This window comes from Engystomops pustulosus, chromosome 8, assembly GCF_040894005.1.
Source record: "Engystomops pustulosus chromosome 8, aEngPut4.maternal, whole genome shotgun sequence".
In the NCBI taxonomy this organism is placed as follows: domain Eukaryota; kingdom Metazoa; phylum Chordata; class Amphibia; order Anura; family Leptodactylidae; genus Engystomops; species Engystomops pustulosus.
In genome coordinates, this window is record NC_092418.1 from 17,328,673 (window position 1) to 17,400,761 (window position 72,089).

Consider the following 72,089-nt stretch of genomic DNA (forward strand, 5'->3'; position numbering starts at 1 on the left):
GTAGTTATATTCTTGTACATAGGGGGCAGTATTATAGTAGTTATATTCTTGTACATAGGGGCAGTATTATAGTAGTTATATTCCTGTACATAGGGGGCAGTATTATAGTAGTTATATTCCTGTACATAGGGGGCAGTATTATAGTAGTTATATTCTTGTACATAGGGGGCAGTATTATAGTAGTTATATTCTTGTACATAGGGGGCAGTATTATAGTAGTTATATTCTTGTACATAGGGGATAGTATTATAGTAGTTATATTCCTGTACATAGGGGGCAGTATTATAGCAGTTATATTATTGTACATAGGGGGCAGTATTATAGTAGTTATATCCCTGTACATAGGGGGGCAGTATTATAGTAGTTATATTCCTGTACATAGGGGGGCAGTATTATAGTAGTTATATTCTTGTACATAGGGGGCAGTATTATAGTAGTTATATTCTTGTACATAGGGGGCAGTATTATAGTAGTTATATTCTTGTACATAGGGGGCAGTATTATAGTAGTTATATTCTTGTACATAGGGGATAGTATTATAGTAGTTATATTCCTGTACATAGGGGGCAGTATTATAGCAGTTATATTATTGTACATAGGGGGCAGTATTATAGTAGTTATATCCCTGTACATAGGGGGGCAGTATTATAGTAGTTATATTCCTGTACATAGGGGGGCAGTATTATAGTAGTTATATTCTTGTACATAGGGGGCAGTATTATAGTAGTTATATTCTTGTACATAGGGGGCAGTATTATAGTAGTTATATTCTTGTACATAGGGGGCAGTATTATAGTAGTTATATTATTGTACATAGGGGGCAGTATTATAGTAGTTATATCCCTGTACATAGGGGGGCAGTATTATAGTAGTTATATTCCTGTACATAGGGGGGCAGTATTATAGTAGTTATATTCTTGTACATAGGGGGCAGTATTATAGTAGTTATATTCTTGTACATAGGGGGCAGTATTATAGTAGTTATATTCTTGTACATAGGGGGCAGTATTATAGTAGTTATATTCTTGTACATAGGGGGCAGTATTATAGTAGTTATATTCTTGTACATAGGGGGCAGTATTATAGTAGTTGTATTCTTGTACATAGGGGGCAGTATTATAGTAGTTATATTCCTGTACATAGGGGTCAGTATTATAGTAGTTATATTCCTGTACATAGGGAGCAATATTATAGTAGTTATATTCTTGTACATAGGGGGCAGCGTTATAGTAGTTATATTCTTGTACATAGGGGGCAGTATTATAGTAGTTATATTCTTGTACATAGTGGGCAGTATTATAGTAGTTATATTCTTGTACATAGCGGGCAGTATTATAGTAGTTATATTCCTGTTCATAGGGGATAGTATTATAGTATTTATATTCCTGTTCATAGGGGATAGTATTATAGTATTTATATTCCTGTACATAGGGGGCAGTATTATAGTAGTTATATTCCTGTACATAGGGGGCAGTATTATAGTAGTTATATTCTTGTACATAGGAGGCAGTATTATAGTAGTTATATTCCTGTACATAGGGGACAGTATTATAGTAGTTATATTCCTGTACATAGGGGGCAGTATTATAGTAGTTATATTCCTGTACATATGGGGCAGTATTATAGTAGTTATATTCTTGTACATATGGGGCAGTATTATAGTAGTTATATTCCTGTACATAGGGGGCAGTATTGTAGTAGTTATATTCCTGTACATAGGGGGCAGTATTATAGTAGTTATATTCTTGTACATAGGGGGCAGTATTATAGTAGTTATATTCCTGTACATAGGGGGCAGTATTATAGTAGTTACAGGCGGTCCCCTACTTAAGGACACCCGACTTACAGACAACCCATAGTTACAGACAGACCCCTCTGACCTCTGGTGAAGCTCTCTGGATGCTTTACTATAGTCCCAGATTGCAATAATCAGCTGTATGGTGTCTGTAATGAAGCTTTATTGATAATCCTTGGTCCAATTACAGCAAAAAATGTTTAAACTCCAATTGTCACTGGGGCCAAAAATTTTTTTGTCTGGATCTACAATTATAAAATATACAGTTTCGACTTGCATACAAATTCAACTTAAGAACAAACCTCCAGACCCTATCTTGTACGTAACCCGGGGACTGCCTGTATATCCTTGTACATAGGGGGCAGTATTATAGTAGTTATATCCTTATACATAGGGGGCAGTATTATAGTAGTTATATCCCTGTACATAGGGGGCAGTATTATAGTAGTTATATTCCTGTACATAGGCGGCAGTATTATAGTAGTTATATTCTTGTACATAGGGGGCAGTATTATAGTAGTTATATTCTTGTACATAGGGGGCAGTATTATAGTAGTTGTATTCTTGTACATAGGGGGCAGTATTATAGTAGTTATATTCTTGTACATAGGGGGCAGTATTATAGTAGTTATATTCCTGTACATAGGGGGCAGTATTATAGTAGTTACAGGCGGTCCCCTACTTAAGGACACCCGACTTACAGACAACCCATAGTTACAGACAGACCCCTCTGACCTCTGGTGAAGCTCTCTGGATGCTTTACTATAGTCCCAGATTGCAATAATCAGCTGTATGGTGTCTGTAATGAAGCTTTAGTGATAATCCTTGGTCCAATTACAGCAAAAAATGTTTAAACTCCAATTGTCACTGGGGCCAAAAATTTTTTTGTCTGGATCTACAATTATAAAATATACAGTTTCGACTTGCATACAAATTCAACTTAAGAACAAACCTCCAGACCCTATCTTGTACGTAACCCGGGGACTGCCTGTATATCCTTGTACATAGGGGGCAGTATTATAGTAGTTATATCCTTATACATAGGGGGCAGTATTATAGTAGTTATATCCCTGTACATAGGGGGCAGTATTATAGTAGTTATATTCCTGTACATAGGCGGCAGTATTATAGTAGTTATATTCTTGTACATAGGGGGCAGTATTATAGTAGTTATATTCTTGTACATAGGGGGCAGTATTATAGTAGTTGTATTCTTGTACATAGGGGGCAGTATTATAGTAGTTATATTCCTGTACATAGGGGTCAGTATTATAGTAGTTATATTCCTGTACATAGGGAGCAATATTATAGTAGTTATATTCTTGTACATAGGGGGCAGCGTTATAGTAGTTATATTCTTGTACATAGGGGGCAGTATTATAGTAGTTATATTCTTGTACATAGTGGGCAGTATTATAGTAGTTATATTCTTGTACATAGCGGGCAGTATTATAGTAGTTATATTCCTGTTCATAGGGGATAGTATTATAGTATTTATATTCCTGTACATAGGGGGCAGTATTATAGTATTTATATTCCTGTTCATAGGGGATAGTATTATAGTATTTATATTCCTGTACATAGGGGGCAGTATTATAGTAGTTATATTCCTGTACATAGGGGGCAGTATTATAGTAGTTATATTCTTGTACATAGGAGGCAGTATTATAGTAGTTATATTCCTGTACATAGGGGACAGTATTATAGTAGTTATATTCCTGTACATAGGGGGCAGTATTATAGTAGTTATATTCCTGTACATATGGGGCAGTATTATAGTAGTTATATTCTTGTACATATGGGGCAGTATTATAGTAGTTATATTCCTGTACATAGGGGGCAGTATTGTAGTAGTTATATTCCTGTACATAGGGGGCAGTATTATAGTAGTTATATTCTTGTACATAGGGGGCAGTATTATAGTAGTTATATTCCTGTACATAGGGGGCAGTATTATAGTAGTTACAGTATATCCTTGTACATAGGGGGCAGTATTATAGTAGTTATATCCTTATACATAGGGGGCAGTATTATAGTAGTTATATCCCTGTACATAGGGGGCAGTATTATAGTAGTTATATTCTTGTACATAGGGGGCAGTATTATAGTAGTTATATTCTTGTACATAGGGGGAAGTATTATAGTAGTTATATTCTTGTACATAGGGGGCAGTATTATAGTAGTTATATTCTTGTACATAGGGGGAAGTATTATAGTAGTTATATTCCGGTACATAAGGGGTAGTATTATAGTAGTTATATCCTTGTACATAGGGGGCAGTATTATAGTAGTTATATTATACTAACACACTGACACATAGAAGGAGAGATGAGACATATGAGAGATGCATGAGATACCTATTACACAGAGACATGACAGACAGAGGCTGACAGACTTTTACACTGTCAGCTCTGCTACATCACTGTTCTCACAGATATGTGCCTGCCTCCCCCTTCCCCAGATCACTTATCCGCCTGGACTTTGTAGCTTGCAGCTTCTCTATCCTCACAATGTGTGTGCTGGCAGGAAGTGAATCAGTGTCTGTGTGCTCCGTGCTGGACTGCAGGGGTGGGGCTAGAGTGTAGGGGGCGGGGCTACAGGCTCAGAGCAGAGAGAGACAAATCTCCGCAGCACGGAGTCACACAGGAATCCAAGATGGCGGCCCGACCATATGTCAGAAGTTACAGGGTCGGATTTAGGGGAAACTGAAATTGTGTACAGCAGAACTGATAGACAGGTTGGACTTATAGCTGTGAACTGCTGCATTTTTGTTAATAACAGTGAATTGGAGAATGTGTTATTTTGTTATCCTGAGTACATATAAGAAACTTGCCTTCGTTGGAGGAATACCCCTTTAAACAAAAATACAAAAACATAAATTACAAAATAAACTCAGAGTAAATGTAACTTACGGAGTCCATAGCTGCTGCTGGAGGAATTGCAGCCTCGTGATGTTCAGAAGGTACAGGGAGGACATGCCGGCCAACGGCCGTGAAGACGTGCCGGTCGGTCGGAGGGAGGACCTGCCGGTGGGTGGGAAGAGATGCTGGCTAGCAGGAGGGAAGATGTGCCAGCCGCAGGGAGGGAGGATAAGGAGAACGGGAGAGAAGAGTTTGGGGCGGATCTGATGGGGGGGGGCTACGCGGCCAGCACAGGTGGGCAGCTCTGCGTTCAGCACAGCCGGCCGGGTTCTGCTGTTAGCAGGGAGTGAAGGGCCCAAAATTTACTTTCAGAAACAAAGAGTCAAAGAAAACGCTTGGATTTAACATATCCAGCCCACCCTCTCTCCTCTGCAGGTAGGTGATCCCCCTTTTAACCTGGATCAACCTGTTCCCCCATAAAAGCTGGAAGAACAGGCTAAAGAGCCTAGCGGAGAAAGATTCTGGCAAAGGAAAGACGACAGAGACGTAGAGGAAGACAGGGACCAGGTAAGTCTTCAGTAGATTAACCCTTTCTCTATAGGTCAGCCTCCAGTTCTTCCATCGCTGAACCTTTACATTTCCGGTATCCAACTTCTCTTCCCAATTTAGTGTGGAATTATCTTCCCTCCCGAATTTCACCCCAAGGATTTTAATATGGGTGGAGGCCTTGGCGAACTGTGGCAGATCAAAGCCAGGAGCAGTGTCCAGAAAGCCTGACTCTTCTCTAGGTTGACCAAAGACCCGGAGGCCTCTGAGTAACTTCTGATGGCTGCAGATAACATCTCCACCTCACGAGGTTCAGATATCACCACAGTCACATCATCCGCGTAGGCGACAACATCCAGGGGAAAGCAGTGGGGGACCGGCACCCCCTGAAATTCACACCGCTGCAGTGATCTCAGGAACGGATCGATAGCAAACACATACAGCAGTGGACTCAGGGGGCAGCCTTGTCGCACCCCTGCCTCTACCCTGAAAGTGTCCCCCTGCCAACCATTGATCAGAGGAAAGCTCTTCGCCTCTCTATACAAAGTTCTCAGCCAATCTATAAATTGTCCCGGAATACCGTACTTTGACAAAGTGGCCCATAGATAAGCGTGATCAACCCTGTCAAAGGCTTTAGCCTGGTCCAGACCTACAACATATCTCCCACACCTCAGAGCTTTACATCTCTCAAACATCTCCCTTATCGAGATGACTGCTCCAGAGATGTTCCGCCCTCTTACTGTGCCGTACTGAGAGCCTGCCAACAGTGCCGGGGACAAACAGACTAATCTAAAATTTTTGCCAGAGTCTTCCTGTCTGTCACTAGGCTCCTTACCTTTAGACAGCAGAATAAGGGAGGACACTCTCATGGATGGAGGCATCAGGTGATTTTCTAGACAGTTAGTAAACACATCCACAAGGATCGGGGCTAAGAGATCTCTAAATTTCTTATAAAATTCAGATGTTATACCATTAGGTTTCCTACCACCCTGCATAAACATCATAAAAACTTGACTACGTGATGATACTATTCAAGACCTTAGAGTCCCTTGTGAGAGGTCTATCAATCGTCTATCACTGGTTGCTCTGGTGGCATTAAAGTCACCCACCATAATCACAGGAACAGATGTGAAGAGATGAAGAGATAGGGTTTCAATTCATTAAACAGATTCACCCTTTTAGTCACTGGCCCACATTTATCAAAAATAGTGCAGTGTGTACTATGTGCAGTGTCCTGTGTAGTGTGCAGGGGGCGCCAGATACAGTATTTGTGGTGCACATTCTTCATGAATCTGGTGCCTCTTGCACTGCTCCGGCAGAGTGCACCAACTTTTTTCTGTTTGACTTTGAACATTCCTTGTCCCGGTTGTGACATGTCCCTGGTGGTCTGGGAGAGTAATCACTGTCAGGTTGTCACTTGGTGAGAAGCCCATCTAGTCACACCACAAAGATCTCACTACAAACCTCCGGTCAGGTAGGTCTTCCTTGGCTCCTCCTGACCACAACTCTCCTCTTCTGTTTCTATGGCTGGACATGCTCCTAATTTCTGTAGGTCTCAGCCATGGGTCCCATCTTCTACAAAACTGCCTCAGTTTGGGTGATGTTGTCAGCGAGCTGCTTGGTCAGTGTGCCCTGTTTTTTGTCTAGAGGATCACATCTCTCAGGGTTTTCTGCCTTTCGCTTATAAACACAGTTTTTGTTCCTTTCGATTTTTCCAGTCTTTTCACCAGCGCTGGGATCTGGTCAGCCAGGTGGAGTTCAGGTGCACGCTCAGCCGCTGGACTGGGAGAGGACTGGTGACAGCTTGAGGCCTCCCTGCTGGTATTACCTTGGACTCCACAGACCTCACAGTCTTGTTTCCTCCACTCCCAGACCTGGTTCTCTCAGGCCGGATCAGCACACTCTGCTGCAGGTTCTCCAGGATGGTCTGCCTCTCCAGAGATGTCCTCCTGCGCTTGGATGATGGAGGTGTAGAGGGCACAGCTGAGGCCTGCAATGGAGGCTGCCTCTTCTCCTGCATAACTTTCCCCACTGGATGGGTTTTTGGATATTGTGACCTTGTCACGGCATTGAAAGAGAAAGGGTGGTGTCCTGGGGAGTGGTTGCAAGGAGGTTATATAAACCATCTGCAGGAGATCTAGGTGCCCTCGAACCTGGGGTTAATTGCGAAGGTGTGGGGCAGTCGTGTGCTTAACAGAAAAGTCGGTGGGAGGGGCCAAGCAGTCGGGTGGGGGAAGTGAAATGCGGTAAGAGTGACCATATTGACAGTGCCGATGTCATGTTACTCACATTCTTGGTAACTTTAGGATTTGCATCCACAGGTTTAACTTCGGATCCTCCTCTGTGCCGAGAGTCTCCTTGGACCTGATCCAACTTTAGCAGGACCAAATACCGACACTGCTGAGCAAAGATCTGGGCGGTGGAGTCTCTGAGCAACTTTCAACAAGTCCCCGTCTGGTCTTTGATGTGAGCCGTGTCTTGTACATGAGGATCCTGCCACCTAATTGCAATCACGCATCGCCTGGAGAAGAACCCCATCAATAATTCATTGGTGAAATCACACAGCGCCGGCTCGTGGAGACGACTTCCCTTTAATGTCAGCGTCTTGTAGCGAGAGGGGAGGCTGGAGAATGTGGCAGGCGTAAGGGCGCAGCATTAAAACGTTGGCATGAACTCGCATGTTTGTAGGGTGATACTGACACCGGGAGACACTTGGTAAGTGGGTTTGATGGCGTTGGCACTGGTCCCGCTGGATCAGGTGGCATCTGAGCTGCCAGTGTGTGAAGCTGCAGTCAGTGCCAGGACGGAGCAGAATATAGGTCATGAATATATATCATGTCTTTTGCAGAATTGCAATGCCCCATGGCAGGGGTATGACTAGACACCAGGTGGTCCAGGTGCCTTAGGCTCCCAATTAGGTGGCTCTTCCCCATAGGAGGAAAGCAGAACTAAAAACTATATACTGGATTTAGGGGCCTGCTACAGATTTTGCATTGGAACGTGAACTACACAAAGGTAGTATCGGACGAGCCCACCAGGGAATCGGCGGATCCTCCGGTGCGTCAGGGTTCTAAGCCAATCCTTGACCGGAGATGTTTCACTGGAGACAGTTTGGAGGCTACATAGAGGTTGGCCCCCAGAATAATCATCATAGGGCCCCAATAATAAAATTGGGACTGCATGCTAAGCCGAAAACAGTTGCAATGCTCCAACAGGACCTACTACCACCTTGCTAATGGGGTTATGCAGACCCCTATACTATCCATAATATGGGCCATTAGTAGTCCATCAATGGGGGTATAAGACCTTCCCCAAAAATCTCCACAATGCAACAAGCTTGTAGCGTATCCTTTACTTTAAAGGGCATCTACCAACAGGATGACAGATTGTATGCAAATGAGCCTGAGGGGCTCCCAACTTCATTAACAGCAATGGAGCGTGGAGCCCCTCAGACTACATCCTGGTGGTAGGTGTCCTTTAAGAAGCTGTTTAAAGTCCCCAAAACCCCATTAAGGATAAAAAATATGGGATCCCATAGACTCTACACCCTAAGGCCACTGGCCACAGCTTATTTCCCTCTTCTTCATATGAAAACACATGCATGCCCAGCCAAGCGGAGCATGCATGTGCATGGAGGGGAGTAGCCCTAACCCTAATTCTTCCCTTTTTGACTATAGTTAACTGACAATAAATTACAGACATGTTGCCTTTAAGATATTTCAGTGTTTGTTTTCCCTTTAACAGCGGTGATGTATCCACGCTCGGATGCGATCACTTTAGCGAAAATCCAGTCTTCTCGGTGTAAGTGGAGCGTCACTTGTGAATAATTTCCCGGCCTGCTGATTTATACACTGAGAAATGTAAAGAGAAAAGAGCAAGAAGAAGATAATCCAATAGCTGAGCAGAATATGGCGCCACAAGGAGCGGAGAGATACGGATGAAGGGAAGAGACCCGCTGCGTCCATTGTACTGCACGAGACCACACAATTATCAGAGGGCAGGATTACAATGAGGCTCTCGCTGCCCACTGCTGACACCGCTATAACGGGCACCCTATAGATGGATGGCAGATTATTGTACAGGGGGACAGCGCCACCTAGAGGCAATGTAATTACACAGCATCAGGGATGAAACAAACAGGGATATGCATAATCTCTGTGTGTATCAGACTAGTCCTATTCTGTATAAATAGTAGGGGTACATTACAGTACTACTACTCCTATTCTGTATATATGGGCACAGAACAGTACTACTACTCCTACGCTGTATATGTGCGCCCAGCACAGTACTACTACTCCTATCCTGTATATATGGTCACAGCACAGCAGTACTACTACTCCTAATCTGTATATATGGTTACAGCACAGTACTACTACTCCTATCCTGTATATATGGGCACAGTACTACTACTCCTATCTGTATATATGGGCACAGAACAGTACTACTACTCCTATCCTGTATATATGGGCACAGCACAGTACTACTACTCCTATACTGTATATATGGGCACAGAACAGTACTACTACTCCTATCTGTATATATGGGCACAGCACAGTACTACTACTCCTATCTGTATATATGGGCACAGCACAGTACTACTACTCCTATCTGTATATATGGGCACAGCACAGTACTACTACTCCTATCCTCTATGCATGGACACAGCTCAGTACTACTACTCCTATCTGTATATATGGGCACAGAACAGTACTACTACTTCTATCCTGTATATATGGGCACAGAACAGTACTACTACTCCTATCTGTATATATGGGCACAGCACAGTACTACTACTCCTATCTGTATATATGGGCACAGCACAGTACTACTACTCCTATCCTGTATGCATGGACACAGCTCAGTACTACTACTCCTATCTGTATATATGGGCACAGAACAGTACTACTACTCCTACGCTGTATATATGCGCCCAGCACAGTACTACTACTCCTATCCTGTATATATGGTCACAGCACAGCACAGTACTACTACTCCTAATCTGTATATATGGTTACAGCACAGTACTACTACTCCTATCCTGTATATATGGCCACAGTACTACTACTCCTATCTGTATATATGGGCACAGAACAGTACTACTCCTATGCTGTATATATGCGCCCAGCACAGCACAGTACTACTACTCCTAATCTGTATATATAGTTACAGCACAGTACTACTACTCCTATCCTGTATATATGGCCACAGTACTACTACTCTTATCCTGTATATATGGACACAGCACAGTACTACTACTCCTATCCTGTATATATGAGCACAGCACAGTACTACTACTCCTATCCTGTACTACTACTACTAGTACTACTACTCCTATCCTGTATATATGAGCACAGCACAGTACTACTACTCCTATCCTATATATATATGTGCATAGCACAGTACTACTACTCCTATCCTGTGTATATGGACACAGCACAGTACTACTACTCCTATCCTGTATATATGGACACAGCACAGTACTACTACTCCTATCCTATATATATGGACACAGCACAGTACTACTACTCCTATCCTGTATATATGGGCACAGCACAGTACTACTACTCCTATCCTGTATATATGGTTACAGCACAGTACTACTACTCCTATCCTGTATATATGGGCACAGCACAGTACTACTAATCCTATCCTGTATATATGGGCACAGCACAGTACTACTACTCCTATCCTGTATATATGGGCACAGCACAGTACTAGTATTACTCCCATTCTGTATATATGGGCACAGAACAGTACTACTACTCCTATCCTGTATATATGGGCACATATGTGCGAGTCTCTCACTCACACTCACTTGCTGTCTCTCTGTCACTCACTCACTTACTCTCACTGTCTGTCTCTCTGTAACTCACTCTCCCTGTCTGTTTCTCTGTCACTCACTCTCCCTGTCTGTCACTCACTCTTCCTGTCTGTCTCTCTGTCACTCACTCTCACTGTCTGTTACTCACTCACTCTCCCTGTCTGTCTCTCTGTCACTCACTCTCCCTGTCTGTCTCTCTGTCACTCTCCCAGTCTGCCTCTCTGTCACTCACTCACTCTCCCTGTCTGTCCCTCTGTCACTCACTCTCCCTGCCTGTCTTTCTGTCTCTATCCATCTTACTTCACATATAAGCGTCTTATACTTATTGGGCCACATTTATCACTTTTGTGCGCCTAAGTGTAGTAGTTGCGCCTAAATTCTGGCGCACTGTTTTGCCAGAATTATCACAAGCTACAACCATCTGTGATAAGTATATTTTCTGCCTCTTATTAATCACTTTACTTTAACACAGTTTAGGCACAGTTTAGGCGCAATGTTAGATTCAGGCAGTTACATGTGATCCTGCTACAAGCTCCTCTCTGCTTCTCCCACAGCCCAGAATGAAGATAGCACCCAGGTGTGTGACACCCAGCACCCAGTGACCTCCTCAGCAGTGGCTTCTCCTGGAGGGGATCCCCCAGTGCTGGTCTCCTGCTGCACCCCTGTAATTCTGCACAATATCCCCCTCAGACACTGTGCAGAATTACATGGGGGACACTTGTCTGTAGTATCTGCAACATTCTGCAAACTTCTGCAAAGTTCTTTTGCTCTTGCTGTGAGCTCAGCGTTTTGCAGAATGTTTTGTAAATAGAAGGTGATGAACTGTAAATAGAGTCTGCAGCTCCTGTCTGCAGTGTATCTAATGTATCTATTATCTGTTCTAGTGTCTGCAGAGTATCTAATGTCTGTATTATATGTTCTAGTGTCTGCAGTATATCTAATGTCTGTATTATATGTTCTAGTGTCTGCAGTGTATCTAATGTATCTATTATACACTCACCGGCCACTTTATTAGGTACACCTGTTCAACTGCTCGTTAACACTTAATTTCTAATCAGCCAATCACATGACGGCAACTCAGTGCATTTAGGCATGTAGACATGGTCAAGATAATCTCCTGCAGTTCAAACTGAGCATCAGTATGGGGAAGAAAGGTGATTTGAGGCCTTTGAACGTGGCATGGTTGTTGGTGCCAGAAGGGCTGGTCTGAGTATTTCAGAAACTGCTGATCTACTGGGATTTTCACGCACAACCATCTCTAGGGTTTACAGAGAATGGTCCGAAAAAGAAAAAACATCCAGTGAGCGGCAGTTCTGTGGGCGGAAATGCCTTGTTGATGCCAGAGGTCAGAGGAGAATGGGCAGACTGGTTCAAGCTGATAGAAAGGCAACAATGACTCAAATCGCCACCCGTTACAACCAAGGTAGGCAGAAGAGCATCTCTGAACGCACAGTACGTCCAACTTTGAGGCAGATGGGCTACAGCAGCAGAAGACCACACCGGGTGCCACTCCTTTCAGCTAAGAACAGGAAACTGAGGCTACAATTTGCACAAGCTCATCGAAATTGGACAGTAGAAGATTGGAAAAATGTTGCCTGGTCTGATGAGTCTCGATTTCTGCTGCGACATTCGGATGGTAGGGTCAGAATTTGGCGTCAACAACATGAAAGCATGGATCCATCCTGCCTTGTATCAGCGGGTCAGGCTGGTGGTGGTGGTGTCATGGATCCCTCCTGCCTTGTATCAGCGGGTCAGGCTGGTGGTGGTGGGGTCATGGATCCATCCTGCCTTGTATCAGCGGGTCAGGCTGGTGGTGGTGGTGTCATGGATCCATCCTGCCTTGTATCAGCGGGTCAGGCTGGTGGTGGTGGTGTCATGGATCCATCCTGCCTTGTATCAGCGGCTCAGGCTGGTGCTGGTGGTGTCATGGATCCCTCCTGCCTTGTATCAGCGGGTCAGGCTGGTGGTGGTGGGGTCATGGATCCATCCTGCCTTGTATCAGCGGGTCAGGCTGGTGGTGGTGGTGTCATGGATCCATCCTGCCTTGTATCAGCGGGTCAGGCTGGTGGTGGTGGTGTCATGGATCCATCCTGCCTTGTATCAGCGGGTCAGGCTGGTGGTGGTGGTGTCATGGATCCATCCTGCCTTGTATCAGCGGGTCAGGCTGGTGCTGGTGGTGTCATGGTGTCTTTGGGCCCCTTGGTACAACGCCACAGCCTACCTGAGTATTGTTGCTGCCCATGTCCATCCCTTTATGAGCACAATGTACCCTGTAACATCTGATGGCTACTTTCAGCAGGATAATGCGCCATGTCATAAAGCTGGAAGCATCTCAGACTGGTTTCTGGAACATGACAATGAGGTCACTGGACACAAATGGCCTCCACAGTCACCAGATCTCAATCCAATAGAGCATCTTTGGGATGTGGTGGAACGGGAGATTCGCATCATGGATGTGCAGCCGACAAATCTGCGACAACTGTGTGATGCCATCATGTCACTATGGACCAAAATCTCTGAGGAGCTTCCAGCACCTTGTTGTATCTATGCCACGAAGAATTGAGGCAGTTCTGAAGGCAAAAGGGGGTCCAACCCGTTACTAGCATGGTGTACCTAATAAAGTGGCCGGTGAGTGTATGTTCTAGTGTCTGGCTGAGCTTTGCTGCTAGAAATGAGCTCTTCTGCAAAGGGGCTCAGTGCTTTCTTCTCAGATAACGCCACCTTCGGGCTGGAGTGTTTTTGCGCCCGTTTTTGCGCCTAAATGAAAACGTTGCAAGTGATGAATATCATTAGGCGCAGCAAAACATCTGGATTGGTAAGATAGATGAGGGAAAGCTGCTTATTTTAGCTGCGCGGCTAATTTGACGTTTAATTGCAAAAATGGTGCAAAAACGGTGCGCCTGAATGAAAAGGCGCAAAAACAACAGAAAAAACGAGTGATACATGTGGCCCATTGTCTATAGTAACAAATCACAGCTCAGATCTCATATTAATGACCTGTGGCAGAACAGCAGCCAATCAGGGCTCAGCTTCTATCTGTCACAGCAGCAGCAGACAATGGCTCCTGTATATGGTGGGTAATAAGTGGATTTTGGAAAGCGTGGGGTGAAAATCTCATCTTAAAACCGAGTCTATGACGTTCCTTGAGTCACAGAGAGCGACTGTGCTGATTGTCACTGAACGCCACGGTGCAGATTCCTTTAGCGGACATACACACACACACATACAATACACACACACACACACATACAATACACACACATACATACATACAATACACACACACACATACATACAATACACACACACACATACATACAATACACACACACACATACATACAATACACACACACACACATACAATACACACACATACATACAATACACACACATACATACATACAATACACACACATACATACATACAATACACACACACACATACTATACACACACATACATACAATACACACACATACATACATACAATACACACACATACATACAATACACACACACACACACACATACTATACAAACATATATACTCTCAGCTTTATTTATATCATTTTTTTCCTGAAAAGTGAAAAATTCCTTTAACATTCTGCATCTGTAATGATAATATAGAAGGAATCCCCCTTAGTGTAATCCTGCAGCTCTCAGTCCCCGGGAGCAGGAGGCATCGCTGTGCCCTGCGCCCGCTGGGGGGGCACTATCATGGATTTGGCTTCTGGAGTGTGAAATTATTTCTGTTTCTGCGTGTGCTTTTTGCCTGTGAATCTGTAAAATTGGGATTTTTGTGTGCAAGATGAGACTTGTAGATGTTCTGCATAAAGATGTGTGTGATGTCTGAGGAGCAAGGATCTGTGCGGAAACATCCCAATATTCTCCAGCAGCGCAGTCCATCATTGTGGGGGGGCTCTGGCTATCATTGTGGGGGGGGGCTCTTGCTCTCATTGTGGAGGGGGGGCTCTGGTTATCATTGTGGGGTGATCTGGCTATCATTGTGGGGGTGCTCTGGCTATCATTGTGGGGGCTCTGGCTCTCATTGTAGAGGGGCTCTGGCTATGATTGTGGGGAGGCTCTGGCAATCATTGTGGGGGTGCTCTGGCTATCATTGTGGGGGCTCTGGCTATCATTGTGTGGGGGGGTCCTGGAAATCATTGTGGGGGTGCTCTGGCTATCATTGTGGGGGGTGGTGGCTCTGGCCATCATTGTGGGGGTGCTCTGGCCATCATTGTGGGGGAGGGCTCTGGCCATCATTGTGGGGGGGGGGCTCTGGTAATCATTGTGTGGGGGCTCTGGCTATCATTGTGGGGGTGCTCTGGCTATCATTGTGGGGGTGCTCTGGCTATCATTGTGGGGTGGGGGCTCTGGTAATCATTGTGTGGGGGCTCTGGCTATCATTGTGGGGGTGCTCTGGCTATCATTGTGGGGGTGCTCTGGCCATCATTGTGGGGGGGGGGGCTCTGGCTATCATTGTGGGGGTGCTCTGGCTATCATTGTGGGGGTGCTCTGGCTATCATTGTGGGGGTGCTCTGGCTATTACTGTGGGGGTGCTCTGGCTATTATTGTGGGGGTGCTCTGGCTATTATTGTGGGGGTGCTCTGGCTATTATTGTGGGGGTGCTCTGGCTATCATTGTGGGGGTGCTCTGGCTATCATTGTGGGGGTGCTCTGGCTATCATTGTGGGGGTGCTCTGGCTATCATTGTAGGGGTGCTCTGGCTATCAGTGCAGGGGTACAAAAACAATTCCAATAAGGAACATTGGTAAAATTGGGATGAAGGTGTTTCCCGGCTCCTCCTGTGCAGGGATTGGTCGGTCGGGGCAGTTCTATTTCAGGTCTGCCCAGTTGTACAATTGTGCCACAGCCCCCACTGAACGGACTCGGGGTAGACATTGGGCCACATTTATTAAAGTGTCTGCGCCAGTTTTGTGATGTGACTGCCCTGGTTATACCCCCCATACTGTCCCATCATCTCCCAGCATGCTCTGCTCTGTCTATGAAATACTCACCTCTTCACGAGCCCTCGCTTAAAGGGCAATTCCGGGAATATGAATGTCTGATAGAAAAACCTTTAATGCTATAACTAAATGATCTGTCAGTAACTCCTCCTCCCGGTGATGATGTAACAGCCTGTCCTGCTCTGTTACTATAGTAATGATGTAGCAACTGCCATCATCACACATCGGCCATACTGGATGCACCGCAACCAACCGACTACAGCCAAACATAGTGGTGATCACATGACCGTGCCCAGGCAGGTTCAGGTCATGTGACTGGCGGCCATGGTCTGTCCTGTGTTTTCTCCACAGGGATTACATTGTATCCTCCATTATACTCTATGTCCACTACATTTTCTGCTAAGGGGAGCAGCATTTTACATAACCACTAATGACACAATGGGGCCGATTTACTTACCCGGTCCATTCACGATCCAGCGGCGCGTTCTCTGCGGTGGATTCGGATTCTGCCGGGATTCACTAAGGCAGTTCCTCCGCCGTCCACCAGGTGGCGCTGCTGCGCTGAAAAGCATCCGAATGCCCTGAAATTCACCGAGCCGGACCAAGTGAAGGTAAGCGCGTCCCAAGCGACACTTTTATTGTTTTAAATGCAGCGGTTTTTCCGAATCCGTCGGGTTTTTGCTCGGCCATTCCCCCCCCGATTTCCGTCGCGTGCATGCCGGTGCCGATGCGCCAAAATCCCGGGGCAATACAGGAAAAATCGGCGCAAATCGGAAATATTCGGGTAACACGTCGGGAAAACGCGAATTGGGCCCTTAGTAAATGACCCTCCTTATCTTATATGTCACTGACCCAGTTGAACATGACTTCGGCTGATTCCTGGACTCCCCCTTTAAGCGCAGTCTCCCGGCCTGTCATTGGCTGCCTCCTTGTTGCTTGTTTCTTGGTTACAATCTCTAAGCAGCGGGACCGGGGAGCCGCTCAGGTGACAGACAAGTGACGCCCCTCTTCTCTGTGATTGGCCGCTTGTCGCTCGCTCACGTGACATGGGAATCCGTCGCTCGGCAACGTGACGCCGCGCCACCCGATAGCGTCCCGCGCTGCCATAGTGACGGCGGCCTGGTCAGACGCGCGGCCTCGGTGTGTGCAGTCATGTCCGCTCCGCAGCTCCTCGTGTCCCGGCCGCCGGCCCCGCAGACTGTCCCCGCGCAGAGCCTCCCGGTGCGCACAGCGGAGGCGGCCTATAACAGCGGGGAGCACTCGTCCTCCGGCCTGGCCACCGCCGGCTTCCGTACCGCCAAGTACCTGCTGGAGGAATGGCGCCAGAGCGGCCTCACCTCCTGCTACCAGGCGCACAGCGACCGCCACACCGCCCAGCAACTGCGGCACCAGGCCCGGGAGAGCGCGGCGGAGACCCAGGCCCGGGCCCAGCGCAGCCAGGAGGACAGCACCCGGAAGCTGGGGGAGCGCCTGCTGGACCTGCACTACTGGCGCGCCGAGCTGGAGAGGGAGGTCCGGGAGCTGAGCGCAGAGACCCGCACACTACTGCAGGAGAAGGACCGCCTGGAGAGGGCGCTGCACGCCACAGAGCTGCCCTACAGCATCGCCACAGACAACCTGCAGTGCCGGGAGCGGAGGATAGGGGGCGAGCTAGTGCGGGACGGCGCCGAGATAGAGCTGCTGCGGGTAATGACAGCGCCCCCTACTGTACACGTATAGTAATATTATAATTATACATAGGAGGCAGTATTATAGTAGTTATATTCCTGTACATAGGGGCGGTATTATAGTAGTTATATCCCTGTACATAGGGGCGGTATTATAGTAGTTATATTCTTGTACATAGGGGGCAGTATTATAGTAGTTATATTCTTGTACATAGGGGGCAGTATTATAGTAGTTATATTCTTGTACATAGGGGGCAGTATTATAGTAGTTATATTCTTGTACATAGGGGGCAGTATTATAGTAGTTATATTCCTGTACATAGGGGGCAGTATTATAGTAGTTATATTCCTGTACATAGGGGGCAGTATTATAATAGTTATATTCCTGTACATAGGGGGCAGTATTATAGTAGTTATATTCTTGTACATAGGGGACAGTATTATAGTAGTTATATTCTTGTACATAGGGGACAGTATTATAGTAGTTATATTCTTGTACATAGGGGGCAGTATTATAGCAGTTATATTCTTGTACATAGGGGGCAGTATTATAGTAGTTATATTCTTGTACATAGGGGGGAGTATTATAGTAGTTATATTCCTGTACATAGGGGGCAGTATTATAGTAGTTATATTCCTGTACATAGGGGGCAGTATTATAGTAGTTATATTCCTGTACATAGGGGGCAGTATTATAGTAGTTATATTCTTGTACATAGGGGGCAGTATTATAGTAGTTATATTCCTGTACATAGGGGGCAGTATTATAGTAGTTATATTCCTGTACATAGGGGGCAGTATTATAGTAGTTATATTCCTGTACATAGGGGGCAGTATTATAGTAGTTATATTCTTGTACATAGGGGGCAGTATTATAGTAGTTATATTCTTGTACATAGGGGGCAGTATTATAGTAGTTATATTCTTGTACATAGGGGGCAGTATTATAGTAGTTATATTCTTGTACATAGGGGGCAGTATTATAGTAGTTATATTCCTGTACATAGGGGCAGTATTATAGTAGTTATATTCTTGTACATAGGGGGCAGTATTATAGTAGTTATATTCCTGTACATAGGGGACAGTATTATAGTAGTTATATTCTTGTACATAGGAGGCAGTATTATAATAGTTATATTCCTGTACATAGGGGGCAGTATTATAGTAGTTATATTCTTGTACATAGGGGGCAGTATTATAGTAGTTATATTCTTGTACATAGGGGGCAGTATTATAGTAATTATATTCTTGTACATAGGAGGCAGTATTATAATAGTTATATTCCTGTACATAGGGGGCAGTATTATAGTAGTTATATTCTTGTACATAGGGGGCAGTATTATAGTAGTTATATTCCTGTACATATGGGACAGTATTATAGTAGTTATATTCCTGTACATAGGGGGCAGTATTATAGTAGTGATATTCGTGTACATAGGGGCAGTATTATAGTAGTTATATTCTTGTACATAGGGGCAGTATTATAGTAGTTATATTCTTGTGCATAGGGGGTAGTATTATAGTAGTTATAGTCTTGTACATAGGGGGCAGTATTATAGTAGTTATATTCCTGTACATAGGGGGCAGTATTATAGTAGTTATATTCCTGTACATAGGGGGCAGTATTATAGTAGTTATATTCCTGTACATAGGGGGCAGTATTATAGTAGTTATATTCCTGTACATAGGGGGCAGTATTATAGTAGTTATATTCCTGTACATAGGGGGCAGTATTATAGTAGTTATATTCCTGTACATAGGGGGCAGTATTATAGTAGTTATATTCCTGTACATAGGGGGCAGTATTATAGTAGTTATATTCCTGTACATAGGGGGCAGTATTATAGTAGTTATATTCCTGTACATAGGGGGCAGTATTATAGTAGTTATATTCCTGTACATAGGGGGCAGTATTATAGTAGTTATATTCTTGTACATAGGGAGCAGTATTATAGTAGTTATATTTTTGTACATAGGGGGCAGTATTATAGTAGTTATATTCCTGTACATAGGGGGCAGTATTATAGTAGTTATATTCTTGTACATAGGGGGCAGTATTATAGTAGTTATATTCCTGTACATAGGGGGCAGTATTATAGTAGTTATATTCTTGTACATAGGGGGCAGTATTATAGTAGTTATATTCTTGTACATAGGGGACAGTATTATAGCAGTTATATTCTTGTACATAGGGGGCAGTATTATAGTAGTTATATTCTTGTACATAGGGGGCAGTATTATAGTAGTTATATTCTTGTACATAGGGGGCAGTATTATAGTAGTTATATTCTTGTACATAGGGGGCAGTATTATAGTAGTTATATTCCTGTACATAGGGGGCAGTATTATAGTAGTTATATTCCTGTACATAGGGGTCAGTATTATAGTAGTTATATTCTTTTACATAGGGGGCAGTATTATAGTAGTTATGAAAGGGAAACGGGTATAAGCGCTCACACATCTGGACATGTAGTCTGTAATCCAGTCTCCACTCCTCTGGGATGCAAGAGAGCCTAGTCCGCCAGCCACGGACACAGATAGTGAAAATAGTAAAAAGTCCATAGCAAAGACCAACGCGTTTCAGGAGAATAATCTCCCTTAATCATGGTAACATTTTGCTCAATGCACAACCAAATATTTTTCAGTGGTCCTCCATTATATTATTTATTTATGTGTTTCTGGTGATTTTTGTTATTTTCTATGAAGGAGGTTGAGCTCATCAGAAATGTTCAGGAACTATTGAAGAGGACTCTGGAACAAACCATTGAGCAGATCAGGTAATGGCGAGATCTGTCTCCTCCTGTATTACATGATGTATCGGATAATGTTTCCCCCTTTCTATAATCCTCCTCACAGTTTCTGGTCCTGCGCTGCCTCCTGGTGGCCGTATCCTGCATTACCTCCTCTTCCTTTTCTGTCTTTATTCTCTTTATTCCTTTCCATTGTTATGTAATGTAAAGCTCACAGACCCTCTCCAGTTCTCCATGTGATGGGTAAGTGCTCCAGTGTATCAGTAAGTTGATGCTATACATGTAAGGTTGGGGGATATATGGTCTCCATACAGTTATGCAGCATACGGCCTGCAGATCACCTTCCTATTCTTCTCCTGAGTACCAGAGCTCGTCATGCCCCTTTTCTCTGTGGAGCGGTTGTACACTATCCTGCACCCAGGACTGTGACGTCTTATAAGTGGGAGCACAGGATCCGGGGAGAGATGATCCTTTGCCGCTTTCACCATCCAGATTTATTTATTAACATTAATTGTTTTCCTTATATTAACTGATGATGATTTGTATGATGAATGCCAGGTCCTGGGGTGAGATCAGAGGCTGAAGGGTTAATACTTGTCAAAATGTTTAGAGTTCCAAATCTATAATTCTACTTGTCACCAACAGATGGCGATATGTAACGATATTCTAGTTAATGGGTAACATTGTATAGTGCTATTTCTATTACAGGAAATCTACCATCAATAATGTACCTGATACTCTATAGATCCAGGCACCGTGACTGTGGTAATATCCTTATATTTGTCATCCATGGCCTCCTTTGTAATAAAAAATCTATTTTTAGAATTATGCTAATGAGCCTGAAGGGCTCCTGGGGTATTACCAGAGCCCCTCTGTGCCATAGCTTCACAGGCTGTTATACTGTGCAGGATCACTTCTCCCCTTCCCCTGTGTGAGATTACATCAGGCAGAGAGAGGGGGCTGAGTGAGCTGCGGGGGGGGGCTGCTCTGGTAATGCCCCCAGGCTCCTAGGCATAATTTTTTAAGTTGAATTTAAAAGGAAGGAGGCCATGGATAATAATAATCCTTTATATAGCGCCTACAGATTACGCAGCGCTCCACAGAGCCGAATTGGTCCCTGTCCCCAATGGGGCTCACAATCTAAACAGCCTACCAGTATGTTTTGGAGTGTGGGAGAATACCGGAGGACCCGGAGGAAACCCACGCAAACACGGAGAGAACATTCAAACTCTTTACAGATGTTGACCTGGGTGGGATTTGAACCCAGGACACCAGCGCTGCAAGGCAGAAATGCTATCCGCTCAGTCACCGTGGGTCTCAAACCTAGAACCTTGTGAGTAGGAGGCAGAAACGAACTTAAAAAAACTCTGGAAAACTCAATCATAATAGGGGCACTTTTACTTACCCGTCCATGTGCGTTCTGCGATCCGGAATGTCCGACTGGAATGCCCTGTGCCGCGTCACTAAATGGTGCGCCCGATATCCTGTATGTGTCGCTTCCCCACTCAGGTCCCCGGAGTTCACCTTCTTCTTCCTGGTGCATGTAAGTGCATTGTCCATGTATAATGTGCTGTGCGGGGAGTCACTAAGATCCTGCACCCGATATCCTGCATGTGTCGCTTCCCGGCTCAGGTCCCCGGAGTTCACCTTCTTCTTCCTGGTGCATGTAAGTGCATTGTCCATGTATAATGCGCTGTGCGGGGAGTCACTAAGATCGTGCGCCCGATATCCTGCATGTGTCGCTTCCCCGCTCAGGTCCCCAGAGTTCACCTTCTTCTTCCTGGTGCATGTAAGTGCATTGTCCATGTATAATGCGCTGTGCGGGGAGTCACTAAGATCCTGCACCCGATATCCTGCATGTGTCGCTTCCCGGCTCAGGTCCCCGGAGTTCACCTTCTTCTTCCTGGTGCATGTAAGTGCATTGTCCATGTATAATGCGCTGTGCGGGGAGTCACTAAGATTCTGTGCCCGATATCCTGCATGTGTCACTTCCCCGCTCAGGTCCCTGGAGTTCACCTTCTTCTTCCAGGTGCATGTAAGTGCATTGTCCGTGTATAATGTGCTGTGCGGGGAGTCACTAAGATCCTGCACCTGATATCCTGCATGTGTCACTTCCCCGCTCAGGTCCAACAGAGTTCACCATCTTCATCCTGGTGCATGTAAGTGCATTGGTTGCGACACAAGTTAAATCCCGCGCTCAGTCCGAATCCGTTGGATTGTTCGCCAGCCTGCCGGCGCGATTGTGCCACAATCCAATGGCGTGTGACACAATCCCCTTCTAAATAGGTGTCACAGTGGCGCAAATCCTGAAAATTTGGGTAAGAGTCAGAACAGAAGACTTGGGGAATGGGCAATTAGCGGAAGGTAGCGGCGGAGGGATGAGCAGAGCTGCAGATGCACGGAACAAGGTCCAAGCAGCAAGTACCGGAGAAATACAGGGTGCTGGAAGGTGGGGACATGGTGCTTTACTGACTAATACAATGTAAATAACGAGGATAGGGGACTTTAAGAGCAGAATGAAGCCCGGTTTTGTGGCTGTCGGGCACGGGCAGCTGACTGAAGGCGCTAGTTTGATCATCTGTGACGAGAAGTTCTTGAGATAGAAGACGTCTTGGAGAAGAGGAGGGATCGGAGGTTACAGCAGAGGCAGACGTGACTGACGGACAGGATGACAGCTCCATGCTCCTCGAGGTGACTGACAATATATAAAGGAGCAGAACATCTAAGAAAGCTTTGAAGCTCCAAGACAAATCTCTAAATTGTCTTCTGGGTTATGACGGAAGCGGCTGCTGGAATATACAATAAGAGGTACAGGGGGAGAGAGACGGGGAGGGCGGAGAAGAGACACCACTAATGAGGGATCCTCTTTATCATGGAGTCATTCGGGGGCGAGTAATTACAATACTGAATGGGAGAAGAGACTGAAAACTTCAGCCATGAAGATCAGAGAAGACCCTGACCGGTGGCCTGCTCTAGACATAAGAGAAACTTTCATGTGTAATCTTATACACCTAGTCCACCATCATTCTGGATTGCCGGATGGTCAGAACAGTTTTGATTGGATGATGCCAGTGTCCTGACTCCTCCTCAGTGACGGGATCTTCTTGGATTTTGTAACCTAGGCCAATGGATCCTTTCATCTCTCTGAGACTTACCGCCACTTTGGCTGACCTTATATGGAAGTGTCGGGTGTAAGAACCTCAGGTCTTGGATTCCAGACTGCCCTTTACTTATATTTTTGAGACTAACCACCACCAGAAGGGTCTTAGTCCCCTCTCTGACTTGGCTGAGCCAGGTGTGCATGCATTTGGAGGTCTTGACCACGGACAACTATATTACAGGAATCTTAGGGAAGAAAGAGGGATCTTCTTGGGTCTTGGATTTCTGCCTTTTTGATCCTACAGTCTCTTGAAGTTCAGCCACTGCCACCTCTCCGCTTTCTCCAGTGTGTATGTATATGGAGTTGTTGATGGCTTCTCAAGAGGAAGTCGAAGGGTCATGGTTCTGGTATCATTGGATCCGGGTGAATCCCTGGATCGCATTGATACCAAACCTGACCCATTTGCTATAGTCCTATCCAGAGATATTGATTATATCTGGACACTAAGGGTGCTAGAGCCCCTGGATTTGGACCGCTGTGATCTCCTGAGGATAACATATCCAAAAAATGTATTTGCTCTTGGGGTGAGATGGACCATATCTCCATAACTGTCCCTACTCAATCTATTGGTTTAAGAGTTTTTATGGCTCTTTGTCTGTTTGAAAATTGGAGGAAAAATCAGCTCAAGTCTTCAGAGACAATTCGGCTGCAGAGATCCTTTGAAGCTAACCTAATTCAATTAGGCCAATTAAGCTGAGGCTGGGGGTATTAAGGGATATGGGTGACTTGATGAACAGGACAATATCTGGCCTGTGAATCTCCCTTATACCTGTATGTTCATCACACCTCCCTCATATAGAGGGGTAGTACTTTTTTGTTTCCCCATGCGCCCAATCACTACCTCTCTATGCCTTAGAGATACCCAGCTTCAGCATCTCATCAGTCACCCAGCTGTGGCACTGTTGCACCTCAGGGGGACCCAGTATGCTGAAAACTGGGATGGGTTTTGTCCCCGGGGTCCATGTGATGGACTGCCAACAGGTTCCTCCCAGGTTGGTTGCTGAGCAACTCCCGGAAGGGGTGAAGGTTTGCCCACAGCTAGGACCTTTGGTTCGTCTGGAGCTGCTGGCAAGCCTCTACATCCGCCATTGCTTCCTCTGCCCAAACCGGACATGGTATCATTACCTGTGAGTCACTGAGCTAAACCTCTGGTGTACCCTGCTGAATGGTCCTCAGGTACAGTCGCCCCTTGGGTCTCTGACCCGTTTGGAGTCGGAATCCAAAGGAGACTCTACCACCTGTTTCTCTTGAGCTTTCAAGCTCCAGCGTCTAATGCTGACGGAAACTCCTGGCTGGATGTGGCAAGAATTGGCGTGACTTCCACATCTTCTGCTGGCTTCCCAGGATCTATCTCCTGGCCTCTGTTAGACTTGGCAACCACTTGGTCAGATGGGAGGAAGGCAGTGGATTCACGAGAGGCCTGAATGCTACGAGGGGCCACATCACCGCTGCAATGGTCGCCGTGACCATAGGTAATGTCTGCTTCCTCTTAGCTTTCAACCCTGTCTCCAAGGCAGACAGACTGACCAAGTCCTGTGACATTCCGGTTGGGGATGGGCCATGTAGTGTCCTTGCCGTGAAGACCTACCTCTCCTGGCACTTTCCTGTCTCGCTGACAGGCCCTCATACCTGAGACCACTGACTTGACGTGGTGAGAGTAGAAGAAACCCCCATTCGTTCTGCCAGCTCCCCCGGATCTGTCTCCTGGCCTCCATCTGACCTGGCAGCCACTTGATCAGAAGGGAGGAAGTCGGCGAGCCCCCGAGGGGCTACAACGATCAGACCATGCCCCCACGGCGATGGTCGCTGTGACCGCAGGTAGCGTCCACTTCTCCGCCTCTGACCCAGTTGCCATGGCAGACGGATGAGCCCTGTTCTGAGAAAGTCCAGCTGGTTATGGGCCCTGCAGTGGGTCCTTGCCGGGAAGACCCTTCCCGTCCTCACTTGCAGGCCCTCTTACCTGAGCCCCCTGACTCGACGTGTTGAGAGTAGAAAAAACCCACACGCCTTCTGCCAGTTCCCTCAGATCTGTCTCCTGGCCTCCATCTGAACTGGCAGCCACTTGATCAGAAGGGAGGAAGTCGGTGAGCCATTAAGGGCCTACAACGGTGCAACTGCGCGTCCCTGTGACTGCATGTAGTGTCTGCTTCCACCTCTGACCCAGTCGCCAAGGCAGACAGTTGCTGTGTGCTGACAATGTGCTTAGATTATCAGGGTACAGGGTTTATTTACACCTTTTATTTAGCTTCTGAACATTATATTAGTATCTGACACATAGGAGAGATATGACAGATCACAGATGATGAGATCCATGAGATGGATATAACACACAATGACCGTCTCAGCTCTGCTAGCTCACCTAACACTCACACACACACACACTCACACCCTCACACACCCTCACACCCTCCCTGGATAAAGACCTCATCTTTTCTGTAGCTTGTAGAGTAATTCTCTACCCACTGCTGTTTGCTGGCAGGAAGTGCCTGTGTTTGAGCTGGTTTTGTTATGACGGGCGGGAGGTAGAGCGCACTGCAGTGTGCAGACAGAAAAGCTATTCATTGGTATAATCCGACCACAGTCAGAAGATTTACGGTCGTAAATAGTTGTATCCAGGGGCAAACAAATTGTGTACATCAGGACTGATGGAGAGGTTGGACTATATCTGTGAAAGTACATGTAAGAATCTTGTCTTCTTGGGAGGAAAACCCCTTTAATAATGAGTCCACCATTGCTTCTCTGTTTCATTTTGTATAGGCTGAACAGAGACGCCAAGGGGAAGCTGGAGATGGACTGGTCAGACAAGGTGGAAGCCTACGACATCGACACCCAGTGCGGGCGATATAATAACCAGAGCACCGACATCCAGTTCCATCCCAACTCCGCAAAATTCGAGGACAAGTAAGTCTAAAAATAGGAAGGTGGAGTTACTCTATGTAGTTGTACCCCTTATATACCATCCCGGGGCGCTGAGGTGTGAGGAGCTACTGCCTGTAGATTGCTAGGTAGTCCCCCAGCAGCTTCTCTACATGTCACGGTGAGACATTCATTGGTCCTGGCGTCTAAGCCTCTAAGCTTTCCTCTGTTTTGGTCAGATTTGATTGACTGATGCATTCCATCTATAATGAGTCCCCCCAGTGCTCCCACCACTACACCGCCTGCAGTCACCGCCTGTGATGTGTAAATATTAATACCGCGCAGGTGATACAGGAGGAATTATTCCCCGTGAAGAGGCGGCGGTATTATATTATATGTGTCACATCATCCGGAAAATACTGAGCTGAATACATCACTGAGTATTAATTTACTGGTGTAATGAGCAAATAGTAATCTATACTTCCATTATATTTGTGTCTTAAAGTGTTCTTAGACACAGAAGCAGTGTTATACATAGGGGCAGTATTATAGTAGTTATATTACTGTACATAGGGGCAGTATTATAGTAATATTACTGTACATAGGGGCAGTATTATAGTAGTTATATTCTTGCACATAGGGGGCAGTATTATAGTAGTTATATTCTTGTACATAGGGGGCAGTATTATAGTAGTTATATTCCTGTACATAGGGGGCAGTATTATAGTAGTTATATTACTGTACATAGGGGCAGTATTATAGTAATATTACTGTACATAGGGGCAGTATTATAGTAGTTATATTCTTGTACATAGGGGGCAGTATTATAGTAGTTATATTCTTGTACATAGGGGGCAGTAGTATAGTAGTTATATTCTTGTACATAGGGGGCAGTATTATAGTAGTTATATTCCTGTACATAGGGGGCAGTATTATAGTAGTTATATTCCTGTACATAGGAGGCAGTATTATAGTAGTTATATTCTTGTACATAGGGGGCAGTATTATAGTAGTTATATTCCTGTGCATAGGGGGCAGTATTATAGTAGTTATATTCTTGTACATAGGGGGCAGTATTATAGTAGTTATATTCCTGTACATAGGGGGCAGTATTATAGTAGTTATATTCCTGTACATAGGGGGCAGTATTATAGTAGTTATATTCTTGTACATAGGGGGCAGTATTATAGTAGTTATATTCTTGTACATAGGGGCAGTATTATAGTAGTTATATTCTTGTACATAGGGACAGTATTATAGTAGTTATATTCCTGTACATAGGAGGCAGTATTATAGTAGTTATATTCTTGTACATAGGGAGCAGTATTATAGTAGTTATACTCCTGTACATAGGGGGCGGTATTATAGTAGTTATATTCTTGTACATAGGGGGCAGTATTATAGTAGTTATATTCTTGTACATAGCTGACGGTATTATAGTAGTTATATTACTGTACATAGGGGCAGTATTATAGTAGTTATATTCTTGTACATAGGAGACGGTATTATAGTAGTTATACTCCTGTACATAGGGGGCAGTATTATAGTAGTTATAGTCTTGTACATAGGGGGCAGTATTATAGTAGTTATATTCTTGTACATAGGAGACGGTATTATAGTAGTTATATTACTGTACATAGGGGCAGTATGATAGTAGTTATATTCTTGTACATAGGAGACGGTATTATAGTAGTTATATTCCTGTACATAGGGGGCAGTATTATAGTAGTTATATTACTTTACATAGGGGCAGTATTATAGTAGTTATATTCCTGTACATAGGGGGCAGTATTATAGTACTTGTATTCTTGTACATAGGGGGCAGTATTATAGTAGTTATATTCTTGTATAGGGGGCAGTATTATAGTAGTTATATTCTTGTACATAGGAGCAGTATTATAGTAGTTATATTCTTGTACATAGGGGGCAGTATTATAGTAATTAGTGATGTGGGTCAGTATACAGGTGAGTGATGTCTGTATACAGGTGCAGTTGGTCTGTCACATCTATATTTGGCCGCAGATACCGGTCTTTCCTGTCTTCTGTGCAGTGGGCACTAGATGGCAGCAGATGCTTTGCTTAGTTTGGTGTTGCGCGCCCCCTTACCCTCTGTATAGTTCGGGGCGTCCATGTTTCTCGGGTTTAGGCAGAATTCATTGTGATTTAGGATTTGGGGCTTTGTGTGTGTGTAGAGTAGACAGTAAATGAGATCTTGTGGGATGTAGTTTTCCCTCTATAGGACACGTTTGGAATCTCTCGCTGTCCGATTAATTTCATGTTAATTCCTCAGAATAGAAAACCTGATGTAAATGTGATTCCAGCGCCTTGCGTCCACCGCTCCCTTCATGTGTTTCTCACCCTGTGACGGTAAATTAATGATGCGCCTTGTATTATAAGCAATTCCTCTCTTTACGGCACATTAGTATCTATAATGCGTCAGGGGATCGTACATAAGGGGGCACAGGATTTGGTAAGTACAGGAAGGCGTCAGAGGGAGAAGAAATGAGGCGTCGGACCCCAGCGGACGACATAGACCCTCATTCATTACTCACCGCAGTCGTGAAATCATTATTTATGGACGCCCTCCGCCTTCATAGTTTTAATTAGTTAATCTATTATTAGCTGAAGAATCTCACCAGGAACTGTAATTTAATAAATGAGAATCATAAACGGTGCAATATATTAACGACCACTAGAGGACGCCATTGCGGCACCTAGAGTCGTGCACCCGCATCAACACCCTTCTTGCTTTTCATCTACTCTCTTGTGTGTCAGTCATCACTGCAGTTCTGGCATTCTGTTCCTGCACCAGGAAGCTCAGGATGAATAACGTAGATGAAGACTACGCCATAAACAAATGACTCTTCCCCATAAGATACATAATAGGTGGGGGGCAGGTATAGAATATGCATATGGGCCCAGGAGCTTCACATTACCCCACTGTTAAAGGGTGTTAGACTACTTTCTTACAGAGAACAGCGCCCCTCATGTCAACAGGTTGTGTGTGGTATTTCAGCTGAGCTTCATAGCAGTGAATAGGGCCGAGCTGCAATTCAGGCTTCTGGTTGAATACTACAGCAGACAGAGGAGAGGCTGTGGAATAGTTCAGAGAACACAGAGCGCAGCAGTGTGAGGACATGTCCCCAGTTCTTCAATCCTGGACTATAAATCCATATTTCACTGTCCTGCTGCTCCTAACCACATACAGAAACCTATGATTAAACAGATTCCCTTTAGTGTAGGTATCGGACCCCTGAATATTTGGTATTCCCAGCCCCCCGCACTATACACATCACCGCTCTCATCCTCTCGCACGCTGTCACAAAGCTTCTACTCTTTTAATTTGTTTCCAAATCTTAGAATAATTGCTTCGGTGGCTGCGCCTTTCTCTTCAGCTAATTATAATTGATTTTTGATTGTTTTATTGGACATCCTTGACTGATCTACTGAGCCGGATAAAAGGGAAGCTTTTCCCGCAGCAGCCTGACACATCAGGACGTTATCAGGAATTTAAAGGGGAGCTCCAGCTTTATATTCCCTAATAACTCTAGAATTTAACTTGTATGGGAGATCTTCATTCACGGAAGAAGCCACAAGAGGACGGGACCTCTTCACCATTGCTGCCTGCTTCTTAAAGGGATACCGAGTGTGGTGTCAGTCACCTTGCAACTTTTAGATGTGTTTGACCTCTGTATGTGATGTATGTGCCTGTCCTGATCTCGGCCTGTCCCCTGGCTAGGTCTCTGGCTGCCCTGAACTTGCCCTACCCCCTGGCTAGGTCTCTGCCTGTCCATGTCTCGCACGTCTCCTGCCTATGCATATGCCTGTCCCGCTCTCGTCTGTCTCCTGGCAATGTTGTTGCCTGCCATGATCTCTGCCTCTTCCCTTCCCTCTGCCTATGTCTCTGGCTGCGCTGACCTCTGCCTGTCTCTTGGCTATGTCTCTGGCTGCCCTGACCTCTGCCTGTCTCTTGGCTATGTCTCTGGCTGCCCTGACCTCTGCCTGTCTCTTGGCTATGTCTCTGGTTGCCGTGACCTCTGCATGTCTCTTGGCTATGTCTCTGGTTGCCGTGACCTCGATTTGTCCCCTGTCTATGTCTCTGGCTCCCCTGACCTCAGCCTGTCCTCTGTCTATGTCTCTACCCCGACATCGGCCTGTCCCCTGCCTAGGTCTCTGGCTGCCCTGACCTCTCCCTGTCCCCTGCCTAGGTCTCTGGCTGCCCTGACCTCTCCCTGTCCCCTGCCTAGGTCTCTGGCTGCCCTGACCTCTCCCTGTCCCCTGCCTAGGTCTCTGGCTGCCCTGACCTCTCCCTGTCCCCTGCCTAGGTCTCTGGCTGCCCTGACCTCTCCCTGTCCCCTGCCTAGGTCTCTGGCTGCCCTGACCTCTCCCTGTCCCCTGCCTAGGTCTCTGGCTGCCCTGACCTCTCCCTGTCCCCTGCCTAGGTCTCTGGCTGCCCTGACCTCTTCCTGTCCCCTGCCTAGGTCTCTTGCTGCCCTGACCTCTTCCTGTCCCCTGCCTAGGTCTCTGGCTGCCCTGACCTCTCCCTGTCCCCTGCCTAGGTCTCTGGCTGCCCTGACCTCTCCCTGTCCCCTGCCTAGGTCTCTGGCTGCCCTGACCTCTCCCTGTCCCCTGCCTAGGTCTCTGGCTGCCCTGACCTCTCCCTGTCCCCTGCCTAGGTCTCTGGCTGCCCTGACCTCTTCCTGTCCCCTGCCTAGGTCTCTTGCTGCCCTGACCTCTTCCTGTCCCCTGCCTAGGTCTCTGGCTGCCCTGACCTCTTCTTGTCCCCTGCCTAGGTCTCTGGCTGCCCTGACCTCTACCTGTCCCCTGCCTAGGTCTCTGGCTGCCCTGACCTCTTCCTGTCCCCTGCCTAGGTCTCTGGCTGCCCTGACCTCTCCCTGTCCCCTGCCTAGGTCTCTGGCTGCCCTGACCTCTCCCTGTCCCCTGCCTAGATCTCTGGCTGCCCTGACCTCTCCCTGTCCCCTGCCTAGGTCTCTGGCTGCCCTGACCTCTCCCTGTCCCCTGCCTAGGTCTCTGGCTGCCCTGACCTCTCCCTGTCCCCTGCCTAGGTCTCTGGCTGCCCTGACCTCTCCCTGTCCCCTGCCTAGGTCTCTGGCTGCCCTGACTTCTCCCTGTCCCCTGCCTAGGTCTCTGGCTGCCCTGACCTCTTCCTGCCCCCTGCCTAGTTCTCTGGCTGCCCTGACCTCTTCCTGTCCCCTGCCTAGTTCTCTGGCTGCCCTGACCTCTTCCTGTCCCCTGCCTAGTTCTCTGGCTGCCCTGACCTCGGCCTTTCCCCTGGCTTTGGCCATTGGTCATATGTATGTTGCATGTAAATGCAACACAATCCAGATTTCTATATGGGGGATAAAGGGTGAACATCAGGGGATGATGTCCACGGCACCTATAGGAGTAGCCTTAAGTCAAATCCTTTCAGTAGCCCACAGAACCAGGACCCATTGGATGCCCATAACTGGTAAGAGTCAACTTTGTGGCCTGGGGGGGGAGGGGGGGGGCTCAACCAATCATTGGTGGAGGTGGGTCAATACTGCAGCCAATGATTGGCTGAATAGATATTTACAATTACTTCCTGTTGTGTTGAAGCGGAACGACTGTTGTTAGTAGCAGCTGGACTGTGAAAAGTGGATTTAAGTTTGGGGATTGGGGGCAATTCCTCACACTGCTGTGTTCTTGGCTCTCTGGATTAAAGTAGTGTTCCTCCATTAGTCTGCTTCAGCTTTTACTTGGCTAAGCCGTACAGGACCCCTCCTCTGATAAAGTCTCCCCTTTTATTTGGCTCCAGTACCTCTACCCCAGAGTCCTGGGCTCAGCATAGCCACGAGAATATCTACAAGGCTGAAAGGGAGAGGATGGCCTCCATCAACCTGCGCTCCCTGATCGACAGCATCCTGCAGGACACTGCCGAGGACCTGCGCTCCCAGTGCGATGCCGTCAATAGCGCCCTCGCCCAACGCTGCGAGGAAGTGGAGGACGTCAAGAGGAAGCTGGAGGACCACCTGAGCAAGGTAGGATTCCTGGCTGTTCATCCTGAGCTTCTTGGTTCACGAATAGAAAGTCGGAACCACAGAGAAGACTGACACCTGTGCAGTGGTATCATACATGTATGGATCAGGGACAACGTATATGAGCACCGTATAGCGGCCACCAGTGGTTGTAATACCGCTGTCCTGCCTCATGGGGGCAGCTTAGATGCATTTCTCTGTATTTGTTTCCACCAGTGATGGTTCAGAAGAGACTATAAATTATGAGGCGACACACGGTGCGGGTATAATTGTACTATAATGACGCCATTATTCACCTCTTAAAGTGATAGACCCATCATTAAGCCTGGGAATAAATATTGTAAGAAAACATCAATCAGCAGGTGAATCAATACCGGAGATCAGCGAAGTGGAGGAGCAGCCACAAGGGGGCGCTGGAGGCATGCGGCACAACCACAGGGGGCGAGAGTGGCTATCACATGTTCTATCTATCTCTATATATATCTCTATCTTTCTTTATATCTCTATCTCTCCAGTTCTCGCTCTCTCTCTTCTCCCTCTCTCTTCTCGCTCTCTTGCGCTCTCTTCTCGCTCTCTTGCGCTCTCTTCTCGCTCTCTTGCGCTCTCTTCTCGCTCTCTTGCGCTCTCTTGCGCTCTCTTCTCTTCTCTTGCGCTCTCTTCTCGCTCTCTTGCGCTCTCTTCTCTTCTCTTGCGCTCTCTTCTCGCTCTCTTGCGCTCTCTTCTCTTCTCTTGCGCTCTCTTCTCTTCTCTTGCGCTCTCTTCTCTTCTCTTGCGCTCTCTTCTCTTCTCGCTCTCTTGCGCTCTCTTCTCTTCTCGCTCTCTTGCGCTCTCTTCTCTTCTCGCTCTCTTGCGCTCTCTTCTCTTCTCGCTCTCTTGCGCTCTCTTCTCTTCTCGCTCTCTTGCGCTCTCTTCTCGCTCTCTTGCGCTCTCTTCTCGCTCTCTTGCGCTCTCTCTTTTCTTCTCGCTCTCTTGCGCTCTCTCTTTTCTGCTCGCTCTCTTGCGCTCTCTCTTTTCTGCTCGCTCTCTTGCGCTCTCTTCTCTTCTCTGCTCGCTCTCTTGTGTCTCTCTTTTCTGCTCGCTCTCTTGCGCTCTCTTCTCTTCTCTGCTCGCTCTCTTGTGTCTCTCTTTTCTGCTCGCTCTCTTCTCTTCTCGCTCTCTTGCGCTCTCTTCTCTTCTCGCTCTCTTGCGCTCTCTTCTCTTCTCGCTCTCTTGCGCTCTCTTCTCTTCTCGCTCTCTTGCGCTCTCTTCTCTTCTCGCTCTCTTGCGCTCTCTTCTCTTCTCGCTCTCTTGCGCTCTCTCTGCTCGCTCACTCTCTGTGCGCCGAAACCAGCCACACAGCCTTCAACACCGGGAACACCATCCTGTGTTGACCCTGTACCTCGGCGATCCTGTGTTCACCCTGAACACAGCAATTATCACGGACCTGAGGAAGGGGGTAGACCACCCCCGAAACGCGTAGTCCTTTTTATCCTCTAAATAAATAATATCTTGCACTCCACTACCGTGTTGGATATAACTCAATTGGGGCAGCGCGTCTTATACCAACCCGGTTTTTTCAAACCTATACATCCATGTGATTACCTATCCGGCACTACCACTGTACCGGACCCCGGGAAGACGCAGCACACCCGAGCCACAGCTACCAGAGAACAAAAAGTATCTACTCTAGACGCATAAGACACAAGGTGTCTTCAGGTGAGCAGATACTCTCTAACATCTCATCTCACTTATAAGTGACCTATTGCACTAGGGGCGCCGCCCGTGTCTCGTTCTATTTTTCCCTGTCTATGGTGATGGCAGAACCTCCTCTCCTCTAGGTGTAGAGGATGCCCCCTGTCTATGGTGATGGTAGAACCTCCTCACCTCTAGGTGTAGAGGATGCCCCCTGTCTATGGTGATGGTAGAACCTCTAGGTGTAGAGGATACCCCCTGTCTATGGTGATGGTAGAACCTCCTCACCTCTAGGTGTAGAGGATGCCCCCTGTCTATGGTGATGGTAGAACCTCTAGGTGTAGAGGATGTCCCCTGTCTATGGTGATGGTAGAACCTCCTCTCCTCTAGGTATAGACGATGCCCCCTGTCTATGGTGATGGTAGAACCTCCTCTCCTCTAGGTGTAGAGGATGCCCCCTGTCTATGGTGATGGTAGAACCTCCTCACCTCTAGGTGTAGAGGATGCCCCCTGTCTATGGTGATGGTAGAACCTCTAGGTGTAGAGGATACCCCCTGTCTATGGTGATGGTAGAACCTCCTCTCCTCTAGGTATAGAGGATGCCCCCTGTCTATGGTGATGGTAGAACCTCCTCTCCTCTAGGTATAGAGGATGCCCCCTGTCTATGGTGATGGTAGAACCTCCTCTCCTCTAGGTATAGAGGATGCCCCCTCTCTATGGCGATGGTAGAACCTCCTCTCCTCTAGGTGTAGAGGATGCCCCCTGTCTATGGTGATGGTAGAACCTCCTCTCCTCTAGGTATAGAGGATGCCCCCTGTCTATAGTGATGGTAGAACCTCCTCTCCTCTAGGTGTAGAGGATGCCCCCTGTCTATGGTGATGGTAGAACCTCCTCTCCTCTAGGTGTAGAGGATGCCCCCTGTCTATGGTGATGGTAGAACCTCCTCTCCTCTAGGTGTAGAGGATGCCCCCTGTCTATTGCAATGGTAGAACCTCCTCTCCTCTAGGTGTAGAGGATGTCCCCTGTGTATGGTGATGGTAGACCCCCCTCTCCTCTAGGTGTAGTGGATGCCCCCCGTCTATGGTGATGATAGAACCACCTCTCCTCTAGGTGTAGATGATACCCCTGTCTATGGTGATGGTAGTGCCTCCTCTCCTCTAGGTGTAGAGGATGCCCCCTGTCTATGGTGATGGTAGAACCTCCTCTCCTCTAGCTGTAGAGGATGTCTCCTGTCTATGGTGATGGTAGACCCCCCTCTCCTCTAGCTGTAGAGGAAGTCTCCTGTCTATGGTGATGGGTGTATGGTGATGGTAGACCATGGTAGACCATGTGAGTGTGTGAGTGCTGTGCCCTGTGAGTGTGTGAGTGCTGTGCCCTGTGAGTGTGTGAGTGCTGTGCCCTGTGAGTGTGTGAGTGCTGTGCCCTGTGAGTGTGTGAGTGCTGTGCGAGGGAGGGAGGGAGTGTGCGCTGTGCGAGTTAGGGAGGGAGTGTGCGCTGTGCGAGTTAGGGAGGGAGTGTGCGCTGTACGAGTTAGGGAGGGAGTGTGCGCTGTGCGAGTTAGGGAGGGAGTGTGCGCTGTGCGAGTTAGGGAGGGAGTGTGCGCTGTGCGAGTTAGGGAGGGAGTGTGCGCTGTGCGAGTTAGGGAGGGAGTGTGCGCTGTGCGAGGGAGGGAGGGAGTGTGCGCTGTACGAGTTAGGGAGGGAGTGTGCGCTGTGCGAGTTAGGGAGGGAGTGTGCGCTGTGCGAGTTAGGGAGGGAGTGTGCGCTGTGCGAGTTAGGGAGGGAGTGTGCGCTGTGCGAGGAAGGGAGGGAGTTAATGTGCGCTGTGCGAGGAAGGGAGGGAGTTAATGTGCGCGGTGAGCAGACAGATGATTTTTTTTGTTTTTTTTATAATTAGCGTCTATTTACGGCTATTATATATTATTTAGTTATATGTATTACCGAAATTTTCATACTCCTCCTCGACTAAAAATACTCCTCAAAAATAGTAAGAGGAGTATTTTTACCTCCTCTAGTAAATCCTCTCCTCTAGGTGTAGAGGATGCCCCCTGTCTATGGTGATGGTAGAGCCTCCTCTCCTCTAGGTGTAGAGGATGCCCCCTGTCTATGGTGATGGTAGAACCGCCTCTCCTCTAGGTATAGAGGATGTCCCCTGTCTATGGTGATGGTAGAACCTCCTCTCCTCTAGGTGTAGAGGATGCCCCCTCTCTATGGTGATAGTAGAACTGCCTCTCCTCTAGGTGTAGAGGATGCCCCCTGTCTATGGTGATGGTAGAACCTCCTCTCCTCTAGGTGTAGAGGATGCCTCCTGTCTATAGTGATGGTAGAACCTCCTCTCCTCTAGGTGTAGAGGAGGCCCCCTGTCTATGGAGATGGTAGAACCACCTCTCCTCTAGGTGTAGAGGATGTTCCCTGTCTATGGTGATGGTAGAACCTCCTCTCCTCTAGGTGTAGAGGATGCCCCCTGTCTATGGTGATGGTAAAGTTACCTCTCCTCTAGGTGTAGAGGATGCCCCCTGTCTATGGTGATGGTAGAACCTCCTCTCCTCTAGGTGTAGAGGAGGCCCCCTGTCTATGGAGATGGTAGAACCACCTCTCCTCTAGGTGTAGAGGATGCCCCCTGTCTATGGTGATGGTAGAACCTCCACTCCTCTAGGTGTAGATGACGACCCCTGTCTATGGTGATGGTAGAACCTCCTCTCCTCTAGGTGTAGAGGATGCCCCCTGTCTGTGGTGATGGTAGAACCTCCTCTCCTCTAGGTGTAGATGATACCCCTGTCTATGGTGATGGTAGAACCTCCTCTCCTCTAGGTGTAGAGGAGGCCCCCTGTCTATGGAGATGGTAGAACCTCCTCTCCTCTAGGTGTAGAGGATTCCCCCTGTCTATGGTGATGGTAGTGCCTCCTCTCCTCTAGGTGTAGAGGATGCCCCCTGTCTATGGTGATGGTAGAACCTCCTCTCCTCTAGGTGTAGATGACGACCCCTGTCTATGGTGATGGTAGAACCTCCTCTCCTCTAGGTGTAGAGGATGCCCCCTGTCTATGGTGATGGTAGAACCTCCTCTCCTCTAGGTGTAGAGGATGTCCCCTGTCTATGGTGATGGTAGAACCTCCTCTAGGTGTAGAGGATGCCCCCCTGTCTATGGTGATGGTAGAACCTCCTCTCCTCTAGGTGTAGAGGATGCCCCCTGTCTATGGTGATGGTAGAACCTCCTCTCCTCTAGGTGTAGAGGATGTCCCCTGTCTATGGTGATGGTAGAACCTCCTCTCCTCTAGGTGTAGAGGATGCCCCCTGTCTATGGTGATGGTAGAACCTCCTCTCCTCTAGGTGTAGAGGATGCCCCCTGTCTATGGCGATGGTAGAACCTCCTCTCCTCTAGGTGTAGAGGATGCCCCCTGTCTATGGTGATGGTAGAACCTCCTCTCCTCTAGGTGTAGAGGATGCCCCCTGTCTATGGTGATGGTAGAACCTCCTCTCCTCTAGGTGTAGAGGATGCCCCCTGTCTATGGTGATGGTAGAACCTCCTCTCCTCTAGGTGTAGAGGATGCTCCCTGTCTATGGTGATGGTAGAACCTCCTCTCCTCTAGGTGTAGAGGATGTCCCATGTCTATGGTGATGGCAGAACCTCCTCTCTTCTAGGTGTAGAGGATGCCCCCTGTCTATGCTGATGGTAGACCCTCCTCTCCTCTAGGTGTAGAGGATGCCCCCTGTCTATGGAGATGGTAGAACCTCCTCTCCTCTAGGTGTAGAGGATGCCCCCTGTCTATGGTGATGGTAGAACCTCCTCTCCTCTAGGTGTAGAGGATGCCCCCTGTCTATTGCAATGGTAGAACCTCCTCTCCTCTAGGTGTAGAGGATGTCCCCTGTGTATGGTGATGGTAGACCCCCCTCTCCTCTAGGTGTAGTGGATGCCCCCCGTCTATGGTGATGATAGAACCACCTCTCCTCTAGGTGTAGATGATACCCCTGTCTATGGTGATGGTAGTGTCTCCTCTCCTCTAGGTGTAGAGGATGCCCCCTGTCTATGGTGATGGTAGAACCTCCTCTCCTCTAGCTGTAGAGGATGTCTCCTGTCTATGGTGATGGTAGACCCCCCTCTCCTCTAGCTGTAGAGGAAGTCTCCTGTCTATGGTGATGGGTGTATGGTGATGGTAGACCATGGTAGACCATGTGAGTGTGTGAGTGCTGTGCCCTGTGAGTGTGTGAGTGCTGTGCCCTGTGAGTGTGTGAGTGCTGTGCCCTGTGAGTGTGTGAGTGCTGTGCCCTGTGAGTGCTGTGCCCTGTGCCCTGTGAGTGCTGTGCCCTGTGAGTGTGTGAGTGCTGTGCCCTGTGAGTGTGTGAGTGCTGTGCCCTGTGAGTGTGTGAGTGCTGTGCCCTGTGAGTGTGTGAGTGCTGTGCGAGGGAGGGAGGGAGTGTGCGCTGTGCGAGTTAGGGAGGGAGTGTGCGCTGTGCGAGTTAGGGAGGGAGTGTGCGCTGTACGAGTTAGGGAGGGAGTGTGCGCTGTGCGAGTTAGGGAGGGAGTGTGCACTGTGCGAGTTAGGGAGGGAGTGTGCGCTGTGCGAGTTAGGGAGGGAGTGTGCGCTGTGCGAGTTAGGGAGGGAGTGTGCGCTGTGCGAGGGAGGGAGGGAGTGTGCGCTGTACGAGTTAGGGAGGGAGTGTGCGCTGTGCGAGTTAGGGAGGGAGTGTGCGCTGTGCGAGTTAGGGAGGGAGTGTGCGCTGTGCGAGTTAGGGAGGGAGTGTGCGCTGTGCGAGTTAGGGAGGGAGTTAATGTGCGCTGTGCGAGGAAGGGAGGGAGTTAATGTGCGCGGTGAGCAGACAGATGATTTTTTTTTTTTTTTTATAATTAGCGTCTATTTACGGCTATTATATATTATTTAGTTATATGTATTACCGAAATTTTCATACTCCTCCTCGACTAAAAATACTCCTCAAAAATAGTAAGAGGAGTATTTTTACCTCCTCTAGTAAATCCTCTCCTCTAGGTGTAGAGGATGCCCCCTGTCTATGGTGATGGTAGAACCGCCTCTCCTCTAGGTATAGAGGATGTCCCCTGTCTATGGTGATGGTAGAACCTCCTCTCCTCTAGGTGTAGAGGATGCCTCCTGTCTATGGTGATGGTAGAACCTCCTCTCCTCTAGGTGTAGAGGATGCCCCCTCTCTATGGTGATAGTAGAACCACCTCTCCTCTAGGTGTAGAGGATGCCCCCTGTCTATGGTGATGGTAGAACCTCCTCTCCTCTAGGTGTAGAGGATGCCTCCTGTCTATAGTGATGGTAGAACCTCCTCTCCTCTAGGTGTAGAGGAGGCCCCCTGTCTATGGAGATGGTAGAACCACCTCTCCTCTAGGTGTAGAGGATGTCACCTGTCTATGGTGATGGTAGAACCTCCTCTCCTCTAGGTGTAGAGGATGCCCCCTGTCTATGGTGATGGTAAAGTTACCTCTCCTCTAGGTGTAGAGGATGCCCCCTGTCTATGGTGATGGTAGAACCTCCTCTCCTCTAGGTGTAGAGGAGGCCCCCTGTCTATGGAGATGGTAGAACCACCTCTCCTCTAGGTGTAGAGGATGCCCCCTGTCTATGGTGATGGTAGAACCTCCACTCCTCTAGGTGTAGATGACGACCCCTGTCTATGGTGATGGTAGAACCTCCTCTCCTCTAGGTGTAGAGGATGTCACCTGTCTATGGTGATGGTAGAACCTCCTCTCCTCTAGGTGTAGAGGATGCCCCCTGTCTATGGTGATGGTAAAGTTACCTCTCCTCTAGGTGTAGAGGATGCCCCCTGTCTATGGTGATGGTAGAACCTCCTCTCCTCTAGGTGTAGAGGAGGCCCCCTGTCTATGGAGATGGTAGAACCACCTCTCCTCTAGGTGTAGAGGATGCCCCCTGTCTATGGTGATGGTAGAACCTCCACTCCTCTAGGTGTAGATGACGACCCCTGTCTATGGTGATGGTAGAACCTCCTCTCCTCTAGGTGTAGAGGAGGCCCCCTGTCTATGGAGATGGTAGAACCACCTCTCCTCTAGGTGTAGAGGATGCCCCCTGTCTATGGTGATGGTAGAACCTCCTCTCCTCTAGGTGTAGATGACGACCCCTGTCTATGGTGATGGTAGAACCTCCTCTCCTCTAGGTGTAGAGGATGCCCCCTGTCTATGGTGATGGTAGAACCTCCTCTCCTCTAGGTGTAGAGGATGTCCCCTGTCTATGGTGATGGTAGAACCTCCTCTAGGTGTAGAGGATGCCCCCCTGTCTATGGTGATGGTAGAACCTCCTCTCCTCTAGGTGTAGAGGATGCCCCCTGTCTATGGTGATGGTAGAACCTCCTCTCCTCTAGGTGTAGAGGATGCCCCCTGTCTATGGTGATGGTAGAACCTCCTCTCCTCTAGGTGTAGAGGATGTCCCCTGTCTATGGTGATGGTAGAACCTCCTCTCCTCTAGGTGTAGAGGATGCCCCCTGTCTATGGTGATGGTAGAACCTCCTCTCCTCTAGGTGTAGAGGATGCCCCCTGTCTATGGCGATGGTAGAACCTCCTCTCCTCTAGGTGTAGAGGATGCCCCCTGTCTATGGTGATGGTAGAACCTCCTCTCCTCTAGGTGTAGAGGATGCCCCCTGTCTATGGTGATGGTAGAACCTCCTCTCCTCTAGGTGTAGAGGATGTCCCCTGTCTATGGTGATGGTAGAACCACCTCTCCTCTAGGTGTAGAGGATGCCCCCTGTCCATGGTGATGGTAGAACCTCCTCTCCTCTAGGTGTAGAGGATGTCCCCTGTCTATGGTGATGGTAGAACCACCTCTCCTCTAGGTGTAGAGGATGTCCCCTGTCTATGCTGATGGTAGAACCTCCTCTCCTCTAGGTGTAGAGGATGCCCCCTGTCTATGGTGATGGTAGAACCTCCTCTCCTCTAGGTGTAGAGGATGCCCCCTGTCTATGGTGATGGTAGAACCTCCTCTCCTCTAGGTGTAGAGGATGCCCCCTGTCTATGGTGATGGTAGAACCTCCTCTCCTCTAGGTGTAGAGGATGCCCCCTGTCTATGGTGATGGTAGCGCTGCCTCTCCTCTAGGTGTAGAGGATGTCCCCTGTCTATGGTGATGGTAGAACCACCTCTCCTCTAGGTATAGAGGATGCCCCTGTCTATGGGGATGGTATAACCTCCTCTCCTCTAGGTGTAGAGGATGTCCCCTGTCTATGCTGATGGTAGAACCTCCCCTCCTCTAGGTGTAGAGGATGTCCCCTGTCTATGGGGATGGTATAACCTCCTCTCCTCTAGGTGTAGAGGATGTCCCCTGTCTATGGTGATGGTAGAACCGCCTCTCCTCTAGGTGTAGAGGATGCCCCCTGTCTATGGTGATGGTAGAACCACCTCTCCTCTAGGTGTAGAGAATGCCCCCTGTCTATGGTGATGGTAGAACCACCTCTCCTCTAGGTATAGAGGATGTCCCCTGTCTATGGTGATGGTAGAACCTACACTCCTCTAGGTGTAGAGGATGCCCCCTGTCTATGGTGATGGTAGAACCTCCTCTCCTCTAGGTGTAGAGGATGCCATCTGTCCTGTGAGTGTGTGAGTGCTGTGCGAGGGAGGGAGGGAGTGTGCGCTGTGCGAGGGAGGGAGGGAGTGTGCGCTGTGCGAGGGAGGGAGGGAGTGTGCGCTGTGCGAGGGAGGGAGGGAGTGTGCGCTGTGCGAGTTAGGGAGGGAGTGTGCGCTGTGCGAGTTAGGGAGGGAGTGTGCGCTGTGCGAGTTAGGGAGGGAGTGTGCACTGTGCGAGTTAGGGAGGGAGTGTGCGCTGTGCGAGGAAGGGAGGGAGTTAATGTGCGCTGTGCGAGGAAGGGAGGGAGTTAATGTGCGCGGTGAGCAGACAGATGATTTTTTTTTTTTTTTTTTATAATTAGCGTCTATTTACGGCTATTATATATTATTTAGTTATATGTATTACCGAAATTTTCATACTCCTCCTCGACTAAAAATACTCCTCAAAAATAGTAAGAGGAGTATTTTTACCCTTTGGGAAAAATGTTAGTGCGACCTCTGCCCCCTGTCTATGGTGATGGTAGAACCTCCTCTCCTCTAGGTGTAGAGGATGCCCCCTGTCTATGGTGATGGTAGAACCTCCTCTCCTCTAGGTGTAGAGGATACCCCCTGTCTATGGTGATGGTAGAACCTCCTCTCCTCTAGGTGTAGAGGATGTCCCCTGTCTATGGTGATGGTAGAACCTCCTCTCCTCTAGGTGTAGAGGATACCCCCTGTCTATGGTGATGGTAGAACCTCCTCTCCTCTAGGTGTAGAGGATGTCCCCTGTCTATGGTGATGGTAGAACCTCCTCTCCTCTAGGTGTAGAGGATGCCCCCTGTCTATGGTGATGGTAGAACCTCCTCTCCTCTAGGTGTAGAGGATGCCCCCTGTCTATGGTGATGGTAGAACCACCTCTCCTCTAGGTGTAGAGGATGCCCCCTGTCTATGGTAATGGTAGAACCTCCTCTCCTCTAGGTGTAGAGGATGCCCCCTGTCTATGGTGATGGTAGAACCTCCTCTCCTCTAGGTGTAGAGGATGCCCCCTGTCTATGGTGATGGTAGAACCACCTCTCCTCTAGGTGTAGAGGATGCCCCCTGTCTATGGTAATGGTAGAACCTCCTCTCCTCTAGGTGTAGAGGATGCCCCCTGTCTATGGTGATGGTAGAACCTCCTCTCCTCTAGGTGTAGAGGATGCCCCCTGTCTATGGTGATGGTAGAACCGCCTCTCCTCTCTAGGTGTAGAGGATGCCCCTGTCTATGGTGATGGTAGAACCTCCTCTCCTCTAGGTGTAGAGGATGCCCCCTGTCTATGGTGATGGTAGAATCACCTCTCCTCTAGGTGTAGAGGATGCCCCCTGTCTATGGTGATGGTAGAATCACCTCTCCTCTAGGTGTAGAGGATGCCCCCTGTCTATGGGGATGGTAGAACCTCCTCTCCTCTAGGTGTAGAGGATGCCCCCTGTCTATGGTGATGGTAGAACCTCCTCTCCTCTAGGTGTAGAGGATGCCCCCTGTCTATGGTAATGGTAAAACCTCCTCTCCTCTAGGTGTAGAGGATGCCCCCTGTCTATGGTAATGGTAGAACCTCCTCTCCTCTAGGTGTAGAGGATGCCCCCTGTCTATGGTGATGGTAGAACCTCCTCTCCTCTAGGTGTAGAGGATGCCCCTGTCTATGGAGATGGTAGAACCACCTCTCCTCTAGGTGTAGAGGATGCCCCCCTGTCTATGGTGATGGTAGAACCTCCTCTAGGTGTAGAGGATGCCCCCTGTCTATGGTGATGGCAGAACCTCCTCTCCTCTAGGTGTAGAGGATGTCACCTGTCTATGGTGATGGTAGAACCTCCTCTCCTCTAGGTGTAGAGGATGTCACCTGTCTATGGTGATGGTAGAACCTCCTCTCCTCTAGGTGTAGAGGATGTCACCTGTCTATGGTGATGGTAGAACCTCCTCTCCTCTAGGTGTAGAGGATGCCCCCTGTCTATGGTGATGGTAGACCCTCCTCTCTTCTAGGTGTAGAGGATGCCCCCTGTCTATGGTGATGGTAGACCCTCCTCTCTTCTAGGTGTAGAGGATGTCCCCTGTCTATGGTGATGGTAGAACCTCCTCTCCTCTAGGTGTAGAGGATGTCCCCTGTCTATGGTGATGGTAGAACCTCCTCTCCTCTAGGTGTAGAGGATGCCCCCTGTCTATGGTCACATGGATGTATAGGTTTGAAAAAACCGGGTTGGTATAAGACGCGCTGCCCCAATTGAGTTATATCCAACACGGTAGTGGAGTGCAAGATATTATTTATTTAGAGGATAAAAAGGACTACGCGTTTCGGGGTGGTCTACCCCCTTCCTCAGGTCCGTGATAATTGCTTGAGCGCCAGGGTTCAGGGTGAACACAGGATCGCCGAGGTACAGGGTCAACACAGGATGGTGTTCCCGGTGTTGAAGGCTGTGTGGCTGGTTTTGGCGCAAAGTTTCTCTGCTCGCTCTCTTGTGTCTCTCTTTTCTGCTCGCTCTCTTCTCTTCTCGCTCTCTTGCGCTCTCTTCTCTTCTCGCTCTCTTGCGCTCTCTTCTCTTCTCGCTCTCTTGCGCTCTCTTCTCTTCTCGCTCTCTTGCGCTCTCTTCTCTTCTCGCTCTCTTGCGCTCTCTTCTCTTCTCGCTCTCTTGTGCTCTCTCTGCTCGCTCACTCTCTGTGTCTATCTAGCAGTATTGGTATCTGATGATACATGACCCGGTGGCCGGTTCTGTCCCCTTAGTGTACGATTCCTTCTTGTTATGTGGATATTGTCGGGAGAATTCATTTACTCCGGTATTTTCTGTGGCCCCTCTGCCCCGCGTCGCGTTTCCCTTTGGTTTCCATGACGACCTTGGCGGTCGGCGTCGGATCATTTAGCTCGGCTGTTTTGTCTCCGGTGTTTGTTTTGTGCTGTGCGCGGCCGCAGACACTGGGTCATTAGAGGGAGATGGCGGAGTAACAGGAGCAGCAGACGTGTGTGAGGGGCGCTCAGATCTACTGTCTGATTAACTCATCTCTTACTATGAGGAATTCACAAGAGGAAGGTCCAATAGCAGCCATTGGGCCCCTGGACTTGTTCCCCTTCTAAATGTCCTACCAACAAGGTACCAAAAGCAACACGGACTCATAAATAAAAGAGCTTCCCCCAAAGTCATGGGACTATGAGCAGGGAACAGTCATATTTTTACCTAAGATGAGTAAAGTGTAGAGGCTGCAGGGGGAGTGTTGCTTCAGTTCCACTTGTTTCTCAGTTCTGTAGCACCTAGAATCATGGTGTGGTATTACAGATAAGAATCGCTTCTTTTGATTAGAACCAGACGCAATTCTGTCATCTACAAAAAGAGAAGTTGAAAAAAAGTGAGCTGCAGATAAAAATCCAATTCCCACCTTTTTTACGTTCTGTAGCTCCCAGAACCACAAGCCTGATGTGCTGCGAGAGATGGGATTCTTATCTTTAATATGACATGAGAAGGAAGATACAGACCCTCCCCCTGCAGCCTTTAAACTTGATTCATCAAAATATGACTCTACTCTTCTCGTTGTCACATGACTTTGGAGGAGTCTCTTTTTTTACAGTTAAACAGGTGAGATTTTACATAAAGAGGGAATTCTAGAGGGGACATTTCTTCATCTCCTACCTGAGGGGGCCGGTCGTATAATGGGGTAAAATCTGGGGACAGGTTCCCTTTAGGTCAACCCCTGCTCTCCCTTTTCTGCTGCATTTTATATAAAGTGACTCTTCTTAGTAGGACGTGATGTTTTTCTTGCCGTATTTACATGTGGATGAGGCTACGGAGACGCTTCCTTATGTAAATACACTCAGATATTCACCGCTCAACCTTCTGGCGGTGCCTAATAATATCCTTGTAAATATTTGAGGACCTACAAAGGCTCTCGGCTCGGGTTATTGCTCTGATGAGACGATCTGGGGTTTTATATTTATAGTCGGTTTTCTTCTCTTCCTGGAACAGACCCTGAAGGAGATCGGAGATCAGGAGAATAATATCGCTGCCCTCAAGCAGGCCATAAAGGATAAGGAGGCGCCTATGAAGGTCGCTCAGACCCGCTTGTATCAGAGGTCCTACAGGCCCAATGTGGAGCTCTGCAGGGACCCTGTGCAATTCAGGTAAGTCCAGGAAATTGGGAATTTTACGCTGACCTACATTCCGGGGATGATTCTAGGTAAGCATAACGGGAATGAGGTGAGAGACCATCATGATGGTCATGGTGCCTAAATGAGTGGTGGCTTAAAGACTCCTAATAATTTAACGTGGTGAAGGTGACAACCCAAAAAACATGGATGCTTTTGGACCTTCTCTTATTCAGGTAAGTCCATGGAATAGGGAATTTTACTCCGACCTCTGTTCCGAAGATGATTCTACCTTCATCACAATGCGAGAGGTCCATCACCAGCAAAGATTTTTTTGGGCCATCACCTTCCCCATATTTTTGGAAGTTCAGTTTTCCCAGACATCACTCCATTAGGCTCCATGACCAGGAACGTGGTCCTCACGATGAAGTTTGTCCCACCAAGGGAGAGTCCATCACATTTACCATGTTTTGGCGGTGGCTTGAAAACTTGACTGAACTTTCCAATGGAAAAGGGGACCGCCCCAAAAAACTTGGCAGACAATAAACCCAGGTAAGTGCAGGGAATGTTACTTCAGCTGATGTTCTGGAGATGATTGGGGCTACATGTTCTGGAAATGAGCTCTTTCTTGGTGGGACAACCTTCAACCCAAGGCCAGAGGTCGTCACGATGATCGGGTCTTTGTCATGATGTGGTGGAGGCTGAGCTTCAAATAATATAAAATGGTGAAGGCAACGACCAATAAAACCTGTCAGGGGATGGACTTTGTAATATTCGGGTAAGGCAAGACCATGTTTTTAAAGATTTCTCCTACAGAAGAGGAGAAATCATCTTAGAACCTGCAGAACCAACAGAATCTGGGTCGAAATTTGCGACAAATTGTATATGGCAACGGACAACCTCCAGCTTTTATCAGTGAGGAGGCCAAATCCATCCACCCCGGAGTGATCCATGTAGGATTTTGAGTCCTCTTTGTTCCCGAGCCCCGAGGCTTGTTGGATTACGTTGGATTCATTGTTCTTCGGGGAAGTGATGAAAGATGGATGAGGCCCCTAATAATGCGTCTCGTTCAATTCATATCAGACGCGAGTTGTGAAGCTCGGAGGAGCGGTGAGTCATGTGTCCGCTCCTGTGTAGTGTCCACCGAGATCACTGGAAGAAGCCGCTGCCTTTGATCACTGGGAAACATTCGGAGGAAGATATGAAGTCTCGTCACTGTGATAAGCGGCCGGACGGGATGGGGACGGCAGGAGGCAGAAGAGTCTGACATGTCACACGTCCCTAATAAGGAGAACACAGACATAAAAGACTCCGCAGGCCGGGACATAAATGAGAATTATCGTCAGTCCATTTAGATAAAGAGACTTACCTGCACCAACGCCTGGGAGAGGAGAGGTTCCTGCTGACCCCTAATACATGAGGCTGGGGGCTGTAATGAAGGGAGGATCCAAAAGAGTGGGAGTGTGGTCAATACTGTGGGCTGAGTCTCCCTGCTAGCCAGGGGTAATAACAGGGTTAGTGGCAGTATCCCTGGTGGCCTAGGGTGATAACAGGGTTAGTGGCAGTATCCCTGGTGGCCTAGGGTAATAACAGGGTTAGTGACAGTATTCCAAGTGGCCTCGGGTGATAACAGGGTTAGTGGCAGTATCCCTGGGGGCCTAGGGTGATAACAGGGTTAGTGGCAGTATCCCTGGTTACCTAGGGTAATAATAGGGTTAGTGGCAGTATCCCTGGGGGCCTAGGGTGATAACAGGGTTAGTGGCAGTATCCCTGGGGGCCTAGGGTGATAACAGGGTTAGTGGCAGTATTCCAAGTGGCCTCGGGTAATAATAGGGTTAGTGGCAGTATCCCTGGGGGCCTAGGGTAATAACAGGGTTAGTGGCAGTATTCCAAGTGGCCTAGGGTAATAACAGGGTTAGTGGCAGTATTCTTGATGGCCTAGGGTGATAACAGGGTTAGTGGCAGTATCCCTGGCGGCCTAGGGTGATAACAGGGTTAGTGGCAGTATCCCTGGTTACCTAGGGTAATAATAGGGTTAGTGGCAGTATCCCTGGGGGCCTAGGGTGATAACAGGGTTAGTGGCAGTATCCCTGGTTACCTAGGGTAATAATAGGGTTAGTGGCAGTATCCCTGGGGGCCTAGGGTAATAACAGGGTTAGTGGCAGTATTCCTGGTGGCCTAGGGTAATAACAGGGTTAGTGGCAGTATCCCTGGGGGCCTAGGGTGATAACAGGGTTAGTGGCAATATCCCTGGGGGCCTAGGGTGATAACAGGGTTAGTGGCAGTATCCCTGGTTACCTAGGGTAATAATAGGGTTAGTGGCAGTATCCCTGGGGGCCTAGGGTGATAACAGGGTTAGTGGCAGTATCCCTGGGGGCCTAGGGTGATAACAGGGTTAGTGGCAGTATTCCAAGTGGCCTCGGGTAATAACAGGGTTAGTGGCAGTATCCCTGGTGGCCTAGGGTAATAACAGGGTTAGTGACAGTATTCCAAGTGGCCTCGGGTGATAACAGGGTTAGTGGCAGTATCCCTGGGGGCCTAGGGTGATAACAGGGTTAGTGGCAGTATCCCTGGTTACCTAGGGTAATAATAGGGTTAGTGGCAGTATCCCTGGGGGCCTAGGGTAATAATAGGGTTAGTGGCAGTATCCCTGGGGGCCTAGGGTGATAACAGGGTTAGTGGCAGTATTCCAAGTGGCCTCGGGTAATAACAGGGTTAGTGGCAGTATCCCTGGTGGCCTAGGGTAATAACAGGGTTAGTGACAGTATTCCAAGTGGCCTCGGGTGATAACAGGGTTAGTGGCAGTATCCCTGGGGGCCTAGGGTGATAACAGGGTTAGTGGCAGTATCCCTGGTTACCTAGGGTAATAACAGGGTTAGTGGCAGTATCCCTGGGGGCCTAGGGTGATAACAGGGTTAGTGGCAGTATCCCTGGGGGCCTAGGGTAATAACAGGGTTAGTGGCAGTATTCCAAGTGGCCTAGGGTAATAATAGGGTTAGTGGCAGTATCCCTGGGGGCCTAGGGTGATAACAGGGTTAGTGGCAGTATCCCTGGCGGCCTAGGGTTATAACAGGGTTAGTGGCAGTATCCCTGGCGGCCTAGGGTGATAACAGGGTTAGTGGCAGTATCCCTGGGGGCCTAGGGTAATAACAGGGTTAGTGGCAGTATCCCTGGGGGCCTAGGGTGATAACAGGGTTAGTGGCAGTATCCCTGGTTACCTAGGGTAATAACAGGGTTAGTGGCAGTATTCCTGGTGGCCTAGGGTGATAACAGGGTTAGTGGCAGTATCCCTGGTTACCTAGGGTAATAATAGGGTTAGTGGCAGTATTCCTGGGGGCCTAGGGTGATAACAGGGTTAGTGGCAGTATCCCTGGGGGCCTAGGGTAATAACAGGGTTAGTGGCAGTATCCCTGGGGGACTAGGGTAATAACAGGGTTAGTGGCAGTATCCCTGGGGGCCTAGGGTAATAACAGGGTTAGTGGCAGTATCCCTGGTTACCTAGGGTAATAATAGGGTTAGTGGCAGTATTCCTGGGGGCCTAGGGTAATAATAGGGTTAGTGGCAGTATCCCTGGCAGCCCAGGGTGATAACCGGGTTAGTGGCAGTATCCCTGGGGGCCTAGGGTAATAACAGGGTTAGTGGCAGTATCCCTGGGGGACTAGGGTAATAACAGGGTTAGTGGCAGTATCCCTGGGGGCCTAGGGTAATAACAGGGTTAGTGGCAGTATCCCTGGTTACCTAGGGTAATAATAGGGTTAGTGGCAGTATTCCTGGGGGCCTAGGGTAATAATAGGGTTAGTGGCAGTATCCCTGGCAGCCCAGGGTGATAACAGGGTTAGTGGCAGTATTCCAAGTGGCCTAGGGTAATAATAGGGTTAGTGGCAGTATCCCTGGGGGCCTAGGGTGATAACAGGGTTAGTGGCAGTATCCCTGGCGGCCTAGGGTTATAACAGGGTTAGTGGCAGTATCCCTGGCGGCCTAGGGTGATAACAGGGTTAGTGGCAGTATCCCTGGGGGCCTAGGGTAATAACAGGGTTAGTGGCAGTATCCCTGGGGGCCTAGGGTGATAACAGGGTTAGTGGCAGTATCCCTGGTTACCTAGGGTAATAACAGGGTTAGTGGCAGTATTCCTGGTGGCCTAGGGTGATAACAGGGTTAGTGGCAGTATCCCTGGTTACCTAGGGTAATAATAGGGTTAGTGGCAGTATTCCTGGGGGCCTAGGGTGATAACAGGGTTAGTGGCAGTATCCCTGGGGGCCTAGGGTAATAACAGGGTTAGTGGCAGTATCCCTGGGGGACTAGGGTAATAACAGGGTTAGTGGCAGTATCCCTGGGGGCCTAGGGTAATAACAGGGTTAGTGGCAGTATCCCTGGTTACCTAGGGTAATAATAGGGTTAGTGGCAGTATTCCTGGGGGCCTAGGGTAATAATAGGGTTAGTGGCAGTATCCCTGGCAGCCCAGGGTGATAACCGGGTTAGTGGCAGTATCCCTGGGGGCCTAGGGTAATAACAGGGTTAGTGGCAGTATCCCTGGGGGACTAGGGTAATAACAGGGTTAGTGGCAGTATCCCTGGGGGCCTAGGGTAATAACAGGGTTAGTGGCAGTATCCCTGGTTACCTAGGGTAATAATAGGGTTAGTGGCAGTATTCCTGGGGGCCTAGGGTAATAATAGGGTTAGTGGCAGTATCCCTGGCAGCCCAGGGTGATAACCGGGTTAGTGGCAGTATCTCTGGTGGCCTAGGTTAATGGAAGGATTTGTACTAGTATCTCTGATGGCCTAGGGTAGACAGACAATTAGTGCCAGTATCCCTGGTGGCCTTGAACATTGAAAGCGTTAGCACAGTTGCCTTTGTTTTTCTGAAGTAAATGGTAGGTTAGGTAGTGGCAGGGTTAATATCAGCATCCCTGGTGGTCTGGTAATGGGTAATGGGTTAGTTCCAGTCTCCCTGCTGGTCTAAAGAAATGAATCAGATCGTGTCTGTGAGCTTGGTGGCAGTATCCCTGGCAGTGGCAGTATCCCTGGTGGCCTGTGGTGGTAAAAGGTTAGGGCTTGAATCCATGGTGGACTGGAATAGTTAGGGGTTTGTGCGGCTATCTCCGATGGCCTCAGTTAGTAAAAGGTTGGTGGGAGTATTCCTTGTGGCCTAGGGTAGTAAAGGGTTAGGGCTCAGCGAGGAGCTTGGCACATTGTGCATCAGGCTGCGGAGATCACACAGTAATCGTCTCTTTCTTCGGAGGCGTCCCGGAGACGCAAGACGTGAGCCTCATCATTTTTTCCAGCTTGAATATCTTTTGCGACAATGGACCAGAAAATGGAGAGAGAGGAATCATGGGTAATTTACTTTCCCTGACCCCCAACCCAGACATTATCAACCGCTCTACAGCGCCATCGTGATATAATACTCCCATCCTCTGCGCTGTTATCTAGTATATCTGCCTGTCTTCCAGACTGTTTAATACCGCTCCATAGGGGATGGTGTGTGATACCGCTATGTAGTAACATATAGGGAAGATGGTGTGTGATACCGCTATATAGTAACATATAGGGGGGATGGTGTGTGATACCGCTATGTAGTAACATATAGGGGGGATGGTGTGTGATACCGCTATGTAGTAACATATAGGGGGGATGGTGTGTGATACCGCTATATAGTAACATATAGGGGGGACGGTGCATGATACCGCTATATAGTAACATATAGGGGGGATGGTGTATAATACCGCTATGTAGTAACATATAGGGGGGATGGTGTGTGATACCGCTATATAGTAACATATAGGGGGGATGGGGTGTGATACCGCTATATAGTAACATATAGGGGGGACGGTGCATGATACCGCTATATAGTAACATATAGGGGGGATGGTGTATAATACCGCTATATAGTAACATATAGGGGGGATGGGGTGTGATACCGCTATATAGTAACATATAGGGGGGATGGGGTGTGATACCGCTATATAGTAACATATAGGGGGGACGGTGCATGATACCGCTATATAGTAACATATAGGGGGGATGGTGTATAATACCGCTATATAGTAACATATAGGGGGGATGGGGTGTGATACCGCTATATAGTAACATATAGGGGTGGTGGTGTGTGATACTGCTATATAGTAACATATAGGGGGGGGGTGATACCGCTATATAGTAACATATAGAGGGGGATGGTGTGTGATACCGCTATGTAGTAACATATAGGGGGGATGGTGTGTGATACCGCTATATAGTAACATATAGGGGGGGATGGTGTATAATACCGCTATATAGTAACATATAGGGGGGATGGTGTATAATACCGCTATATAGTAACATATAGAGGGGATGGGGTGTGATACCGCTATATAGTGACATATAGGGGGGGTGGGGTGTGATACCGCTATATAGTAACATATAGGGGGGATGGTGTATAATACCGCTATATAGTAACATATAGGGGGGGTGGGGTGTGATACCGCTATATAGTAACATATAGGGGGGATGGGGTGTGATACCGCTATATAGTAACATATAGGGGGGATGGGGTGTGATACTGCTATATAGTAACATATAGGGGGGATGGGGTGTGATACCGCTATATAGTAACATATAGGGGGGATGGGGTGTGATACCGCTATATAGTAACATATAGGGGGGATGGGGTGTGATACTGCTATATAGTAACATATAGGGGGTGTGTGTGATACCGCTATATAGTAACATATAGGGGGGGGATGGTGCGTGATACCGCTATATAGTAACATATAGAGGGGGATGGTGTGTGATACCGCTATGTAGTAATATATAGGGGGGATGGTGTATAATACCGCTATATAGTAACATATAGGGATGATGGTGTATAATACCGCTATATAGTAACATATGGGGGGGTGTATAATACCACTATATAGTAACATATAGGGGGGGATGGTGTATAATATCGTTATGTAGTAACATAAAGGGGGGGATGGTGCATGATACCACTATATAGTAACATATAGGGGGGATGGTGCATGATACCGCTATATAGTAACATATAGGGGGGATGGTGTATAATACCGCTATATAGTAACATATAGGGGGGGGATGGGGTGTGATACCGCTATATAGTAACATATAGGGGGGATGGTGTGTGATACTGCTATATAGTAACATATAGGGGAGGGATGGTGCGTGATACCGCTATATAGTAACATATAGGGGGGGGGGTGTGATACCGCTATATAGTAACATATAGGGGGGGGATGGTGCGTGATACCGCTATATAGTAACATATAGGGGGAGGGATGGTGCGTGATACCGCTATATAGTAACATATAGGGATGATGGTGTATAATACCGCTATATAGTAACATATAGGGGGGGGGATGGTGCGTGATACCGCTATATAGTAACATATAGGGATGATGGTGTATAATACCGCTATATAGTAACATATGGGGGGGTGTATAATACCACTATATAGTAACATATAGGGGGGGATGGTGTATAATATCGTTATGTAGTAACATAAAGGGGGGGATGGTGCATGATACCACTATATAGTAACATATAGGGGGGATGGTGCATGATACCACTATATAGTAACATATAGGGGGGATGGTGTGTGATACCGCTATATAGTAACATAAAGGGGGGGATGGTGCATGATACCACTATATAGTAACATATAGGGGGGATGGTGTATAATACCGCTATATAGTAACATATAGGGGGGGATGGGGTGTGATACCGCTATATAGTAACATATAGGAGGGATGGTGTGTGATACTGCTATATAGTAACATATAGGGGAGGGATGGTGCGTGATACCGCTATATAGTAACATATAGGGGGGGTGTGTGATACCGCTATATAGTAACATATAGGGGGGGGATGGTGCGTGATACCGCTATATAGTAACATATAGGGGGGGGTGATACCGCTATATAGTAACATATAGGGGGGGGGGTGTGATACTGCTATATAGTAACATATAGGGGTGGTGGTGTGTGATACCGCTATATAGTAACATATAGGGGGGGGGATGGTGCGTGATACCGCTATATAGTAACATATAGGGGGGGGGGTGCGTGATACCGCTATATAGTAACATATAGAGGGGGATGCTGCATGTTATCGCCATACAGTAACACTATAGTGGTGAGTGTATTATATTCCAGGCTGATCAGTGAGGTCGGAGAGTTGTCGGAGTCGGTAGAGATCCTGAAGCAGAAGCTGGAGGAGGCCGAGCAGTCGCTCAGGAACCTGGAGGACACCCGGATGTCCCTGGAGAAGGACATCGCCAACAAAGCCAACACTCTCTTCATCGAGCGGGAGAAGTGCATGAGCCACCGCACCCGCTACCCTGTGGTCATGAAGCTGACGGGATATCAGTAGCAGAGACGCGTCATTACACGTGTGATGTGTATCAGGTCAATAAAGAATGAGAAGTGATCCTGGAGCCGCTCGCTGCTCCTCTGTGTCTGCGGTATTATATGGGGACCATTAGGCAGTATTATACAGCAGTTATTAGCAGTACTCTATGGTTACAGGATGTTATGGGATATATATGGCCCTATTACAGTATATGGCGGTATAGGTGAGGGTCTCTCTGGGAGCCTCCATAGAAGGTGCTTAGCGCAGGGCGGTATTATACAGGGATATGTAACATAAGGCTCCAGGATTAGATCCAGATGCAGGAGGTGAGCGGCTGATTCCTATACATGGATGATTGGTTCACAGGTGAAGTTTTGTGACAATCTCTTGAGTTTGTGGTCCCCAGCGGTGGCTCCAGGTCCCTGTCTGCAGATGGAGGAAGAGGAAGGTAAAGTCCAATTAAGGAAAGTGTTCATTGCTGTGAGGCTGGAGACGTTCTCCCTGACTGTGTACAGGTCATTCTCTAACAATACTGACACATGGCTGCACATATCCCCATCACTGACCGACACATTATAGGGACTAACAGGAGAGACCGAATACACGGGTGCAACCTGGAGCCCCAGGCGAAACCTACATAATAATATCATCTGCCTGAACGTGAGTAGGGAACCTAGTGCACAGTTTTACACTTTCTGTTCTGTTACTAGAAGCAAATTATAGAAGATTGAAGTCACGCTGACACTTGGGGGACAGGACAGGGACACGCTGACACTTGGAGGTACAGGACAGGGACACGGTGACACTGGGGGGACAGGACAGGGACACGCTGACCCTCGGGGGACAGGACAGGGACACGCTGACCCTCGGGGGACAGGACAGTGACACGCTGACACTTGGGGGACAGGACAGGGACACGCTGATACTTGGGGGGACAGGACAGGGACACGCTGACACTTGGGGGGGACAGGACAGGGACACGCTGACACTTGGGGGGACAGGACAGGGACACGCTGACACTTGGGGGGACAGGACAGGGACACGCTGACACTTGGGGGGACAGGACAGGGACACGCTGACACTTGGGGGACAGGACAGGGACACGCTGACACTTGGGGGGACAGGACAGGGACACGCTGACACTTGGGGGGAAAGGACAGGGACATGCTGACACTTGGGGGGACAGGGCAGGGACACGCTGACACTTGGGGGGACAGGACAGGGACACGCTGACACTTGGGGGGACAGGACAGGGACACGCTGACACTTGGGGGGACAGGACATGGAAACGCTGACACTTGTGGGACAGGACAGGGACACGCTGACACTTGGGGGACAGGACAGGGACACGCTGACACTTGGGAGACAGGACAGGGACACGCTGACACTTGTGGGACAGGACAGGGACGCGCTGACACTTGGGGGGACAGGACAGGGACACGCTGACACTTGGGGGACAGGACAGGGACACGCTGACACTTGGGGGGACAGGACAGGGACACGCTGACACTTGGGGGGAAAGGACAGGGACATGCTGACACTTGGGGGGACAGGGCAGGGACACGCTGACACTTGGGGGGACAGGACAGGGACACGCTGACACTTGGGGGGACAGGACAGGGACACGCTGACACTTGGGGGGACAGGACATGGAAACGCTGACACTTGTGGGACAGGACAGGGACACGCTGACACTTGGGGGACAGGACAGGGACACGCTGACACTTGGGAGACAGGACAGGGACACGCTGACACTTGTGGGACAGGACAGGGACGCGCTGACACTTGGGGGGACAGGACAGGGACACGCTGACACTTGGGGGACAGGACAGGGACACACTGACACTTGGGGGGAAAGGACAGGGACACGCTGACACTTGGGGGACAGGACAGGTACACGCTGACACTTGGGGGGACAGGACAGGGACACGCTGACACTTGGGGGACAGGACAGGGACACGCTGACACTTGGGAGGACAGGACAGGGACACGCTGACACTTGGGGGGACAGGACAGGTACACGCTGACACTTGGGGGGACAGGGCAGGGACACGCTGACACTTGGGGGACAGGACAGGGACACGCAGACACTTGGGGGGACAGGACAGGTACACGCTGACACTTGGGGGGACAGGGCAGGGACACGCTGACACTTGGGGGACAGGACAGGGACACGCTGACACTTGGAGGACAGGACAGGGACACGCTGACACTTGGGGGACAGGACAGGGACACGCTGACACTTGGGGGGACAGGACAGGGACACGCTGACACTTGGGAGGACAGGGACACGCTGACACTTGGGGGGACAGGACAGGGACACGCTGACACTTGGGGGGACAGGACAGGGACACGCTGACACTTGGGGGACAGGACAGGGACACGCTGACACTTGGGAGGACAGGACAGGGACACGCTGACACTTGGGGGGACAGGACAGGGACACGCAGACACTTGGGGGGACAGGACAGGAACACGCTGACACTTGGGGTACCATGAGGATAAGAGTAGCCCAAATCTGTTGTGCGGTTGGTTAGGAAGCACTATTACGGTAATATTACCCGGTATCTGACCCCCTCATGGTGTGCAGTGGACACTTCGGGGAGCAGCTCTGTCTCTGGGGACTCGTTTATCACTCTGGTCCAAGACTCCACAAATCCAGGATTTGGTGCTCGGGAGGAGGCTTAGCTGCGCAGTTCCAGAGTCAGCAGCACATGCAGTAAATAAGTGTACGGTATTATACATCTGCGCACCCCAGGCAATCTGTATGACCGCCGCCAGCAAATCCCATTACCTCCTGTACATGGCTGCCTCTTATTTGTGCTGATGATGGTATAACACAAGATATTTACATACTTCTACCATTGCAGATTCTCAATTAGCTGTGATATGCTGAGGGGCCGTTACACTGTTTAAGGGATAAGCAACTTCTTAAAGGTTTTCCATTTCTTAGGCCTCCTCGTGTCCTGGAAATATAAAAGAGTCAATAATTTAAAAAATGTTGTCAAATTAAATATTTATCTGGCGCATCCTGTACTGATCCTGAGTTACATCCTGTAGATCTTTTATTTAATATAAATGAAAAACATTACAATAAACCAAAAAAATAATAAAATTAGCCAAAACATCTGGCAAAAGAAAAGAAACCTAAAAGAAACTTAAAAAACTCCTGGCCCAGCCACAGACTCAGCATAAACACAAGCAAAATCTCCACCCAGTCCCACCACCTAATTTTATTTTAAATATAACTAAATCCCACACCCATCACGATCCCAGGTCCAAATCCCGTCCACCCCCCTCCCAACCTAACACCTACACCCCAAAACCAACATATATACACATGAACTATAACTTATACACTAATTACACACTGCACACAAGATACATATTATTAATAAATCTGCAAGCCCTACATCACTACATACTCAGAACACAAAACAAAAATCTACATCAGCCCAACACCAGGAGAGGAGATGACAGACTAAGGGACACTAAAGGAGAACCCCCTCCAAAGGAGAGAGGCCCTCCCCGTGCCCAGCCTCTCATACTCCAGAGAGCGCACCTTCACCAGGTCACCCAGAATGTTCCTAACCACCTCATCCACCGGGAGGGTTTTACGCTGCGTCGATACTAAACACCGTGCGTTCCACGTGTGGTACCTGACCACTAGACTGACTAGGAATAACGTGCATCGGTCCCGGCCACCCAGGCCTCTGAATGCTCCATAGGCCCACTCCGCATAGGAGAGACCGGCCAACCCGGGCCAATGGATGGAAGCGCCCACCCGGTTGTACACCTCTGTGTTAAAGGGGCACTGAAGCAGGAAGTGGTCCATGCTCTCCAGCAGGCCACCGCACTCCTCCCGGGGACAGCCCCTTTCCTCAGAGCTCCTACACTTCAGATTGTCCCTCACACACAGCTTTCCATGGAAGCAGCGCCAAGTCACGTCCCAAAACTTCAAGGGGATCCTGATGGAATTCAATAAACTCAAACCCACCCCAAGATCCCGACTTGGGCAATCCCTGAGGGCCAGAGGCTTCTGGAAATGGGTCAACAGAACCCTTTTGTCAGGGAGTTTCCTCGACATGGTCCTGATCTCCCACATTCCCAGACCCCACCGGCGAATCGCCTTCAGAACCGGGGTAGCATAAGCCGGAAGATGCCCATGCGGTGTACGGAGATCCTTCACTCGCCCTCCTGTCTCCCATTCCTGGAAGAAAGGCCGAAACCATCCCCTGCAAGAGTATACCCACGGAGGAGCCCATCCCCTGCAGGAGTATACCCACGGAGGAGCCCATCCCCTGCAGGAGTATACCCACGGAGGAGCCCATCCCCTGCAGGAGTATACCCACGGAGGAGCCCATCCCCTGCAGGAGTATACCCACGGAGGAGCCCTCTCTTTCCAGAGGTTTGCTACATTGATCTTAAGAAAGGTATTCACTAGGAACACCACAGGGTTGACCATACACAACCCTCCTTGTCTCCTCGTGCGGTAAGTAACCTCCCTCTTGATTAGGTTCAGCCTATTCCCCCATAACAGCTGGAAGAACAGACTGTAGACCCGAGTCCAGAGGGGTTCTGGCAACATGCACACACTGCCCAGATATATCAGCAACGGGAGCAGGTAAGTTTTGATCAGATTAACCCTTTCTCTGAGGGTCAAAGACCAACCCTTCCACTGGTCCACCCTCTGAGCGGCGATCTTAAGCCTGCCGTCCCAGTTTTGCATGGGGTAATCCCCCTGGCCAAATTCGATGCCAAAAACTTTGGCGGAGTCCTGGGGCCTTGGAAGAGTGTCCGGGAGATCAAAGCCTGGATCCCCCTCTCCCAGCCAGAGACTCTCACACTTATCCCGGTTGATCTTGGACCCAGAAGCCTCTGAGTAGCGGTCAACCTCTGACATCACCCACTGCGCCTCCCCTCCCGAGGACACGAAAACAGTGACATCATCGGCATACGCTACCACCCTTAGAGTGGCTTCCGGTGCCGCCTGGTCCATCCCGACTCCCACCAACGGCCCACGATCAACCCTCCTAAGGAATGGGTCAATCGCAAACATGTACAGTAGTTCATACATCCTGTATTATACCCCAGAGCTGCACTCACAAGGGGGCACGGGTTGCTTGCAGAAACCTCCAGTCTGTATTTTCCGCCATTACGTTCTCCTCCCTGGTTACATCAGACTTGAGTCGTTCTTCCCATCTGTGAATAGTCTGGTTCCCGTTGTGCCAGAATCCTGCCCTATACCCAGTCTGGCCTCATCACTTCGCTATTGAGACTGTAATAAGCGGCTGCTCCTGGAGTTGTGGATATAGTCACACAATGGGAGCAATCTGCTTAATTATTAATCATCTCACATTGTAATTAGCGCTATTATATGGGGAGCCATGTTGTCGTGGTGTTTGTATGTAAAGTGCGCGTCGTGTAACACGGTCCGCTGAGATTAAGATGACATAATGGCGCATGACTCTGATGGAAATAAGTGACCTTGGGTCGGCATGGCAGACATGGGGTTAAATGGAATGATTAATTGTGAGCTGCCATCATTGATTAGGCGCGTTCATGGTCTGTGCAGCCGCTCGTTACCTACACAGCAAAACCTGAGATACAACGGGATCAGACTATGAGCTGAGAATGTCAGGGAGTTATATCATGCCAAATAATCAATAAATAATCCTCGTAATCAATCTGTACCACAAAAATCTTTATCGAGCCTTCCCTTTCATGTTAAGACTGCGAAGAGTGGATCACAGGTTCTTTCCTTTTCATACAATATTGGTTCTAGTACTGTAGCTTTATAGTAAACATGGTTCTGGTGCAGTATCTCTGTAGTAAGCTTGTTTCTGATATTTAATCCATATAGGAAGATCTATACCATATCTGTGTAGTTGGTTTGGCTCTGTTACTGCGAAATATGATGTAAGCTTATGTTGTAAGTCTGGTTCTTGTATTTTATCTGTGTAGTAAGCTTGATTCTGGCACTGTATCTATGTAATAAGCAATATTCTGGTGCAGTATCAATGTAATATGCTTGGTTCAGGTATATAATCCATATAGTAAGCTTGTTTGGAATAACATATGTGTGTAGTTAATCTGGCTATGCTACTGCTATCTATGACATAAGCTTGGTTGTGGTACTATATCCAAGCTTGATTCTTGCAGTGTATCTATGCGTTAATATGGTTCTGGTAACATATATGTGTAATATATATATATATATATATATATATATATATATATATTATATAGTAAGCTTGGTTTCAGTACTGTATGTATGTAGTAAGTGTGACTCTGTGTACCTATGGTTCTGGTATTGTATCTATGTAGTGAGCCTGGCTCTAGTATTGTAACTGTCTAGCAATATCGGTTCTTGGACAGGATCTATGTTGTAGGCTTTTTTCTGGTACTGTTTCTATGTATTAATGCTGGTTCTGGTACTGTATTTATGTAGTAAGTCTGATTCTAGGATTGTATCTATGAAGTTTCCCTGGTTCTTGGACTGTAGTTATGCAGTAAGCTTGGTTTCAGTGCTGTATGTCACGGGTGACCCCACGATCCATGTTGCGGATCCCGCTCCCCCAAGTCGATACTTACATCTCCTGGTTCCTGGCTCCGGTCCCTGGCTCCGGCCCGTCTGCCGCCGCTCCTGCTGTCGGACTCTCCTGACTCTCCCTGACTCTCCAAAAATTTAAAGGGACAGCGTCCTCCTTATTGCTGCTGGCATTCCCGGCTCTGCTATATAGCCTGGCGACTCCCAGCATCCATTTCCAGACGTCTCCGAGCTTCTGTGTTCCTGTGGTGTTCCCATGGTGTGAATATGTCCCGTAATCCTGTCTTCCCGTGGTCCTGTCTTCCCGTGGTCCTGTCTTCCCGTGGTCCTTCCTTCCCGTGGTCCTTCCTTCCCGTGGTCCTGCCTTCCCGTGGTTCTGCCTTCCCGTGGTCCTGCCTTGGTTGCCACCGCGGGCCTAGTCGTACCTGTGGAGAGACCTGGTGGCTCCCCGCCGCAGCAAGACCCTCCACTTTTCTGCGGGCTCTGGCGAAGACCAGGAGTCCAATTAGACTCTGCTCCCAGGTTGCGGCTAGCATCATTACCCCCCGCGGTGGTCCAGGGAGTCCACAGAATTTAGCCTCAGACTCTTCCCGCACCCCAGTGCGTGACACTGTATTCATATAGTTATCCTGGTTCTGGTATTGTATTTATGTAGTAATACTTGAACTATAGGACGGAACTGGAAACATGGTGAGATATGTGCCCCTATAGTAAACTCCTTTACTGAAAAAATTGGATTACTAAAATATACAAAAAGACCCCTGATGAGGTGACACTAGAATAAGCACTGACTAGCTGAACTAGGGGGTTTAGATTTGAGATTTGAAGTCCCCATAGGACAGATATTGAGTTCCTTCTATAAGAATCTGTGCCTGACTAATACATTTAACAATGATTTAATGGAGCAGGATGTATTTTTTATATTTTAGTAGTTTATATTGTAGTAATCTTGGTTCTTGGTCTGTATCTTTGTTTGTTCTGGTACTGTATTTATGAAGTATTTTTATCTATTTAGTAATCTTGGTTCTTGGTCTGTATCTGTGTTTGTTCTGGTACTGTATTTATGAAGTATTTTTATCTATTTAGTAATCTTTGTTCTTGGTCTGTATCTGTGTTTGTTCTGGTACTGTATTTATGAAGTATTTTTATCTATTTAGTAATCTTGGTTCTTGGTCTGTATCTGTGTTTGTTCTGGTACTGTATTTATGAAGTATTTTTATCTATTTAGTAATCTTGGTTCTTGGTCTGTATCTGTGTTTGTTCTGGTACTGTATTTATGAAGTATTTTTATCTATTTAGTAATCTTGGTTCTTGGTCTGTATCTGTGTTTGTTCTGGTACTGTATTAATGGAGTATTTTTATCTATTTAGTAATCTTGGTTCTTGGACTGTAGCTATATAGTAAGCTTGGTTTCAGTATTGTATTTATGTAGTAAGTTTGGTTCTGGCATTGTATCTTTATAATATTCTTGGTGTCAATACTATATCTATGTCTTGCTCTGGTGCTGCATTTATGTAGTAACTGTGGTTCTTGGACTTTATCTACGTTGTAAGCTTTGTGCTGGTAACGTATCTATGCCATTATGTTGGTTCTGTAACTACATAGTAATACTAGTTCTGGTGCTGTATCTGAGTAATAAACTTGCACAATGGCCATCCATTAACCCTTATTTCACTAGTGCCATAAAGTGCATGCATTTGCTGTGCTTCCTCCATAAGGAGAGTTAAATACGTCCGGCCCTAAAAAAAAAACATATAAAATTAAAAATATCACATTTTTTTATCTTTTCTTCTGACGTAAAAGGAATTAACGAGACTGAAATGACAACCGCGAGACATTTCCTTTAACTGTGTAGCTGACACCCGGCGGCCGGCCTGACCTTCCATGGTAAGAGCTGCGGTCTGTATCTAATATAATTGATTGCGGGAGTTTATAAGATATAAGCTACGATCTGCGCTGATTCATTCCCTTGTCAATGACTTGTGTAATAATGTAATTAGTGTTAAGGACAAGCATGGCCAAAGCAGAGGAGGAAGGGGGGTGGGAGACCTACCCGCCTCACATCACAAAATCCATCCCAATGATTACACCGTACAAGAGTGATGACCGGGGAGCGCCCCCACTGATGGATTACTGGAAAACTGATCAGTTGTGTCCCAGACTTTTATTAAATATGCTAATCCCCCCTCCCTCCCCATAGACTGCAGCGTCCACCACTACCCATTAACTAAATAGGAAACTGTTAATCAATGAGGGAAGGAATTAATCTGCGGGGCAACGATTATGTCATAAAAGTTACTACCAGACAATTGCTTACAGGGGGTTTTGTCTTAGAGCTGGCGCCAGATATATAGGAAAGAAGAAGGTGTGTGAGGGAGATGCAAGAATATAACTATAATACCGCCCCCTATGTACAGGAATATAACTACTATAATACTGTTACCTATGTACAGGAATATAACTACTATAATACTGCCCCCTATGTACAGGAATATAACTACTATAATACTGCCCCTATGTACAGGAATATAACTACTATAATACTGCCCCCTATGTACAGGAATATAACTACTATAATACTGCCCCCTATGTACAGGAATATAACTACTATAATACTGCCCCCTATGTACAGGAATATAACTACTATAATACTGCCCCCTATGTACAGGAATATAACTACTATAATACTGCCCCCTATGTACAAGTATATAACTACTATAATACTGCCCCCTATGTACAAGAATATAACTACTATAATACTGCCCCCTATGCACAAGAATATAACTACTATAATACTGCCTCCTATGTACAAGAATATAACTACTATAATACTGCCCCCTATGTACAAGAATATAACTACTATAATACTGCCCCCTATGTACAAGTATATAACTACTATAATACTGCTTCTATGTACAAGAATATAACTACTATAATACTGCTCCCTATGTACAAGAATATAACTACTATAATACTGCCCCTATGTACAGGAATATAACTACTATAATACTGCCCCCTATGTACAAGAATATACCTACTATAATACTGCCCCCTATGTACAACAATATAACTACTATAATACTGCCCCTATGTACAAGAATATAACTACTATAATACTGCCCCCTATGTACAAGAATATAACTACTATAATACTGCCCCCTATGTACAAGAATATAACTACTATAATACTGCCCCCTATGTACAAGAATATAACTACTATAATACTTCCCCCTATGTACAAGAATATAACTACTACAATACTGCCCCCTATGTACAGGAATATAACTACTATAATACTGCCCCCTATGTACAAGAATATAACTACTATAATACTGCCCCCATGTACAAGAATATAACTACTATAATACTGCCCCCTATGTACAAGAATATAACTACTATAATACTTCCCCCTATGTACAAGAATATAACTACTATAATACTGCCCTCTACGTACAGGAATATAACTACTATAATACTGCCCCATATGTACAAGAATATAACTTTTATAATACTGCCCCCTATGTACAAGAATATAACTACTATAATATTACCTCATATGTACAAGAATATAACTACTATAATACTGCCCCCTATGTACAGGAATATAACTACTATAATACTGCCCCCTATGTACAGGAATATAACTACTATAATACTGCCCCCTATGTACAGGAATATAACTACTATAATACTGCCCCCTATGTGCAGGAATATAACTACTATAATACTGCCCCCTATGTACAAGAATATAACTACTATAATACTGCCCCCTATGTACAAGAATATAACTACTATAATACTGCCCCCTATGTGCAGGAATATAACTACTATAATACTGCCCCCTATGTACAAGAATATAACTACTATAATACTGCCCCCTATGTACAAGAATATAACTACTAAAATACTGCCCCCTATGTACAAGAATATAACTACTATAATACTGCCCCCTATGTACAAGAATATAACTACTATAATACTGCCCCTATGTACAAGAATATAACTACTATAATACTGCCCCCTATATACAGGAATATAACTACTATAATACTGCCCCCTATGTACAGGAATATAACTACTATAATACTGCCCCCTATGTACAAGAATATAACTACTATAATACTGCCCCCTATGTACAGGAATATAACTACTATAATACTGCCCTCTATGTGCAAGAATATAACTACTATAATAATGCCCTTCTATGTAGAAGAATATAACTACTATAATACTGCCCCCTATGTACAGGAATATAACTACTATAATACTGCCCCCTATGTACAGGAATATAACTACTATAATACTGCCCCCTATGTACAGGAATATAACTACTATAATACTGCCCCCTATGTACAAGAATATAACTACTATAATACTGCCCCCTATGTACAGGAATATAACTACTATAATACTGCCCCCTATGTACAGAAATATAACTACTATAATACTGCCCCATATGTACAGGAATATAACTACTATAATACTGCCCGTATGTACAAGAATATAACTACTATAATACTGCCCCCTATGTACAAGAATATAACTACTATAATACTGCCCCCCTATGTACAAGAATATAACTACTATAATACTGCCCCCTATGTACAAGAATATAACTAAAATAATACTGCCCCCCTATGTACAAGAATATAACTACTATAATACTGCCCCCTATGTACAAGAATATAACTAAAATAATACTGCCCCCCTATGTACAAGACTATAACTACTATAATACTGCCCCCTATGTACAAGACTATAACTACTATAATACTGCCCCCTATGTACAAGAATATAACTACTATAATACTGCCCCCTATGTACAAGAATATAACTACTATAATACTGCTCCCTATGTACAGGAATATAACTACTATAATACTGCTCCCTATGTACAGGAATATAACTACTATAATACTGCCCCCTATGTACAAGAATATAACTACTATAATACTGCCCCCTATGTACAAGAATATAACTACTATAATACTGCCCCCTATGTACAAGAATATAACTACTATAATACTGCCCCCTATGTACAAGAATATAACTACTAAAATACTGCCCCCTATGTACAAGAATATAACTACTATAATACTGTCCCCTATGTACAAGAATATAACTACTATAATACTGCCCCCTATGTACAAGAATATAACTACTATAATACTGCCCCTATGTACAAGAATATAACTACTATAATACTGTCCCCTATGTACAAGAATATAACTACCTTAATACTACCTCCTATGTACAGGAATATAACTACTATAATACCGCCCCCTATGTACAGGAATATAACTACTATAATACTGCCCCCTATGTACAGGAATATAACTACTATAATACTGGCCCCTATGTACAAGAATATAACTACTATAATACTGCCCCCTATGTACAAGAATATAACTACTATAATACTGCCCCCTATGTACAAGAATATACCTATTTTAATACAGCCCCCTATGTCCAAGAATATAACTACTATAATACTGCCCCCTATGTACAAGAATATAACTTTTATAATATTGCCCCCTATGTACAAGAATATTACTACTATAATACTGCCCCCTATGTACAAGAATATAACTACTATAATACTGCCCCCTATGTACAAGAATATAACTACTATAATACTGCCCCCTATGTACAAGAATATAACTACTATAATACTGCCCCCTATATATAAGACTAGTACTGTGTATGACATGTAATACTCTGCAGTAAACAGTATATGATTCATACTGTTAGATCTCGTAGTCTCTGGGGTCGCTGACCTCTGAACTCGTGGAGGTAGTGGGTGATTAGTAGGATGGGGTGCGGAGGCGGCTCATGGCGGTATGTTGTGTGTATCGCTGTCATCTATATAGAGTGTGATGTACAGGAAATCTATAGGAGGTGACGGGTCTGATTCAGGGTTAGTTGTGTCTCTCTGGAGTATTCCCCCCCCCTGTAGTGTATGATGTGTATATAGATGTGAGGGTCCGCTCAGGGGGAGGGTCGGCCTCTCGTCACGGCCGCCGGAGACAGCAGTAAAAATATCTGCCTACCTGATGAAGAAAGTTATGGAGAAAGAAGGTGGATCAATAATCACAGCGTGGCAGTATTATATGGCCACTGCCTGCCATAACTGAGAGACGTGTGATACACCAGGGCCCCCGCACCCCATGCGCCCCTTCATCCTGTTCCCCATCCCCCACAACCCATTTTTTGTAAATATCTTGTACGTGTTCCTGCCAATAAAGCTTCTTTGAATTGATATGTAGGAGATAGATCTGTCTCTATAGGTGATGTATAGGAGATGTATAGGTGATGTGGGGCCTCCTCCTCCTCTGTTGCCCCTCTCTGGTGATGGATACCCCCGGGGCAGCTTTTATTAACCTCTTCCTGACCTGCGGCCAGTGTATTATCTCCGGGCGGCGCTGGAGAGGTTTCTGATAATCTCCGGCACATGTCAGTCCCCGCGACGTGGTGAAGGCTCCGCATCCTCAGCCGCCACTTACTGTCCTGCGTCCTGTTTCGTTTGGCAAACCAATTACAGCTCCATAATTACCATCCAAGGGGAAATAAGACGAGACGGGGAGCGAAACGCAGCGCGACACAAGAAGACGAGAAACCAGAGAGCAACATTTACATTCCGCTCCCATAGCTGTCGCCTCAGCACCCGAAAAAGGCTGACTCCAAAAACAATCATGTCTAGTATGTGGGATGACAACTCCCCTGAGGCCTACCCATCATGCACTGCTCTCACATCTCTGTGTATGTTTTCACTTAGTAGCAGGAAAATGTAGCTTCTCTCAGTGCACTGGGGACCTGTCCTCACACTGCTGTGCTCTGTGCCGCCAGTATTAGGTATTATGATATATGGATTTATATTCCAAGATAGTAACAATAGGATACGTGTCCTCCCACATTTTAACCCCTTTCTTTACAATGTTACTCAGTGTTATTGCTCCTATCACTATGGTGCTCTTTGCCCAGGGTGTGGGGGCCTCTCTAGCAGACACATTGAGGCTCATTTACTATGGGTCAGCAAATTTCCGTTTTTTTGGGGGGACTTTGACGCAGAAGCGACGGATGCAGGAACTCGGTGCGCACAATCTTAGTGAATTGCAGCAGACCCGAATACTAGTCGGACAACGCACTGCGGGATCGCGACAGGACCAGGTAAGTAAATGTGCCCCAATATGCTCCATCTAGTTCTGTGGGGTGACAATGTGGTTACATTATCAGGATACAGGTGTAAATACACTTTCATCTGTCTTCTGACATTGTACTAACACACTGACACATAGAAAAGGAGAGGAGGCAGATGAGAGATGCATGAGATCCATTAGATGCCTATTACAGAGTTAGCCCTGCTACATCTCTGTTCTTAGTCTCACTGATGTGTGCCTGCCTCCCCCTTCCCCCTGGATCACTTATCTCTGCGTAGCTTGTAGTTTGCAGCTTCTCTATCCTCACAATCTACTGGCAGGAAGTGATGAGTGCCTGTGTCTCTGAGCTCCGTGCAGGGGGCGGGGCTACAGCCACAGGACACAGAAATCTCATCTGCACTATCTCACACAGAAATCCAAGATGGCCACCACCCGACCCTAAGTCTGAAGTTACAGGGTCGGATGTGGGGCAGCTGAAATTGTGTACAGCAGGACTGATAGAGACCGGTTGTGAAATGCTGCATTTTTGTTAGAACAGTGAATTAGAGAACGTGTTATTTTGTTATCCTGAGCACATATTTATTCGTGCCCGGAGTAACTCACATCTCAGTTTGTTTCCTCTGCAGAAAGTGACTTGAATGAAAAGATGGCAGCAGGCGATGACCGGGCACATGTCATCTCCATGTAGATGATGGAAAATGATAAAAGAGATGATTACCCAGAAGCCTCTGTGGTGGGATAAAAGCATGATCCTGCGAAATCTTAATGTTCTTGTAACAGGAGAACCGAGCAGGTAACAACAAAGACTCGGAAGAGAATCATAATGGCGCCATTCTCTGCCGTCCTCACACGCGGGATGATTAACGCTGGATACATGGACCGGGCAGCACTGCGGGGGGCAACGTATCCTTTAATGGGGTCCGTCAGGTCCATGATATTGGGTCCTGTCGCGATCCCGCGGTTCGTTGTCTGACGAGGATTCGGGTCCGGCGCGATTCACTAACATTGTGCATCCGAGTTCCTTCCTGTGTCGCTGCTGCGCTGAGGTTCGCCGGAGTTCACCTTCTTCTTCCTGGTGCATGTGAGTGCTGGATCTTGCGACACATTTCCTTTTTTAAATTCCGTGGTTTTTCCGAATCTGTCGGGTTGTCCGACGGCCCGCCCCCCGATTTCTGTCGCGTCCAAGCCGGCGCCGATGCACCAAAATCCGATTGCATGCTCCAAAAACCCGGGACAATTCAGCGCAAAATGGAAATATTCGTGAAACGCGATGAAAGTGCGGCGTTTGGACCCTTAGTAAATGAGCCCCATTGTCTTTCATAGAAGCAGAAACAAACTTTTCAGGTTACAAGCCGATAATCATGGGGCACATTTATCAGGGCTTGTGCGCCCATATTCTGAATACGCCCTAGAATGGCGCCTATTTCCCCACTTACCAGTGTCGGACCGGAGTACTGGCACCAGGAAATAAATTTTGGGGCCCACTCTTCTAGAATGAATAAAAGACTACTCCTACTTTATATAAAAGTCCCTCATGGTGAGAGATTGTAGACTGCTAGACATGTCTCTGTGTATCGCTGCCATTGCTGTGGAGGGACGCCCCCTGCTGGTGTGATCATCTGGGGGCCATAACATGTGACGGTGGGTCACCCCCAGGACAAGTCACCTTGCTCTAATAGTTGATCTCTCGTGTAATTCTTGGCTCGTCTCTGCTGGCTCATCGCCACCTCTATAGCCACATTTATTACCTCCGAGGAAATTGAAACTCATAAGTGCAATGTCATGGCGGGGTCAGGAAGAGTTGTCATTGTCCCTTATTCTTGTGTTACAATGACAGCAGTAATTCAGGAGGCGATCGTACATCACATCCCCGGGCTGGTTACACCGCTATAATACGGGCTGATGATTGCATGAAAGCAAAGATCCTTCACCTGTCATTGGCCTCATAAAAAGTATAGGAGACGCCACAGCTCACTGATCTTATATATCCTATACCACACAGGAGACACATCCTCTATATACTACACCACACAGGAGACACATCCTCTATATACTACACCACACAGGAGACACATCCTCTATATACTACACCACACAGGAGACACATCCTCTATATACTACACCACACAGGAGACACATCCTCTATATACTATACCACACAGGAGACACATCCTCTATATACTACACCACACAGGAGACATCCTCTATATACTACACCACACAGGAGACACATCCTCTATATCCTACACCACACAGGAGACATCCTCTATATACTACACCACACAGGAGACACATCCTCTATATACTACACCACACAGGAGACACATCCTCTATATACTACACCACACAGGAGACACATCCTCTATATACTGCACCACACAGGAGACACGTCCTCTATATACTACACCACACAGGAGAAACGTCCTCTATATACTACACCACATAGGAGACACATCCTCTATATACTACACCACACAGGAGACACGTCCTCTATATACTACACCACACAGGAGACACATCCTCTATATACTACACCACACAGGAGACACGTCCTCTATATACTACACCACACAGGAGACACATCCTCTATATACTATACCACACAGGAGACACATGCTCTATATACTACATCACACAGGAGACATCCTCTATATACTACACCACACAGGAGACACATCCTCTATATCCTACACCACACAGGAGACATCCTCTATATACTACACCACACAGGAGACACATCCTCTATATACTACACCACACAGGAGACACATCCTCTATATACTACTCCACACAGGAGACACATCCTCTATATACTACACCACACAGGAGACACATCCTCTATATACTACACCACACAGGAGACACATCCTCTATATACTACTCCACACAGGAGACACATCCTCTATATACTATACCACACAGGAGACACATCCTCTATATACTATACCATACAGGAGATATACTCTATATACTACACCACACAGGACACATGCTCTATATACTACACCACACACGAGACACATCCTCTATACACTACACCACACAGGAGACACATCCTCTATATACTACACCATACAGGAGACACATCCTCTATATACTACACCACACAGGAGACACATCCTCTATATGCTACACCACACAGGAGGAGATCTGGCATATCCTCTATATACTACACCACACAGGAGACACATCCTCTATATACTACACCACACAGGAGACACATCCTCTATATACTACACCACACAGGAGACACATCCTCTATATACTACACCACACAGGAGACACAGCCTCTATATACTACACCACAAAGGAGACACATCCTCTATATACTACACCACACAGGACACACATCCTCTATACACTACACCACACAGGAGACACATCCTCTATATACTACACCACGCAGGAGACACATCCTCTATATACTACACCACACAGGAGACACATCCTCTATATACTACACCACACAGGAGGAGATCTGGCACATCCTCTATATACTACACCACACAGGAGACATATCCTCTATATACTACACCACACAGGAGACACATCCTCTATATACTACACCACACAGGAGACACAGCCTCTATATACTACACCACACAGGAGACACATCCTCTATATACTACATCACACAGGAGACACATCCTCTATATACTACATCACACAGGACACATCCTCTATATACTACACCACACAGGAGACACATCCTCTATATACTACACCACACAGGAGACACATCCTCTATATACTATACCACACAGGAGACACATCCTCTATATACTACACCACACAGGAGACACATCCTCTATATACTACATCACACAGGACACATCCTCTATATACTACACCACACAGGAGACACATCCTCTATATACTACACCACACAGGAGACACAGCCTCTATATACTACACCACACAGGAGACACATCCTCTATATACTACATCACACAGGAGACACATCCTCTATATACTACATCACACAGGACACATCCTCTATATACTACACCACACAGGAGACACATCCTCTATATACTACACCACACAGGAGACACATCCTCTATATAATATACCACACAGGAGACACATCCTCTATATACTACACCACACAGGAGACACATCCTCTATATACTACATCACACAGGACACATCCTCTATATACTACACCACACAGGAGACACATCCTCTATATACTACACCACACAGGAGACACATCCTCTATATACTACACCACACAGGAGACACATCCTCTATATACTCCATCTTACAGGAGACACATCCTCTATATACTACACCACACAGGACACACATCCTCTATATACTACAC

The 72,089-nt window shown here is 47.2% G+C and overlaps 1 protein-coding gene across 1 annotated transcript; it reads left to right on the top strand.

Moving 5' to 3' along the window:
- Positions 1 to 17,048: 17,048 nt before the first annotated feature.
- Positions 17,049 to 54,133, top strand: TEKT4 (tektin 4). The gene is made up of 6 exons (XM_072119933.1): positions 17,049 to 17,677; positions 20,365 to 20,435; positions 26,326 to 26,469; positions 32,222 to 32,444; positions 45,595 to 45,749; positions 53,860 to 54,133. The coding sequence occupies exons 1-6, from the start codon at positions 17,144 to 17,146 to the stop codon at positions 54,074 to 54,076; spliced, it is 1,344 nt and encodes a 447-aa protein (XP_071976034.1). The 5' UTR covers positions 17,049 to 17,143; the 3' UTR covers positions 54,077 to 54,133.
- Positions 54,134 to 72,089: the final 17,956 nt, after the last annotated feature.

Excerpts from the sequence above, each read along its gene's own strand:
- TEKT4 (XM_072119933.1), top strand. The coding sequence starts at position 17,144 with ATGTCCGCTCCGCAGCTCCTCGTGTCCCGGCCGCCGGCCCCGCAGACT. Across the intron at positions 17,678-20,364 it reads CCGAGATAGAGCTGCTGCGG|GAGGTTGAGCTCATCAGAAA; the intron begins GTAATGACAGCG and ends TTTTCTATGAAG. Across the intron at positions 32,445-45,594 it reads TGGAGGACCACCTGAGCAAG|ACCCTGAAGGAGATCGGAGA; the intron begins GTAGGATTCCTG and ends TTCCTGGAACAG.